Source organism: Molothrus aeneus, chromosome 2 (assembly GCF_037042795.1).
Source record: "Molothrus aeneus isolate 106 chromosome 2, BPBGC_Maene_1.0, whole genome shotgun sequence".
In the NCBI taxonomy this organism is placed as follows: Eukaryota; Metazoa; Chordata; class Aves; order Passeriformes; family Icteridae; genus Molothrus; species Molothrus aeneus.
In genome coordinates, this window is record NC_089647.1 from 66,986,192 (window position 1) to 67,058,280 (window position 72,089).

Sequence of the window (72,089 nt, forward strand, 5' to 3'; positions counted from 1 at the left end):
TATGGGAATACTTACATATTTCTATTGCAGAAGTGCTTTTTAAAGCTGCTTAAACAAACTAGCTGTGCAGCTTAAATGTGTGTAGTTCTGCAGACAGACTGCAGAAGGGGAAAGCTTCAGATTTGATGAAGCTCTTTAGATGTAACATTAATGTCTTGTACGTTCAAATGCAGTCCACAATTCACTGCCAAACGTTGCAGCAAGCTGCATGAAGAGTCAAGAGTTTATTTCACAACAGGAGAGGCCATTCACAGTTTCTATTTCCATTTTTTTATTCTAACTGGACGACTACTGAATGCAAATACCAAAGAGTATTGGATCATTTTGGTTTTGCAAAAGAACTGTCACTGTTCAGTGGTGACCTAATGCAGAAATGCTGCTTCACATTTCTCTGCACTACCTCTTTCCTTAGTGATGGTGTAGTCCATAAAGGGAGTGAGAGGGATAATAAGTTCTCTTTCTTTTCTGGCACTGGCTTCATTGGCTTTCTTTTAATCCAGGATGTGAATAGTAGATATGGTTAGGAAAATGTTCATGTTGATTATTATGAGGTAATTTTAAATAGTCTTCTTATTTCCAGACTTCTTTTTCATCCTACACACTCAGGTTGTATTTGAATCCCATTTCACCTTCATTTATTTTGTCCTTTTTAAAATAGGTTTCAAAAAAATCCCTGTCTCCTACAGAAGCACAGTGTAATTTAATTAATTGTGTAAAAAAGTCAAGATTTACAGCAATGAGCATAAACCCCAAAAATAAAGTTCTATGGGAATGACTAGTTCATGGAGAGAAAAAATAAGGAAGTTAGCTTCACCCCACCACAACTTAGGAAAAAACTTTTTGCTGAACAAATTTTTTGCAAAAAATTAAGCCTAAAGTACTTTATCTGTCACAAAAGTCAAACCTTTGTAGAAGGATTTAATTCTTAAGTATCTATATATATGCATGATTACATTTTGTCTAAAATGATGAAAAGAATAAAAAAATCATAGCATAATCAAGCCTTCCTTCCTTCCTTCCTTCCTTCCTTCCTTCCTTCCTTCCTTCCTTCCTTCCTTCCTTCCTTCCTTCCTTCCTTCCTTCCTTCCTTCCTTCCTTCCTTCCTTCCTTCCTTCCTTCCTTCCTTCCTTCCTTCCTTCCTTCCTTCCTTCCTTTTTCCCCTTGTCTCCTTTCTCTTTTTTCAGAGTGAAGTTTCTTTATGTTAAAAGTCTGCCATAGAAAGTTTCAGTTTTGAATAAAGAGTGCTTTTTTATTGGAAGATTTTGAACTCCTTCAACCCAGAACGAAGTTAATAAATTTTCAAAGCAGAGCTTGTGTAGTGTTCCATAAATAAAGCTCAGGGCAAGGGAATGTACTGCAAATATTGAATAAATAGCTGCTTATTCATTTTAAAGAAACCATCTGCTTTAACGGGGAAAGGTCTTGTAGAAAAAACCCCTATCTTTAATGGCTGAGAGGGACTGAACATGGAAACATTGTGCGGAATTAATGATGACATTTTCTAACTTTTAAGAGCTTTACTTCATAACCTTTATTTTAATATGGTTCTGTATAAAGTGTGCATATATGTGCTTATACATACTTACATATCTGTACATATTTATGTACATGTTTTAAATGTGAATCACCTGCCATGCCATGTATACAAAAGTGGGCTCTTCCCACTGCCTTGTTCTGTGCAGTTGAACCCGAGTGCCACGAGGGCTGCAGGGAGAAAGGTGAAGGCTTAGGTCTCACTGAGAATGGTGATCCAGTCTGAGGCAGCAGGGAGGATGTGTGCTACAGACAGTAAAAGGGCCCTGGGTGTGTTATTTTTCACCGAGATATGAAAGAACTGGGGTCTCAAACACTGAGTAACTGAGTAGTTCTGGAAACCACAGTGCAGTTGCTGCTGTTTCCTAGGGGCAAAGAGGCAGTGCATTTCTCTTTGTAGCTCGCACTGGATAGTGATGGTGTACACCATTTTTATCTGTCTCCTTTGTGGCACACCATTCAACAGTGTGCAACAGTGACAAGTCTCTGTTTCCTACTCTTCAACAAAACAGTAGGAAATAACACTGATCACACTAAAAAAAGACATTAGGTACATATCATCCAGGATACTGCTTCTTACAGAAGTTTAGGGAAGTAATTTTTAAAAAGGAATGAGAATGAACAGTCTTGAGTATGCTGTCTCATCAGTGGCTTAGGAATATCCTGAGGCAGGCTACACGTCATACCTGTTGCATCTGATACTCACTGGTGGAAGCATGAATATGTCTGATGCTCTTTGGAATCTGTCATAACATCCATCATTGCTTAGCACCCAGCCTTCCTGAGGGAGCAAATTCCTCAATGCCCCATGTATTGTATGAGAAAGGGCATCCTCTTTTTGGTTTGAATTTCTTGCCTTATTACACAGAACATAAAGCTGGCAGAAATGTGGATTGTCCTCCTGTGGTGTTTGTGAGGGTCCATAGGATGAGGTAAGAGATGAGAATTTGACTCCATGTTCTCAGAAGGCTGATTTATTATTTTGTAATATTATATTATATTATATTAAAGAATGGTATACTAAAACTATACTAAAGAAAGAGAAAGGATACATCAGAAGGCTTAGCAAGAAGAAGAATAAAAACTCATCACTGACTCAGAGAGTCTGACACAGCTGGCTGTGATTGGCCATTAAGAAAAAACAATTCACATGGAACTAATCAAACATTCACCTATTGGTAAACAATGTCCAAGCCACATTCCAAAGCAGCAAACACAGGAGCAGCAATCGGGTAATTATTGTTTTCATTCCTCTCTGAGGCTTCTCAGCTTCCCAGGAGAAAATCCCGGGCAAAGAGGATTTTTCAGAAAATATCATGGTGACATCCTGCTACCAGTGGTGACTGTGAGGGTGTTTAGGCACACAGGGAAATGTGGAATTTCAGTGTGACGTGTCACCTCATACCACAGCCAGTAAAACACATTCCAGCACTGTAAGTGAGGTCCTTTACTGTGTATCACCTTCAGATGGGTCTTTTTGAAGTGGACAAGTCCTAATCTTTTTCACTCCTACTCCACATGCAAGCTTGTATGTCTAATTTATAGCATACTTTCCTAAAGTGGGTTTATGTGCTCTAATTGCCAGTTCATCCATTATTTTCTTCTAGATAATATTTAAATTGATCAAGCACTAGCAAATCTGACACAGGGGTAATGATCTCATAAAAATTATACATTTCATAACTACCGGCGGTTGACTTTTGGTAGACTCAAACTGAGTCTCCACTTTGACAAGAATTTTCATTTTAAACTCACAATGTCACTTAAAGCATTCCTTCCCTCCCAGACCTTGAACTACCAGTGAACCAGACTGGGAAGCCAACTAAACCAAAATAGACAAAAAAATGGAGAAAAAATGCGTTAGTGCTTACATGGGTACACACTAAAAGGGCTTCTCCTGCTTCTTCCTCTAGGGCCACCTGATACTTTTCAGAAAGATTGCTGAAGGAGAGCCCCAGGAAAGGCCCTCAGCCCAAATTCAGCACTAAACTGCTCTATTTCACCTGACAAGTGGCCAGTCACTGGGGACATTACCCCGTGGCTTCAGCAACACAGCTCTGCTGCCTCATGTCAGAGACAGCAGCCTGGATATGGGGTGAGGAGATTGGGAAATAGGTAGAGGAGAATATGGAGGCACAGAAGACAAATCCATGGGAAATGAGTCTTTGCTAGCTCTGCTGTTGTTGGAACAGTGTGCTGCCCATCTACTCAGGCTGTTGTGCCACCAGAGGTGTATGGGGAAAGAAAACAGGCATGATAATTATTGTTCACTCTGCCATACTTGTCTGTTTTCCTACTATTCTGTTGTTTATTGTAGTTTTTTACCAGTTTGTCTGATACTGTATTAAATATATTCCTCTGCACCTCCCAAGATCATCCTTGGACTTCTTTGAAATAAACATGATCCCATGTCAGCAAAGACATTTCCTGTCTCAGCTGGAACCAGATGTCTCAGTTGTTTTTATACTTATGGAGGATTTAAGTGAATGTGTTGAGAAGTACTATTATTTTAAATACAATGCTCTTTAACAACTAGAATTTTGCAATAAATGCAGCAGAAACAAATCCATAAAAAACCGAAAAATATGTTTCTGTGATAAGGCAGGAAAAACAGTAAAATTTTGCATATTTCCTATGCATATGTGTAATTGCAAAACACATCACGATGCAGGGGACCTAGCTGTGTGTTTCTTATAAGCGGCATTGTAGAGGAGAAAGTTAGCAGCAGTAATGGTCTTAAAAAATGCATTTTGAAGAGTCCTAAATGAATATTTAGACATCATTCACCAAATGGTGGCTGTATTTTTTTATAAAGTAGTTTCATAAAAGTCATCTATATGTGTTTTGCACTAGTTGAGTTTTGGATTGTTGTTGTTGATGATGACCGATTTAGCTATTTTAACAGTCTGTTATTCTGGTAACTAGAATATATTTAGGAGTGATAAAATTTTTCTTGACATTAAAATTAATCTTTTTTCACCCAAAGTACCTCTTAGAAATTGTTTTCTACTAGCCTTGCATTGATATGTAAGATGAGAGGATGCTTACACAATTTTTATTGAATTGCTCATTCTTTACTACTTTGTCACTGCACATCAAGCTTTGATTATATCTACATGGATAACTGCATGCAACATTTTGGAAAAGCTGGATGGTCTGTGTGGCTTGTCCTTGGATGAATCAAATTGCTGTCACTGAAAACAGAGACAGTTCATGCCTGTTTCCCTGTGCTAAGCAAATTCCCTGTCTGCCACATTTTTGTCATGATCAAAGTCATATTGATGTTAGTTGTTTACACAATAGCTGATCTCAAGATGTCATATTGAAGCTGGGAAATTTCCTTTCACAAAAATGGTCACAGCCATATATTGATTTAATTGGAGTATATTTGGTGTATGTAATTATCATACAATGGGTGAACCTGGATCCATTAATGATTCAACACTTCCCAGATACCCTTGATAAAGAAGACTTTGTTAAAGGGTGTATGCCATGTGGTCACATGATTTTTTAATGGGCTTTATGTCATTAGTCTAAATGCGAGAAAGCTGAATTAGCAAAAAATCCATACGTATGGCAAGAAGAATGAAGAACTAATAGAGGCAGCTCATCATAGCCAACTCTCTGAAGGACTGCATATTTATGCTAACTTCTAACATTCAGTAAATAACACAGAATCTGCATGGATTGAAGCTCCAAGGTGAAACCAGGAAATGTCACATTTGAACTGTTTTGCTGATCCCTGTACCCTCTCAAGTCTGACCATGACACACCTTAGGAGATGAGAGGGTCTCTCAGGACAGGAACACAGTCATAATGAGAGATGCTAATTACCTCTGTGAGATCTGGATAAATCTTTCTTCAGAGTCTGATGCAGAGACTTAATTTTTAGCCATCATCAGAGCGACAGAAGCAAATGGCAGCCAGTGAGGAAATGCACAAGTGGTCATGCTGATGTGCCGGCAGGTCCTGGTGCGAAGCACTGCTGTCCAAGGACTCTTTGTACCAGAGATTATAAGGCACATGGCTTCAGGAATGACACAAGTGGACAAAACAAAGCAAGACCCCTCAAACACCACCACTGTGTTTTAATTTCCAAAACTAGCAAATTAAAAAAAAAAAAATTAAAAAATCTTGCTTAAACGGAATTAGAAGAGGCTGAAAAAAGGTATAAATGTACAGATATGTCCAGCTTTGTTGAAAACTACCATGTTGAAATTTCAGAGGAAATGCACATCAAACCTTAACAAATATTATGCCAAAACAATGAAGAAAAAATAAGATCCAATAAAATTTAGACCATTGTGAGTAGCAAGTGACTTAAAAGGTAAAAAGACTATTCAGATAACTGTCCATCATTCCAGGAACTATATATTCTCATGCGAGGAATGAGTCATTCATCATTCAAAGATTGAACTATATGCTTCCTACCTGAATAAGGAATTATGGAAATATATAAAATATGGCAAATTAAAAATCAAAATGCAGTCAGATAAAAAATATTTTGGGTAAAGACTTGCTTGAGAACTAATAAATAAATGCAATTTAGTAAATAAATCCTTTGGACACAAATCATGTATATAAAGTTTTCAAGAAGCTGTTGGCTGCAAGGCTAATAGATGGCCAAAGTGTAAACAATGTGCCTATAGACCACTTTCCTGGAGAAGACCAAACAAATGAATTAATGAACTCTTGACATTTTTGTTTGCCATGAAGGACCTGAAAAACTTGTTTCATGCAAAGAAAACCATCTTCATCAGAGACAATTCAAAAATCTGTCAGAAGTCATAAATTAGTCCAGAACAGAGGGTGTTGCACTCTATAGACTCCTACAGCACTCTCGTGGAGAGGCACTATGACATGCTAGGGCTGTTTGCTTTTCAAAAAAAAAAAATTTAGAAAGATATCTGAGTGTTTTTATACTAATCTATGTTGACTTTGTGAAGTCTATTTTGACTATTTTGACCTTTGCAGAACAGATCAGAAGACGGAACAGCAAGGAATTCCAGCTGGAAGGGCTGGCAGCAAAGGGAGAAGAGATTGAAGGGAGACTGTTTGATTGGTATATAATGCAGGTAGAAAACATTTGACAGTTACACAGCATGTTAGGGATTGAAATAGACAAATTATAATGGGTTTAGGTGAAGGAAAACAGAAGGATGCAGTTAGTTAGACAGGTTCAAAATAAGATATCTGTGCCTTAAAGACAGCTTGCTCTGGATTTTTAAATCTACGAAATCCTGTCTCTGAAAGTCTAACACATGATGGTTCTTACCAGTGGATCCACTAGCTCTCCTCTCTGACCGTTTCACTCATATATTCAAGGCTTCTTTGAGAATGTAAACATGTTAAGGATTACTCTATATATAAGATCTTAATATTTGATGTACAACTAAGGTGACTATAGCTACATGGATTTTATAGATGGTGATTAAACTGGGATGGAAGGATGGGCAGTTTAACTAGAAAAGTTTAAAATACTCATAACCTCAGCTCCAGATTGAGCTGCAGCAGGATGAAGAAATGTGTTTCTCAAGAGCTTTTCAGAACATACCAGCTCTGAGCTAATTTATAGATTAGGCAACCTCACAACCTAACTAAAGAAATAGAGGAAGATTCTGATCATTGTTTCACCTATTAATGATTACTTTCCACTACTGCAAGATCATATTTTAATTTTTACCTACATAGAGTGAGCTTAGATCTTCTCCTTGAGCTTATTGAGTGTCTTTATATGAGCTTGTCATTGGTGACTCCCCCACATGCCGAGTCCTTGCAGAGATCCAAGCCCTCTAGGGTATGCTACTTATTTCAGCCTAAACCAGATATTTTCATTAGAGGAATCATGCTGTAGTGTTTATTTCTCTGTTGGCTCTACAGGATACTAAAATAACAAGCTCATATCCAGCTTTCTAGGCTGCAAATATCCAAAGTAACATGAAATTAACCTTATTCTGAATATGAGTATCTCATACACACAAAATTTTCAGGGTGTCCCAGTCTTGGAAATGGCATATGAAGGTTACCTTGAAACTCAAAACAGGTTTTCATCCAGAGTGTGTGGAAGAGTCTTTTGACCTGGGCAAAAAATATACTGAAATGGGCTACCCTGGCTGGATACCAGGTACCCACCAAAGTCACTGAATAACTTCCCTCAGGGGAACAGGAGAGAGAAAATGTAACAGAAGATTTGTGGGTGAAGATAAAGATGGGGAGACCACTCAGCAATTAATGTCACAATGATTTGGGGAGAAAATATCTCAATATATTACCAATCAAATCAAAGTATGATAATAAGAAAGAAGGACAAATCTCAAAAACACCTATTCCCCATCCCTCCCTTCACCCAGGGCTTAACTTTACTTCCAAGTTCTCTACCTCCTACTCCCAAGAGACACAAGGGTACCAGGAATTAGGACTATGGTTAGATCACACGTTGTATCTGCTGCTGCCTACCCCTCAGGGGGAGGGAGGACCCCTCACACTCTTCTGCTGCTCTAGGGCGGGGCCCCTCCCATGGGAAACAGCCCTCCATGAGCTTCCCCAGCATGGGGCCTTCCCACGGCTGGAATTCCTTATGAACTGCCCCAGTGTGAATCCCTTCAGGAACAGGCTGCTCCAGCAGGGCACCCCTGCTGAAGTCCTGCCTGCCAACCTGCTCTTCTGTGGATCCTCTCTTCCAGTGGTGTGGCCAGGACCTGCTCCAGAGCAGGCTTCCCATGTGGCTAAAGCCGCCTTTGGGCCTCCACCTGCTCCAGCATGCCTGCAGGGCTGTTTCTCTCATGTGTCTTCATTCCTCTCTCCTGGCTGCTATTTTGCAGGGCTTTTTTCCCCTCCTTCTTAACTCTGTTACCCTAGAGATGTTATCACCAGCAGTGATTGTCTCAACCTTGGTCAGCCACGGGCCTGTCCTGGAGCCACCTGGCACTGGCACTGCTGGACCTGGGGGAGGCTTCCCACAGAGCCACCCCTGTAGCACCTCTGCTACCAAAACCTGGCCATGCAAACCCAGTACATCTACCTCCATGAAAAAGGCTGCTTGAGGAAATTTCTTTTGTAAGCAACAAAAAGAAAATAATTTTTAATTTTCAGAATTGCATCCTCTTTTCACAGTATCACTGACAATATTAGCATTAAGGAGGCTCAGAGCATGATGCAGATGTCTTGAGTTCAAGCACTGCTGCCCGTAGTTTTTTTCTGATTGTGTGTCTGCAGGGGCTCTTCACAAATTCTGTGAAAATGTTACTGAAATACTGAACATTATGGATACATGAGTCCATCTCACCTTTCACCTCACATTTCTACTCACTTTCTTATCCAGGGGAGAGATTGTTATGTCAATGAAAATGAGATACATCTTGACCATACTGTGTTATTCTCGCCCTCAGAAGTACAGTAAAGTACAGTAAAGCTAAAGTACAGTACCAACTGGAGTTGGTACAAACACAGGGCCCTCTTTAGTTAAGCTAAAATCTGAAGAGTCAGTCATTGTTACTGTATTTATGGTGTGCTTATAATTGGTTCACTTGAAGTACAAGTAATTTTTTACTATTATCCTTATTAATAACACATTGACTTGTAGATGTTCCTAGGTCAGTGCTTTTATAGGGCCATGGCAAATTCTGCACCTAAACATTCACCTAGATATTTTTCAAGCTCTTTGTCCCTACACTTCATATTTTATATCACATGGCACAACTGCCTTATCTATAAGTCTAGTCTAATATGTAGCCATCAAGGTGGGTTCCTAGAGGAGAGAAATAGCTGTGTGGAGACTACCAGTATGGATAATGGGATTTTTTAACAGGATGCCCAAATCACCAATCTATAGGATCTAATGCCACATTTTTTGTCTTATCTTGGGAGATTGAATTGTATTTAGAACAGCTCAGTCCCTCACTCTAAGATTTTAGAGCAGCTGGTATCACTGGGCAATCAATGAAGGGGCCTCCTAATTATTGCTTTATTGAAAATAAAGAAAATGCTGCTAACAGTAAGTTAATGAAATCCATGTATCTGTTTTTATTTACTAGATCCTCAGAAAGTTTTAACGTAGGATGTTGAAGATAAAATTTGTATTACACATTGATATGGGATACACCCCTGCTTTCTTCACATTTCAAGTCAGTTCAGTGTCACAGACTCTCCCATACACTGGCTGTAAACCAGTGATAACTCATAAGAACAGAAAAAACCCCCAAAATTCTCACCTTCAAAAAAGAAAGTGAGCAAAGAAATTATTTTATCTCATCTTATGTTTGGAATTTCCTTATTTATTATTAAATTGTTTAGATTTTAAGTGTATTGTGCTTTACATGTAATCACTCTAGAGAATATAAACACTGAAAAGCATTTGCTGATTGGTGCTGAACTATGAAATGTTTTATTCTATTTGATTGAAATTGGGTAAAAAAAATAAAACAAATATTAAGAACCCCATATAGCAAACAATCCATGTGTGAAAGCTAATAAAAAGCTTTAATGCTTGGACTATCATCTTCCATGGTATCACACACACTTCTATTATACAGAAGCCAGAACTGGAGTTTTAACTGAAGCATTAGCTCAAATGGATATTAATCTCTTGGGTGCCATTTAGAAAGCAAGCTGGGAGGTGGAAGACAAGAACACAACTGCAAGTATTGCATATCTACAGGGCAAAACACTACCTTACCTATTAGACCTCTTTGACCTTGTACATAGAGATGTGAAAAGAAAATTGAAATAAAAGAGATGCAGTGTGATTTGCAAGAGTTAAATGAACAAGAAAGAGCTAGAGCAACTCCAGAAAAAACCCAAAATCCAAGAAAACAATCCCAAACCAATTATTTCTGGGTTAAAAATGAGCAACTGCATTGTTAAACTGCCATTTGTTTCTACAGTTCCAAAGGTAGAAACAGCTGTTATGGTGAGTCCTAGGTGTACGCTGGATACACTTATTTTCTAAACCATGGGTCAAAAAATTACTTGGATTCCTTCTTTTTCCATTAAGCCACAGGATATTTTCATATATTTTACTGTATGATTCTGGATTTCAGAAATAATTTGCACAAAGGAAATGTTGGTGTTCTTTAGCTTCATGGAAATAAAGGACAATATAGAATTATGTGCTACCCAATATATTTTGAAGTTAAGTATCCCTCAACAGATTCATGGCAAGGCAGTACCACTTTGTGTCTGGAAGCACATTGGAGTTATGGCACAGCTTGTGTAGCTGTTTTCCAGTGGTTGTCAGAGTCTCTGGTTTGTTCTTCAGCAACACAGCTGAACACTTATGTGATCAATGCTCTTGTCTTTTTCCTGTCCTCACCTCTTTTTGCAGGTGTCCAAAGTGATTTGTGACAGCAAAGACATTTTACTTTCTCCCTTCTCTCCCCCAAAATTATCAGAAAAGTTAATCTATTAAATTTATCTTATATTACACAAAAAAACCCCAACCAAACCAACCAACCAAACAAAACCCAAACAAACAAACAAACAAAAACCCAAAAAACCCAAACAGAAAAAAACCCCAAAACCAACCAAAAAAAAAAAACCCCAAACCAAACCAAAACAAAAACAAGAGAAAAACCCCCTATGAGATTATGTCAGCTAAAACTTTAGCTTACAGAGATCAGCTTAAGATTTTGGACCTATGAAGCAAAAACCCCAAAACCAACCAAAAAAAAAAAAAAACCCAAACCAAACCAAAACAAAAACAAGACAAAAACCCCCTATGAGATTATGTCAGCTAAAACTTTAGCTTACAGAGATCAGCTTAAGATTTTGGACCTATGAAGCAGGTACACTTCTATTGACTTCTCTGGAGAAGCTGCAGCTCATTAATCCATCTGTTCCAGGTGCTGACAGTTAACTCATCTATATCTTCTCCAAATCAGTGTTTGTTGGTTTCTTTTTTTTAAATACTCTGAAACTGTTTGGGGTACAACTCCCTTCCTGTTATGAAATGGACATACTTTTTCTTCAGGCTTTTTTTTACTGTAAAAAGTTCCATTTCCCAGCCCCAAACTCTTTTTTCCTGATGTCACAGACATTTGACTGAGACAATCCAGTCTTTTTTAACCTTTAAATGAGTAAGAAGTTAAGCTGGATGAAACAGAGCTTTTCTTCTACTGACGTGCCAAGGGCTGAGCAACTGGACTACAGTAAGCTTCCAGGTTTAAATGCCAAAGTTTAAATAGCATCAAGTCACAGAGAATTACTTTGTAAAGACATTAGCACCTTTTGGGTAAACCCAAGTAATGCAGTTATTTTTAAAAAAAAAGCAATTCACACAGTATTTTTTTTCAGGAAGCTTTCTTAATTCACCCTAAATACAGTTGTAGATCTAAAACCAAACACTATCTGAAGAATTTCAGTAAAATCTCAGCAAAAATTTTGACAGTTGAATTTCATATCAAGCAGCGCTGTTGCCAGGCAATGTTATCTTTCCATCAAATCGACGAGTTCTGGGTGAAATCTGTACATTCCTGGGGGGTGACTGAAAATGTTGAACCTCCAATTTTTCACTGAAAAATAAAAACTGTCCCAGCAGTCTCTCTGTCATCTCCTGATGAGTTGGACAAATACCGTTACAACATTGCCTTTACATTAGAGAAAAATTACACCTCCCAACCTCTCTAGCTCCTGTGTGTATAACACAGCCCCATTTTGTCTCCACTTCAGATGGAAGTATTTGCACTGCTGAACAGAGGAGTTGGAGCTCAGGCAATGAATCCTGATCCTCCTCTTACCCCAAGAAAAACCTGCTGTATCACTTGCTTTGAAGAAAGCTGATTGTGCCGCTCCTGCTAAGGGCTAGAAGGTGGTCCCATCACCTCCTCATTTCACAGAGCTGACCTGTTGAAATGGCATGGAACCTGAATGAGCTACCAGACACAACTATGGCAGAAGAAGGCAGCTATGGAGAGGGAGGTGGTGGTGTGAGAAGAGCCCACAAATTGTCCTTGGGCCACCTCTCTGGGTCAGGGAGGGCACCACGTCTCTCTAAGTCATCCTGAGCCATAAAAGGATCTTTCCATTCTCACAAGGAGGAGACTTCTCACCTGCTAACACAGATTTGGAGCTAAGTTGTTTTTAAACCTTGTAAACCAATGGGCTTATGATAGGTTTGGGGAAAAATAGGATCATCTACACTCTTCCCATTTCAACTTAGAGAGTATTTTTTCCCACAGATTCAAGCCTGAATACTAAAGGATAAGATTGTTAGAAATAGCCAGTGGAAAAAGAAACGAGGGACAAAAATCTTCTAGTGGAAAAAAACAGCAGTGATACATGTTTCATGTCAAAGACATTAAAGCATAGCACACAAAAAATGTAGCAAAACACTACAAGCATTGTTCCTATAAAAGCAGAAAAATTAAGTGGTGCAGATATTCAGCTACAGACAGTGTTTTTTATTAGAACATGTGGTTTGTATAATGTCTACACAAAAATAACATCACAGAATTATAATCATTATGTAAAACATGTAGACATGGCTCAGGAAGGTTAAATATTCTGAGTGGAAATCAAATCCTTTCAGATACCAAGGGAAAAAAGCAATTTTGCTTAGTCCTTCCTGAAACTTGTGATACAATGATTGTAATTTGTTCACCTCATGCAGTTTTGCATACAGAATAAGTACATTAAAGGAATTTTCAGCCTGTTGTTTTTAAGCAGAAATCAGAATGGAATGAATGAAAGGTCAGATGCTATGACAATATTCTGATATATTACACCTATATGCATTTAGGGAGAATTATATAGTTGAAATTAAGTAATCTGAAGAAAAAAGGAACGGTTGGAAATCTGCTGCATCAGAAAGCAAATTCTTAGAAGGAGTTTATGTGTTTTTTTAGAAACAAAACAAAACAAACCCAAAAGCAGAGGACACAAAGAATGACCAATCAAGTAGGCTGTGCAGGAGTATCTGAAAAGCACCTATGAATACCATATTATGAGCAATTCAGACAGCAGATGAGAAAGCAAACTCTAACAAAACATATAAAACAACTGTCAGAATACATGGCGACAGAGAGGGAACAGATCTGTTGATCGTCCTTTCCAACTCAGCTGAAATTTCAAGTCACAGCCACTGCCTACCATTCATGAAGACTGAAAAATTGTGTGGAAATACTGAAGATGAGAACATAAAACAATATGTTGGCATTAGAAGGGACACAAAGAAATGTTGTCAGGACACTTCTGATTTGATGGATGCTACCAAACTCAGTGGGAAGAACATACACTAGAAACAGGTTCAATCTCTGGCAGTAAAATATGAAGACCTGAGCTCATCAAAGGAGTATTCTTATTATGAGCTCAACAGAAGATGAATACCATACCCTAGCAATTTGAAGTCATCTCAGTAAAATATCAAATAAAAAGTTTTCAAATACTACTCTTATGCCATCCTCACTCCCCAGGAATGAATAGCATTAATATTCCCAGGATAGTTACAAAATACTTTCACTGCAGCATCTCCTAGAGTACTGACAGAAGCCCAGATCGAGACAGTAGCAGATCTTTCAATTCCCTGCTCTTTATGTAGTCTTAGAAGGATGTAAATGAAATTAATTTTCTCTCCCTTCTGCACCCCTGTGAGAAGCTTGGCAGGCAATGGATTAAAGTATAGTAATGATTATTTAAAGTTAGTATGATGTATGAAGAAATATGGAACAACATGTTTTGCTGCACCTTGAGGTACCTGAAATGAGAGCTTGTGCTATTTACAGGAAAACTGAGACAACCCTTTTTGGGAAAAAAGGAAAAAAAAAATCCTACTTTTAGGCGTGCACTGAAGTATTGATTCAGCACAATACTGGCACATGCTGAAGCCCTTTTCTTAACACAGGAAAAGTAAAGCACAAGCTTAAAGTTAGGTTTAGCAAAGATTCTAAATGGAAACCTGAATACTCAACCCAAACTGTGCAGCGGTGACAAACCCATTGCAAGTCAGCCCAACACATTAGGCACCATAACACATTATCACAAATGAGCAAGGGTGTGATGTATGATCTGCTGAGAAAATATGTTTCTGTGGCTTGTACCCACCAGTCTTTTGGGATTGTCAGTATTTCCCTCTTTGGATCTTCCCTGTGCATCTCCCTTTATAATAAAACTCCCGCAAGCAGATGAGAAGGGCCGAAAAAAAAGTTGACATCAGGCAATCAAAATAGCACAGCCACTACAAAGAAAAAGCCCAGAGCTACAGTGCTGTTTCATGAGGCAAAGTAAAAATTACCCAGGAAATTTACTTACAGCAACAACCCAGTGCTCCCTTGTTCCATATTGTTCACCCTCTGTTCTTAAGTACACTTCTGCAGAAAAATACACAACACACTTTGTCTTTTAAATGTTCCCTTTTATGCAGATTATCCATTCTTAATACACTTTCAGAATATTTTGGGGTTAAACTTTATATATGTAGCTCTCACACTCTGCAGTTCTAGGCCATGTAGAAAAAGTCTTCTGTTCCTCTCTCATTGTACATATTAGCTTCAGTTTAATATGATTAGTCTGAAGAGACACTTGCAGTATTGCTGGCTGGCAGAGTGGAAAATACCTTTTATGGCCTAATGCACCAATGTGTATATAACCCTTTACCCTTATGCTTCTTGTTTTTTTCTTTTTATAGTTATTTGTGTGATTATATAATTAGCTGACCTAGTTTATTATGTTTATTCCATCATTTTCTCCTGGATCACAACAAGATCATAAATAACAGGGAAAGAAAAGTAGCATTTATTTCCATATACAGTGACTCAAAATTTTCCCTGTGATAGATGTTTGTAAAGTGGGTGTTGTAGGAGAAAAGAAATTCTGACATGAGACTTGAGCTTGAAATATTGTTCATCTGATGGAGAATGGATATTTCCCCTCTTTCTTGGAAATTTTGACTTAAAACGGAGAAAGTGATATTTTAGTCCATAATAATACACACATTATTTGAGGCTCTGAGGAAAGCTGGAAGCTCTTAAAAATTCACATGACTGAGGCTCTAATGTAGCAGTTAATGAAAAGCTATAGAAAATGCCACTGTTTACTAACAGACATTTGTCTGGCTCCATTCATACTTTATAGCAAAAATAATTGTGATGGAAATTATGCCATACATCTGAATATTTTTCCTTGTCAGCCAGTACCCTATTATTTTGATTATTTGTTATTTTTACCACTATTTATTTCTCGTGTGTCTGCTCAGCATGCAGTACTAGTTTGATCTGTAGGAACTACCACACCATAAATGCCAACCATAAAGAAGAACCTTTAAAATGGACAATTAGGAAGTAATCTGTCCTTGAGGAAATTAGCTCCCTAATTCTCTATTAGTGGCAGATGCTACCAACTGATCTAGAAATGTTTTCATTCCTTCAGTCTAAGCAAATCACTTTCCCATTCTGCAAGCTTTCCACTGTGTTTGAAGCCGACATTATAAAATATAGCTGTTTTGGAAGCAGAAGGCCTGTAAAATGTAATGTGAAATGTGAAATTAGAATTTTGCTGTATTTTTTGTACAACATTTTGCAAAATTATATGAGTGCATCCTCTGTAAGATATTTCATACCATTAAATTTTCTTCCCACAGAAAGGAAATCACATTTCACACTCTGCAGCTTTCTAGAATAACTGTTATGTAAGTGAATTGTGAACTCTTACTAAAATTCTTCAGAAAGTTTATCTACAGTTTATCTATCTTTTAACAAAGCACTTAAAGGACTGGAAGCACTTCTGCATGAAGTGCTAAAGATTCGCTTCAATAAGCTGTCCTGTGTAGAAAAAGGTCAGTTGCCACTTTTCTCAAAGGAAGTGGATTCTTCTAGCATTAACTTGAAGCATGGGAAAAAGCCATTCTCCCTTCCTCTCTACATAAATTAACCAAGGTCTGGCTACAGTTCTAGCCCTACAGTGCTTTTCTTTATACAGCATTTATCAGGTTTGATCAAGCATAATTCTGCTATGAACCTAAAACTGCTGGATGTAAGTTTCTCGTCCAAACATCTGTTGCCTGAAAAAGCAGATGGAATGAAATTCATTTTGGACCTCCAAGGAACAAATGAACTTGTTTGAAAAAACAGAGCACAGGGCAGAGGTTTCCTGACTTCCTTGTCTGCTGATAGTAATAACCCAAGCTGCTCCTTATGTGAACACCAGCACTTTAAATGTGGGGCCTCTTCCATTGCAGGAGAAAAACCGCAGTTAAAGCAAAAGGAAATGCAACATCCTAAAAATAACTTAAGGCCCAGCCTCTGTCCCAAGCAGAAAATAAAAACAAAACCATCTTTGTCACATGTTTTATACATTATATCAAACTTTTAAACCTTTGTTTTAAAAAGACTGAATTATTATATCAGAAAAACATAACATGGGTTTAAACTTTCGTGAGGAACTGCAAGAGAGATATTCTGAGGACCCCACATATTTACCCAGAGACATCACATGTTAGAGACATGGATGGAGCTATAAAACAGCTTCTGGGAGAACCTTCAGAAATGCACAGAAAAGCATGGAGAGTCTGGAATACACTGTTAGCCCTTGTTGGCAGTATAACACTGCTGCAGAGCTACTGTGACTGCTATGTCAGCTTGGGCTGCTCCACCTTAACAAATTGTTTCAAACCTTGTATATAATTAAGCTGTATTTTCATTTTAGCACCCTACTGTCATGCACCAACCTATTAGCTTTAGGTTTGCCATAAAATATACAAACCCATTATGCATAGTAAGAAGTAGAAAGCAGGAATATAATATTACTCACTTTCTCTCTCTTTGCTACTTATTTGCTACTGTCTTCTGACAGGCATTTGTCTTGCTGTGTAAAGTATCGACTGTCTCTGGGTATTAAATCCATAGAAGACTAATGAATAAACAATAGTAATACATAGACTTTACTTCCTTTTGACATCAATTTGTAAGTTTATTTACTGTAAATATAAAGTTTCAGTGTACTTTAAGAGGTATACCAGTGATGAGATAGCAAAGAATACCATTTCTGTCACGCATATGTAAACAATAAGTTGTTGTTGCATTCAAGTGACATTCCAAGGCTTATCTCACCCACCACAGGCCAGTGATTGTCCCACCAGAAGCCACTGATTCATGTAGGAGCTTTCAGATTTGGAACATGGCAATTTTTCATCACTTCATACTTCTTTCAGAAGGGGGTGTATTTGAAAAAAAGACAAGGGAGATGTAAAGAAATTACTGACTAAATTCAGAATTGATTTTGTCCTGCCAGTGTTCAGCACTTATTCCCTGACCTCTTTTGAAAGTGTCTATTGTAACTCATTGTAATCCTTGGAGAGTGCAACTCTGCTTTAGGAATGGAGACCAAGATCTTGTTGGAGACACCAATATCTGTTCCTGCTGGGAAGGTAACATCTTTCAGTAATTACAGGCATTTAGCAGCTGTTCCAATTCATCCTACAGTTATAGTGGCTTCTCCATGCCTTCCTAACCTTAGGAAAAAGGGAAGTGGCTTTGGTGTATTTTGCTTTTTCTAATGTTTTGCAGCCTCTGAGGAACATGCAAACCCCGTCTGATAAATAATCCTAATGACACAGATGGCTTTAAATTCCATGTCTATAAGTCATGATGTACATGTAAGTCTTCCTGTGACTCAAATCAAACTCAGGAATGAGCTAATCTGGAAACATACTTCAAACAAGCTGAATCTTTCCTTCTATAAGCCAAAGAAAGTGTACTAGACTTCAGGCACCTTGTATCTAATCTGTTGCCACTGAGCAATAAACTCTTCAGTTTTTTTCAAACAAAATAGTTCTATTTATATCCATTTCAAAGGTTGATTTTGTGTTAGGTTTTTGGATTTTTTCCTGCAGATTGCTCCCACTGGCTGTTGAAATTTGGACAAAAGGAAATGCAGAGGTCTTCTCCATCTCTTTTCACTTTATGTTTAACCATGGCTACAACAAAGCTAGAATGTAATTTTATTAATGGCAATGTAATTCATCAGATATTCATATGTAAAAAAGTGTCACTGAAAAAAAGTCACATTTCAAATAGTCTTTCAAAGTTCTTCTATCTGCACTAGTTATCTGAACAATTTTACTGTCACAGATTCAACTGCCTGATTGCTCTAGCAGGTCTCTAGTTATCAGTCTAAATTTTTAGAGCATTTATCAAAGAGGGACTTCTGGAGCAAGTACTTTAATATTTCCCAATAAAAATGGAAGCCTAAGAATGTAAAATACTAAAATAAATATGCCTTTCATTGAGCCCCTTAAATTGTGAGTCTACTGGCAGATGATATTTCATATGATCATGCTGTAGTGCAATTGATGTTAACAAGACTTATTTAGGAAAAATAAAAATTAAAGAAGTCAAAAGGAATTGAGAACATGCGTCTAAGGAGCTGGGAATTCTAATTGCACAAAATCTTCTTTTTCAGAAGATACTGTTATTGACAGCTTTTCCAGTCATTCCCTTAGCTGTGTGTTGGGAAGAAAGAAACCCTCTGCAAACCAAGGGCAAATCTGCATTTATCTCAGACAGCTGTAGGGTAGGCTGGGTGCAAGGGGAGATGAAGGGGGAGCAGATGTAGCATGGTGAGCAGAACTTTCCTGCAAAAGCACTGTAGCAATGTAACTGCTAAGCACAGAGCAAGTTTTCAGGGATGAAGTGATCTCTCTTGTACAGTCAGTGTACATGTCTAATGTATAAACAGCAGGTTTTTACTCTACAGAAATCTTTGAAGTTTTCCCAGGAGTTGCTAACAATGGTAAACAGAAAATCCCTTTATTGGCTGTTTACTTGTTCTCAGCATCATTATATATACTTTCCCTGGTAAATATTAGAAGACATGCTGGTATCAGACCCTGTGGAAGCTCTTTACACTAGAATTTCTAAATACTGAAATATTTTAGTTTTACCAATCTGGGTTTTCCCCCCTCCTTCCTGTAGTTATTGCTGCATGTTTCCTCAGAAGGGTTTTTCTGCATTACAGACCTTGTAAGCTTATAGGAATGAGCAAATGCCACACATGAAATTCAGTGATTGGTCAACTAGGGTCCTGAAACTCACGGAAAATACTTAGGTTCAAAGAGAGTAGTGTTTTAGATGAATGGCACAGCATCTCCCCAAAAGTGGGAATGATTGATTGAAACATGTCATCTTCTACACTGGACATGTGCATGAAAAAAAAAGATAAAATAAGGGTGTGAGTTATAGAATTGGGAGTCCTGACAGCCACTGAATTACAGATAGAATCTTAATCCCACATGAACAAATGAAAAGTAAAACGGAGCTTTACCCCTTTCTCAATTTTGCTTCATTTCCTTTTGTTTAATTTGAAGATTGATACACCTGCTTGAAACAGTCCCTTAAAATCAGACAAATTACTTGATTCAGACGCCTTTTAAAATTGTTTCTGCTGCTGAGAAAAATTCATCTTAAACCAATCTCACTTTTGCACGTGTAGTTAGCTTTTTTAGTCTTTCTTTAATTGTTGTGGGATTTCATATGGCCAAAGTCTTTCATGCACTGGGGTTAAATAGCAGGTTTTTCTGCTTTAACATGAGCTTTGGGCTTCCAGTAAATTGTGCAAAAAAATAGAAATAAAAAATATGTCCAGGTGGGTTATTTTAAAACTCTAACCAGTAGAAAATACAACTTAATGTTACTTTCTTAAAAAAAAAAATTAAACAAATTATTGTTTAAAATCAGAGATATCTATATCAAGGAACAAGTGAGATCTGAATTTAAAATAATCTGTACATTTATTCAAGTTACTTGCATGGTTAGGTAAGCTCCTCCTGTCCCGGACTCTGTGGTGTGGAATTTGATTTTTAGTTTCTTTCCTCTCCATGGCATTGTTGATGTTTCCCTTCCACGACCTGATCACCAAGAAAGTATTTGATAAATTGAACTTTTCTGGAGTTGTGACCTCTGGATCAGTCTGGGAGGTGAAGCACTCTTGAGAGCTATCAAACATGCTCAAGGATAGACATGACTTGGCCGTCACAAATTAATGGTTCCTGCATGATCATCTTTAGGCTGCATTTTTTAACAGTGACAGTTGCATCTGTCCAACAGATGCATTGCTGCAGTATCAATTACCTACTGAAGAAAAATTCTAGATTTTCTAGGAGGAAATTCAGAACTTTTATCCCATCTTGTTCTGACTAGCGTATTGACTCGTTAAGCTTTTCCATGAAAAATCAATTTGATATGTAATACTTTCCATATATTGCATTCCAGTATTTTTAGAGGAAAGCTTCATGAGTCTCTGATGCATTATTTAGCTCTCTTACATCTTATTAATATTATCACAACAGCAGTTTTGGCAGCAAGACTTCACAGAAAATTCTCTATCAACTACTTTTAAAGCATAAGAAAAACAAACTAATGGTGGGAGACAAATTTGGCTAAAATCTTTCAGATCTGGGATACTGGATCAAAGGCAGAATGCAGGAAACTGCTATTCCCCAGAGGGGCAGCCAAGGACTAGGAAAGTTAGAGGTGTGTGAAAAAGTATGACTATTTAATTCTACACCTGAACTCCCTTAGAAACTCTCATCTCAATGGTGGAGGGAAAAAATAATTTATTAGATGTATTCTTAAAGCTTGTTGCTGTGTTTGATCAGACACTAAATGCAACCATCTCACAGCAATGGCCCTTGCACAGTTTTTTCATTTCCCTGAGCACTTCCAGATACCTTGTTTGCTCTCAAGTCTGAACTTGGCCAGCTGCTCAGGGACTATGAGTGCAGGGTGAAGCTATGCCAGCATGTAGTCAGGTTCCAGCTACACCCTGTTCTGTGTTTTTTAAGTGGTATTTTACAGCTTGGCCGGTTTGACTCAAGGGATTAACATGCATGCAGATAACTTGAGCTGATTCTGCTGGGCAGATGTATGCTAAGCAAACTTTCTGAAATGAGGTGTGCCATTCTTTAGTAAGTAAGAGCAAAGAGGCTGGTGGAGGTGAGCTAAATGAGCCACAGTTACCTCTGCACCTGCAAAGGTTGTGAATGGCTTGGTAGACACAGCACTGCTACAATTTCATTTTGAAGTCACCCTGTCACATAAACTACCCCCCAAAAATGCAGTGACATGCTTTGCATGAATCTCAACAACAGACATGCAGTCAATACAAATGCAGTCAACCAAAGGGTTGGAATTGACCCTGAGTAAATAAATTGTGTGTGGAGATACAGGGATGTGGGTGTGTGAACAAGTACACAGATATAAACTTACCAAACTCATGGATATTGCACAGTGTATTTATTTTCTCCATAACCCTCTTCAGCTGAAGAATTTAGTTTTCTGCCATGTAAAGACACAGTGTTTTGCTTCACTGGGGTAATTAGTCCTGGTGATTCTATTGGGCTTTAAAGAAGCATATGGAAGTGAGTAGGGAGGAGAGTTTTTTGGGAAGGGTGCCATCCTTGGATAGGGAGAATCATCTGATTAATCCCTTCCCTTTCAGGAGATGTACCCAGCATTGTAAGAGTCCCTAGATGCTTATCACTTCCTGGCTCTGCAGCTTGTTGCTGCACCTACATCCCTTGGCAGCCTATTGCATTCTCAAATAATTCTGGGCACTGAAAGGGCCTTCCTGATCTTCAGTACCCAATAGGCATGGACAAACAAGCTCAGTCAAGCAAAAACTGCTCAGGAGCCTTGGTCATCTTTAGATGCAGGGCAAAATCTTTTGGGTTGATAAAAGATTTAGGGAGCTCTCACCTTCATTTATGTTCCCTGTTCTTTGTGCTGCTTTTGTTGGGGTGTGCAGATGAATGAGCTGCCTATGGTTCGTGGCATATACAACACTTAGCAGAAGGTGGGAATATGTTCCTGATATAAAGATCTCTGAATGAGACTCTCAGTTCTTTGGTTCTGCTTCTGCAGCCTGCTGACTTTTCTAAAACTGTGTTGATGGGAGTTAAATGAACTTCTGTCATCTGACAGTACATTGGATGGCAGCAACACAACCTATTCTCATGGAGACAAGTTCCAAGAAGGCCAAGAGAACTACTAATATTAAATAATTGCATTGCACTGCATCTCTCTTTCTAGGATTGATTTATTACACATATAAAAATATTATGATCTTTCCTCCCATTATTTCAAAACAAAAAGCTTAAAGGGCTAATAAAATCAGTATTTAGTACACTTTTTATTTTGTAGTTCAAAACTTCAAGCTTGGCATAAAAACATTACCTCTAGGGAGTGAAAATAGCCCTACCCAGCAGCTTCAAATACAATTATCTGAGTCATTCTTTCTTTCATTCTTTGCAAAATACTAAACTGAGGTAAAACTTCTTTTGGCTGATAGACAAAAGGAAATTACAGCTGTCTGGAGTTCAAAAGAGTTGCAATAAAACTTGAGTTATGACAAAAATATACTGTTTGTTATTAAACTCTCAGTTCACGAATTAAACAACTTTCTCTTCAGATTTGATACTGCTTATTTTTCCTAGACACATGTATTTCTGCAACATGAGGTGCATTTCTCTATCTCTGCATACAGAAGTGTTTTATTCTCTTCTCCTTGCACATTTTTGTTGTGGCTTTTTGTGGGACTGTACCAATGTAAAGTAGATGAGAACTGGGTCCATTGGAATTATTTGCTAGGGCAGTGGACAATATTAAATACAACTATTCATGGGTGCATGCATAGTCACAACATTTGTTAATAATTTGCTGACTGTATTGTGGAAAAAAAGTCCCTCCATAAGCAGAATACACTTTATTGACTACCCTGGGTAAAAGGTAGATGAAGAATATTTAAGCAACTGTGTACAAAGGATGAAGTAAGGATTTGCTGATGGTACTGCAATATTTGTTTTTAATTGAACAATTGCACTAGGGTTTTGCTTTTGAATAGGATCTCAAGATTAACAGGTTGTTGTTCACATGTCATGGAAGGATATGTTGCCAACTGTGCTCATTCAAAAAATTTCTTTCATGTTTTAAATTATTCATTAGAGACTATAAAACAAGTGGATTAAGGAGAACTAATTCCTTGACTTTGAATTCAGCTCTTCATCATATTTGCAGCAGTTTATAAATGGTGGAAGTTGCCCTGCCCATGGCATTGGTGCAGATACTCCAGCAATTGCTGTGCCCTTGTGGGGCTGAGGGGTGTGGAAGCCACAGTGCCAAATCAGGCCAGCAACCCAGCAAACCCAGGGTGCACCGTCCCACCTATAGGTACTGGATTTTACAAGCAGATTTTCAAATAACAATCATCAAACAGCTATTCAGCTCTGCTCAGAGGCTAAGTAGCTTTCTCTTGCCACTTCAATATCTACATGAGAGACTGATACCTAAAATTTTGAACTTAGAGCTCAGAATCTTTTAATTAGCCATAAGAGCACACTCTGTGCTTCAGAATCAAATACATGTCATGCTAATTGGCTCCTCACAGCAGGAAAACAATATTTGGCTTCAAGCATGTCCACTAAATGTTGCTCTCTTTTGATTTTATTGGCTTTCTCTTTATTATTTTGCAGTTTAGTGGGAGTATTATATTGCGCTCTGCTGACTAAGTGTAGTCTCTGTCACTCACACGTGCCACCTTCTCTAAGGTTGTCTTTTTCCTGGCTATTGGTCTTTCCCCTGAAGGAATGGTCCCAATCTCTGGAGTTTTTCTTGAAAGTGGTCTCTTATCCCATAGAGTGGATCAGTGGTCACCCTCATCTTCCTCATCACCCCTCTGTGGGCTCCTGGGTTTCTGCCATGTACTTGAGGTGTTGGTTGAACTGAACAAAATACAGTGTACAAGACAGGAAAAATAGTGAGTAATGACTTTTCTCCTTCCCATTCCTGTATCTCAGTCAATTCTTAGCTAAATAATAATAATAATAATAATAATAATAATAATAATAATAATAATAATAATAATAATAATAATAATAATAACAACAACAACAACAACAATAAAATCTTTGCTGCCCCTTAAGCCTAATTCAATGGTTCTCAACTTTCTACCTACCAAGGCTTTACATTTTAAAAGAAAATCTTTAGGGACTTTTTCTGTTGTTTTTTTCCTTTTTGTTTTGTTTGTTTGGGGTTTGTTTGTTTTTGTTTCCTCCTCCTCCCCCTTTTTCTAACTTTTAAATTTTATTTTAATTTCTATTTCCAGCGCCTTTCTGGATGCCTTTCTGATAAAGATAAATTGTTCTAGTTTGAATTTAACATTATTGTTTAGATATTAAACTAATATTTGACATACTATTTGAATGTGCATTTTACAAACATATAATTTAAAACTATGTAAAATTATTTATGCTTAAAATTTTTCTGTGTCTTTCTCACAGGCAGTCTTGTTTTGATGGAGTTTTTCAATGTGCCTAATATATATATATATATATATATATATATACCAAATTTTTTTATGCCTGACACTGTGCTTGGCCACCTATAGCTTTCCAGTCCCAATGTCCAGATAACCTCCCTTCATCTCAGTTGACTGCAAGCCACCACCAGCATTCAGCCCACACTTCAGGCTTACACTTTCTCAATATGGAGCAAGTTGCTTGGACTACCAGGTCTCTACAGAGCTGTGTAGCAGTAAAACAATAGTACACAACAAGGGGTATTTATTTTAAAATATACTGCCTTAATCATAATTTGATTTGATCGAATAATGCTGGGATAAACAAAAAAGGTGGAAAAATGAGTGTACCAGGGATACAGAATGCTGGAGACATAATTTTTCCATGAACACAACTCTTCAAAAATAGAGCAATGTTATAAAAAGTCTCCTACCCAAACTAGGGAAGCTGCTGTGTGCAGACAGTGTTCAGCAGACTGCCTGACAGAAATACATTACTCTTTCCATGAGTGTGTTCTACTAAAGATTAAATGTAAGAGTTTCAAAACGTCATTAAATGCTACATTATTTTTTACTTTTAATGAGCCTGTTGTAGCCTCAGCGCTGAGAAAGGACATTCTTGCTAGACATCCTCATTATATTTTCGGTAATAACTGATATTCCCAGTGCAATTTTCCCTCTAAAAACTCCTCCTAAGTCACTTGGTTCATGATGTTATTGTAAAAGAAAGACATTAGAATGCGTAAATCAGTGTCTAATCATGGCTAAACCTAATGTTAGCACAATTGGGCTGGCAGCCACAACAGATATGTCTGGATCTGAATTAAATCTTTCAAGGGGCTTTATTTGGCATGTATACCATGATAGAAACTCACAGATTAAGCATCCAAGTAGCTGGGTAGAAACTGGTTATGTTGGACTCACTGACTCCAATGTGGCCTGTTTTATATGTATAAAAAGAGGAAATCTCTTAAAGAATTGTTGCTCTAGAATTGCTGATTTGGTAATTAACTCTTTGTCTGAGTCTGCATATTTCCAAAACACGGCAAGTGACCAAGAACACCAAGTTTAATTGGTAGCAACAGTGAGATCTATATTTATGAAGATCTATATTTATCTATTTGTATTTAAAAGCAGTTTGAGTGGCCTTGTGCTTCTTACTATGATTAATAAGTTGTGAATGCACTTCAGAACACTAATAAAATAAGACCCTTTCTGTTTGGAAAAAGACAAGGTCTATCAGATATAGAAACAATACCTTAAATAAAACAAAATGAAAGCTAAATTGTGCCTTTCATATTAAGAGTTTTGAACATGATGATGTAAAAATCTTTGTGCTAGCAAGCAGGGAAGAAACTCAGGAAAATTAGAAGAATTTGGTAAAACCAGAAAGCCTTTATTAGTTGTCAGAAAATTCCTGCATTGGTTTAATGCCTGAACACTTAGGGGAATACATGTATTGATCCTTTTTCCAGTCCCTGCAATGTCCTCTACTGTAATTAGTTCCCTTTATGTCTAACAGAGCCTGAAAGGCAGGTCCAAAATGGAGCTCAGGGTCCTGCAACTGAGTCATGTTATATGATGCTGGAAAACAAAATGAAAAAAACCCCCAAAACATGAGAAAATTAAACTCAAATGAACAACCCTCTTTTAATTGTTTTTAAAAATCTTTGTCATCACATAAATAATCTTTTTGTTTAATATAATGTAATTTGTTACACATAAGCAAAACCCTCTGAACAGCATTGTCTTTAGCAGAGAACAGACACTGATAATGAGGCAGAAAATTATGTGAGCATTGATTCATTGCCTAAGCTGTCTTTTAAACTTGCTTATGAAACTAGTGGGTAGTCAGTAGCCAAATGCTTCACATGCCCCATCAGTATTAAGGAGGGCACTTCTCTTGCTCTGAACTTTATACGATCTTAATACCACAAAAATTCAGAAGCTGGTTCTTAAGAAAGCCCCAAGTGCCTGGAAGGATTCTCACAGTTTTCCCTGTGTGATGATTTGGCAGATGTGTCTTTTAATAATCCAGGATTTCAGCTGATACTACAAATCAATGCAAAAAAAATTATAATGAACTTTCTTAAAGGATATGAATTCATTGTTCCTTGACAACTTTTGGGTTAAAACTCATTTGTAAAACCTTAGTAACTGAAGAAAAACAGATCAGGCAAGCTGAAGCCTACAAAAAGATTTCTTGAAAAGCTTTTCTGCAGGGTGTGGTGGCTTGGGAGCGGCAAATTCCCAGACACAGCAAAATGAAGCCATATGTGAGTTAGGTGAAATATAAACCTGGAAAGACACAGTGTCAGCTCTGAGGCAGAGAAAGAATTAGGTGGTTATGCTTTCACAGGGAAATCTGAAGCTTGGATTTACATTTAAGGAGAGGTAAAGTTAGACGAAATAGCTGACCTAAGGAGTTTTGCAGTTTTGAAGAGAAGTCCTGGGACTCAGGAGAAACCCTGGGAGACAGAGACCCAAAAGAGCACTCTAGGTGCAATGGGAGAAACACCTCTAGTACATTGTGGATAGGGGCACGTTTAGTGTTTGAGAAGCACAAGACCCAGCTCAACTTGCAAGAATTTGGAGACCATGTTTCCTTGAGCACCCTGGAGCATGGGGATCAAGGTAGGGGGTTCAGCTGTAGGGGAGCCAGTCAGCAGGGCTCCTCAGGGCTGGAGGATGGTGTCCATCCTGTCAGGATTGTGGGGACCTGACACAGAGGAAACTGTAAAGAAATAGACCCACAGACATAACAGTGAACACTGAAGGTACAGTCCTGGGTCTAAGCAGTTCCAGCTGTGCAAACACAATACCAGGACGGCCACCAGTCACCCCAGTCACATGTGAATGTGACACCTAGGATGGCCTCAGCCCCTGCTCTTAATCCATGGGAGAGATCAAATGCACAGCTGAGAGGGCAGCTACAAGCATACTGGAACAGCAGGTAAATTCAGAAGTAACCATATGGCAACTGTCTCTGTGCAAGTCACATTTTCCACACTGCTGGGGATTTTAGATTTGAGACTCCCACTGACTCTGAAAGAGAAATTAATGGATCTTGTTTTGTCTTCTGCAAACACTGCATTTTCCCCAGCCATTTCACTTGACAGCCAGTGGCCTCCCTCACATATGCATCTCTTACATAGTCAGGTGATTTTCCACAAACAGGGCTGTGAGACAGGAATGGGTATAAAGTGGACCTTTGCCTTTTACAGCAACAGGTGTCACTGGAGGTCTAGATGATGGCCTCTTTTTAGGTCCTCAAGTAGTTTTAATGAGCATAATTAGATCCTATCATTTATAAGAGCTACTGAACTGCAAGTCTGTATGAAACAGAAACACAGAGTTCTGGGGGATTTGCTCTGAGTAGCCTCCTAGGAAAAATGTTATTTGAAGTAATTTGCAGGGTGGGCTATTGTGCTTAGAGGAGGGTATGAGGAAGTGGATATTCCTGATTTGGACAAATGATCAATAGTATTAATTTCAGTAGACCGGACTTCTGAAAATGCTATGATAATTTAGAACAAGGTTTTCTTTTAATTCTTTATTCTTCCAATACCTAACCAGTCACCATGCTGATATTGAGCATGACAGAAAATACCTTACCCTACACAAGGTACATCCCCATGTATAGCCTCATCCACTTTTGTGGGAATCTGCCTGCTTGCCAGGACCCTCTTGTAGCTTGAATGACAACGATAATTTATATATGGTACATATGCATTAAGTTAAGCTGATTTAATATTTCACGCCTTGTAGTTTACATGGCAAATTTGGCATCTTATTCTTCTCACCTAATATTTGTGGAAAGATTGTAATTGTGTGTTACCTAGATGATCATGTACACTGTCTGCATGCAGCCCAGCAGACACAACCAGAGTGGTGTGCAACAGGATGAGAGCAGCACTATGTGATTGCTGCTCCCTGAGGCTCACATCCAGATCCCAGCAGTTCTCTTCCCAGTTTATTGAGCTGTAGTTAAAACTAAGCTTACATTGAGCACTCATGGGAAAAACTTTGAGCATTTTAAAAATATGGATGGGAATGAATTTTTTAGAATAAACTGGCATTGAAAATCAGCACAAAGATGATGTCAGTATGACAGTGGGAATTCATCACAGTGACTTTGTGTGTGTGTGTGTTCACACAGATTTGTCCCATTGCATCCACACAGCTTCAGGTGAAGACCTTTTAGCTGATAACCAGGTTTTATATTTAGTATTTGAGTGCAAGAACTGCCCTTCTCTGAAATACCCTTCCCATTTCACATGTTTTTATTTCAGAAGATACCTTCTCCTTTTTGGGGTGAATGGTAGGCCTCTGTTCTAAGAAGAAAGTGGTACGGTAAAGGAGCAGAATGGGTCTGCAACTATACTGATCCTTGAGGAAGCCTGGAAAACATACACTTGATAACTCTGCAACTTAGTTTTTGTAAAACTGACATATGTGAGGATTCTCAGGAGAACAGCAAGGGGATTCTTTTTTTCAGGAATTCAGAAATTAAACTGAAAGGGCAGACTACTTAGTAACACATCCTGTTGAGCAAAATGCCTTAGAGTGTTGACAGATTGTCAGTACTAAGTTTTGCAACATTTGACTGAATTTTGCAGTGAGTTTATTAAAGTGATTTAGTGCAGTGCAAGCAAGTGCAATATGTGTTCCACCCATTTTGATTAAAACAAGGCAGAACACTGGAAAAATGCCAAGAAAAAAATTTAGCAATCCATTCATATCTTTTGAGAAATTTTCTACAAATAGTTGCTGCTTCATGAATGATAGGACATGCTGAGAACAAAAAAGTAAATAGTAATTGAGCAAGAAGCATAAAAAACTCTCCTTGTTTGTATTTAGGATTTCACAGTATGAGTATGGGGGAATAGCTGCTGACAAACATTTCCCTGGGGAAGTAGATCCAGCATTGTTGTATGAGGTCAGCTAAGCAGGGAGGCTGTTGTGTGTCCATGTAAGGGTCTAGCAGGGCAAGCAATGGCAATGCCCTTCTTTGCCAAATCAAGTTGGCTGACTTTAGCGAAGATTGCAACATAATGGCATGAGAAATCCCCTCCAGCTGTACCAGTAAATAACAAAATGGAAAATGAAACCCTGTTAACAGCAACCTGATTGTGTTTCAGCTAACTGGATGATTTACTGGGTAGAGGTTAGAGGCTTTGTCAGTAGTTCAGTTAACAGACCTGATGCATGAGTATCCGCTGGAATCACCAAGGCTAAAGTGGGCCTGTTGCAAAGAATGAGCAGTTAAGAGACAGTGTTCAGGCTGCAGCAATATGACAAGTGGCTTCTTAGAGCTAAATCACATGCTATTAGTGCTGACCTACAATCTTTTGCCTTGTCAGCTGCTGGCAGAGTGTCTTGATCCCGTTCTACCTATCTCTGACAAACACCCTAGCTTCCTAGCCTTATTTTCCTTTGGCAACCCATATAAACTTTGATATGTCAATAGAATATTTTTTTCATTGAGTGCTTATGAGAGATGAAAGCAGGTTTTTAGCTGAGCAAACAGTGCCCCACTTGGTTCTAAAGATTTCTCTATATCAACGTTCTTGCCATTCTGACAAGAAATATCAACCTGTAAGGATTTTGACACATATCACACTCTGTATTCTTCCAGTTGTTACCCATTTAAGATGTACAAAAGCCTACTGAAAGGATGTTTTTATTAAGTGTAGAAAATATCATCCTTCTGCAATATCACTGGGGGTTGCAATCAGGGTTTGAATTTGTTTTCATTATGGCTTTACATTGCCACTGGTTGGAGGGAAGATTTTATGAAACTGTCATCATCCGGAACTGTCAGGGAAGCCTGGCTCAGGATATAACAATGCATATATCTTCAATCAGGATGCTTCAGAGACAGAATAACTGGCTTGTGCAAGGTATTGATGAAACTCAGCTGCTAAGCCTGTCCTGATGGCCGAGAAAAAACTGTGGCTTTGCTGGGGAAATGTGAAAGTGGCCAACACTTAGCATTGGGGCCCATGTAGCACTTGTTCAGACTAGGGGCAGACCCCAGCTAAGCAGCCCTGATGAAAAGTGGACCTATTTTTTTTTTTTTCATACTATACTGTATTAATGCAGCTATACTCTTTCACTAAACTACTACCACTACATCAGAGATCATTGGGACATTAATTTACCAGCAAGTGCACAGAGCTATCCTGGGTTCATTCAGGTAGTACACAATTGCCAGAGTGGCTTTTTAATAACTCCTCAAGACACAGTCCACTGGTTATTTCTGCATGTGTGAGATGATAAGCCTATTCATAGCACATTGGTCTTTCTGGGATAGATCTTCTGCAGATTTCCTCGTCTTTCTTTAATACTTCCCTGTAACGACAGCAACATAAAGTCACACAGCTCTGTGCTTGTTTTGCAGACAGTATTTTGAACAAGCTTACATCACATGTGTTTGAGCTGCTTGTTTGTCAAGTTGTGTCACACCATGAGGTTTGTTTAATATCCTTTCTTTGACAGCACTTTATTGCCTGACTTTAGGAAAATTGTCAGATCCTCCATTGATCAGTTTACCTCACCTGAGATTTGGTGAAGAGTTCTTCAGAAGTGAAAGCACTTACTTATATTAAATGGTGTGTATACACCAATGAAAAACATGTATAATGATCTAGCTATGGCTAGATTCTATAATCTTTATTCATCCTAATTAGCGTGTAAACTGGAATGGTCCATTGTTTCCAGTACTCCAAAAGACTGATAGAATATGCTAATTTATGTTGGAAATAGGATTTTAAGAAAGCTAAATATTCTTGTGAATGACAATGAAGTTCATGTCCCAAGCCACTTGCTAAAGCCTACAAATAAGTAATGTTTATGCACTGTAGTAGTAATGTGTAAATGCAACAAAGGTGTTGCTAGGGTTGAAAATACCATATGTCTCTAAAGCATAGGAAAAATGGGTACTTTGTATTCCTTTGCACATGAGATTTGGAGGTCATGTGCTGTATTTTATTCTATAGAGTGACTTTCCTTACTCTCCCCCTTCTCAAACACAATATTTTATGTCTTTTTTTCTAAACATAGGGTGTTGGACTCCAGACATAACTGTAAAAATCTGTCAGCTCGGTTCAAGTCAGAAAATGCCCTTAGCTACTTTTATTTTCCTGGATGTCACAAATGACCACTCATTTCTTGACAGAGGTGTCTGAATCGGAATATACCCAGCTTCCTGCTGGTAGCAATTAAAATTATCCACCACCCATGGGTAGATTTGAATTAAAGTATCAGCAGAAAAAATGACTGTTGTAGCCAGCTAGGTCATGCATCAATAGCAAGGTATAAGCAAAGGTGGCACTAGAAGGTGAACTGCATGCTACAAAAGAGTGAAGGGGGGAAAAGGAAAAGAATTCTAACCTCAATACTAGGTGAATAATCGAGAAATATTGTCACTGACTTAAGAACAGGCTAGTGCAATACAGGCAGAAAAGCAACAGGGATGATAACGATGCCTGTAACATCTGGGAAAAAAAAAAAGCAAGGGCCAGGTAAAGCACTGGGGATGCCAGCAAGGTAATTCCTAATTCTGAAAACAGCAAGGATCCTCCAAGTAGTGGTGAAGACATCATTTGCAGCTGACACAGATTTCAAGACAGGACATATCTAAAGGTCCTGTGCTGACCTTAGCTGATTTCAGTAAGTTTCATGAGTGAACATAATGGCAAATGGCTATAATGGTCAATGAAAATATCTTTTTTAATATTCTGTTACAAATCAGTGTTTAGACATGACAGAAACAGAAGTTGACAAATTCCAATCAGTCCAGCTTTCGAGATTTTCAAACTGATTTGTGGTCCCTCAACTGGTCCTGCAGCACTTTCTCCTCTGCCTGTGGAGAACAGGATTAGAGAGGCTTCACCTCATGCCAGATTACACTACAGACAGATCACAGAATTATATCATAGAGTCATAAAATTATTTGGGTTGGAAGGGATCTTAAAGATCATTTAGTTCCAACCCCACTGCTGTTGTGGGCAGAGACACATTTCACTAGACCAGGTTGCTCAGAACCCCATCAAACACGTAATTTTACTTGCCTATTGCTGAAATGCCTAAACAAGCATTGGTATTACAGCATGATCTTTTCCTGTGGAAGAGCACGAGGACTGTGCTCTGCCAATGCAATTTGTTCCTACTTCTACCTCTCCAAAGCTGAGCATATTTTTCTTCATCTATTTAGATGGTTCAGGGTCAAATTTAGAAGGAAAATATCTGTTCAAATTATTTTTATCAAAGTAATCTTACTGGAAACTGCAGGACCTTCAAAGCTATTTATGGCAAAATAAAAAACAGTGAAGGAAATGTTATTAAAAGTTGGCATGAACTTTTAATCATGCATGATATTTTATTGCCTTATATATTCTTCCCCAGTAAAATTTATGCCTCTAAGTAAACATGTGTGTTCTGCAGAGACCATAACAGAACAATTCTATTCCAAGGCAGGTGGTAATTCTAATTTTAAGGGGAACAAACAAATGCAAAAATAAAAAAAAAAAAGGTCCAGCTAATACCTGGGCTGAACTTAAGGTATTTGAAATGTATCTGGACATCTATACTTCAATGCATATTAAAAAACCCCAAACATATATCTGCATGTCCTAGCCCCTCATACCCACTGGCATCTGCATTTGGATGCTGTAAGGCAATCTCCCATATTCCTTCAACAGGCAGGAGGAAGAGTGAGGTGGCACTAGAATGCCATTGATTTATCTCCTTTTTATATTTGCTGTAAGGTAAAAGGCAGACAGCATGCCTTGGCTGGGTACCTCAGATTTATATGGGTAAAATTAAATTCAGTAAATCTTGATTTTGATGTCTGATAGTATAAATGCAAAATTTTGCATTACATTCATAGAAACACAGTAATTGAAGAAAAGTATAGTTTTTAAGGATTATTAGTACTTCTAAAATAATAAATTCTTCATGATATTATTTTTTTATTATATTGTATTATTAGATGTGATTTTCTGCTTGCTAATATATTCTGCCAGAAAGCTTCTGGAGCGCTTGAAGTTCAATATAATGTTTTTAGACCCATTTCCATATTTGGAAAACTCATCTAAAATGGTAGAATGACATGGAAACTTTAAGAGTAAAAAAACTTACACACTCATGTCTAAAAGATTTGATTGATTACAATTGTAGCTGGTCTCGTATTTCATCATTTAGCTTTCTTACCTGGATTTCCACATGGTTGAAAAAGAAGTTAATTACATAATGGTTTCATAAGAATCTGCCATGAAAAATTATAGATGCAAGATTGCTATTTTATGGTTATTTATTAGCGCCACTTTGAGTTGTAAGCATAAAAAATGCTTAGTCTCTCTGTAATCTATCTTCCAAGTTATGCTCAAGAACACAGTGATCAAAAAGCTGTGCACAGCATGGCAATTACAGTTGCAATTTTCCAAGAAAAACTTCAAGGCAGTTTGGATAATCACTATGACTGAATCAAAATCTGGAAAAATGAGGGAAACCTCTGCTCCCCATTCCTAGAGGAAACATGGCATTCCTAAAACTCATCCACACTGAACTCCCTTGCTGGCAGTGAGAACTTGTGCCAGACAACCACAGGTGATGGGACAAAGACTGAAGAGACACCCCTGACAAGGTTTGATTATCCATTCCATGGGGTGTGCACCAAATCCCACATAGGTTAGTGACTGATGGACTGATGAGATCTGGCTTGCCATGGCTCTGTGCCTCATGAGACCCAAATGAGGCTGAGGGATCGAGGCCTGAGCTCACTGCTGCCCAGCTCACCATAACCACCACACATAGATAGCAGTGGTATCCCACAGGTTTGGGAGTCAGGAACCTGTGGTTCAGGACTACAGGAACCTATGATCTCTCTCTCTCTCTCTGCATGGAATGCAGAAGCCTTATTTTACTAGAAAACCAGGCTACAAAGGTCTAAGCATTAGGCATACTCCATTATTTCAATTCACTGAGCTAAGCAATCCTTAGCAATGCTAATATAAGAAGGGTAACAAAGCTGATGGCAATCCAAATCTGGGCATACTTTGAACCTCTCCACAAGCCTCTAGAGTCACCAACAGTTATGGTTTTTAATACTCCAGGGGTACATTATCCTAATGCTCTCATCCTATACCCAGATTGGCATCAGAAGAACAAAAAAAATCTCACCTTAATGCTTTGCTTTCCTCTTCATAGTTCTGCTCTCTAATGCATCAGTGAGAAAGAGAAATGATAAGAATTTAGCATTTTTCTTGTGGAGGAGATAATTGACTTTTTACTATCAGGATCTGAAACAAAGTTTTATCCAGATTGTGTAACAATTCAGGAAGTGCCTAGCTATCAGTGAATGCTAAAAGAAGTCCTGTTACGTGTTCATGGATAAATCTCTTGTACTAACAATTTGACCCAAATATGCCCTTGAAGCATTAACTCCAACAAATAATAAGCTCTATAGTGAAAATGTAGTTAGAAGGCAATACAGATCTGATACAGAAAACAAAGTGTAACAAAGCTAACCTCTAACACAGATTTATAGTATAGGTGTATCCTGCTGTCTGCTGAGTGAAATAAAAGTTGCAAATGAAAAATTCATTTACTCATATCCATTAGTAGAGGGTATTGCTAAACAAACTCATTTACAAGGGGGAAGGAGATTTCTGCTAATTTTTTTATCATGAGATATGTGTTCCTTGTCAGGCAAAGCAGCCAACACCATGATCTGCAGAGAAGTAATGGGCATGTTACTATTTCTATAAATGGAGCACTGCAGACAACAGAGATCATCTTGTTCCACCTGCGGGAAGTGGTGTTGTGAGTTAACAGGAGACAAATTATGAGCCAAGCTGTAATCAGCTACATTAGCTCAACCCTACTGATTTCAATGAGGCTTAACAGGTGTAAATGAGGACAGACTTGCCCCTGCCTAAGAGTTCCTCATGTCAGATAGAACAAGAATGAAAAGCCTCTAGGAGTTTTTCTATCTTATTCTCTTGGTCAATTTTTTAAAGTGTATGCGTACAAGACTTTTATTAAAAGCAGGAGTGGGGCTAGTTTTGTGAGATAATATTGTCACAAAACTTACTAAACAAGGAAGTAGAGATGACTGTCTGTACTTCAGAGTTGAAAGGCAAAGTCTTGAAAGTTTGGATTGAAAGTTTGGATTATGGGGCAAGGAAAACTGGACAAAATTCTGTCATTGGCCTTTCAGTTTATGAGAACATTAAAAAAATATTTCCCATTAAAAAACCCAAGGAAAAAACTTCTGTGCTTTGCAAAGATAAAACTTTTGCCTGCAAGAAGCTTTAGAAGCTGAATGTCAAAGGGTAAATTCCATGAGAGATGACAAGTGCTGATGGGCTTGAATTTGCACAATCAGCAGCATTCAGCCTCCCTAGGGGAGGAAACATGGGGAGTTAAGGGAAGGAGGGAGAGAAAACGAGTTCAGACAGTCATCTCAGGAGGAAATCTTGGTAAAAATATGTTCAGAATTCAGAGTTTGCTAATGAAGTTAGTTGAAATGCCTTAAAATATTTATTTGGTGGGTTTGTTAATGAAGAATGGAACAGTCTCTTCAAATTCTTATTTTGCAAAAAGAGGAGCTGGGTGTGGTGGGTTATAACACAGGGAGAGTTATGGTCTACCCATTTTTTTCTTTCTTTGTTTTAGAAAAACAGGCCTTAAGGAATGTCAGAAAAAAAAATTGATGAAGTGGAAAAAAGAGAAGGATGTGATATTTCATAGGGTTAAGCATCTACTTGAAAATGCAGCAGTGCACAGCTGGCTGTTATATCTCCTGTGATATATGAATTACACAAGAAGAGACTCTGCTAAGAGCTTGTCTCATGTGAATTTGAGGTTTAAGAACTATCCCTGAATATCTTTTGAACTAAAGGTATCTCTGCATGATAGAAATACCTTCAAGAAGAGGTGGTGAATTTCAAGTATGGTTATGAAGCACTGCACATTAGAGCACATGGAAAGAAGGAAACTGCAGCTCAGGTCCCTGAGGAGGGCAGTTGTGGGGTCTCCTTTAGAAACATATACTGGTCCCCCCAAACTAGTCTAAAATACCAGATTGGCACATACTTGCATGTATATGTCTGCATATACTTAAGCATGTACACACACACACCTCCCCACACACAAAGGATATCTGCAACAAAAGCAGAAGATAAACATAAATAATCCTACCAGAAGAACTAATTGCTTAGGCTGCTTTTATCTCTGTTTCTATGCAGTCTGGTAGCACAACACAGGAAGTCGCCTTAAATAAGAATATGATTTCTATACCATGCTATTTTTCCCCCAGAAAAGTGCCTTCAGATCAGGGGAAGTAGATGTGATACAGATCCCAGGAACAGGATAAAAACTAGTAGCTATGCCAGCTGTATGGATACCCAGCCAAAGTTCAGAGTCAGGAAAGGCAGTTTTATTAAAAGAGAAAGGACTGTGAATGTGTTACAAGAGAAATGCAGCCACACACAGTGCTAGTGTTCCGCAGAAACCTGGCTTTTATGGGAAATATACTATCTTCCAGCTGAGTTTGAGAGTGTTATCCCTACTTCCAGAGGTTTTTAATGCAGCAGCTAACAATCTAGTTACCATCAGGCAAGGCCCAGGCACCCCTCACATGGCAGGTCTAGCTGAGGTCAGTGCTGTGAGCCTTCCCACAGCTCATTACACTGTAATGGAAGCTGGAAGCCTCTGTTTCCCCTGGGATTTTTCAGCGACACAACTGGTGTATGTTCATTAACTTTTTGTCAATATGCTGGTGTAGATGTGATCTTGCTCTCAGCTTGGTTCAGACAACTGGTGTCCTCTGTGCTTCAAAGGCAGCCTGGATCTGATTTTTCCCAGCCCTATAAAGGGAAGTTCTTTCAGATGGTATCGGCCTGTCCCCCACTGGGACAACACTGTAGGATCAGACTCTGACACAAGTGACAACTGAAAAGAAAGCACTGCCAATAGAGAAAGACAGGAATCATAAGCCTTGCACAATATTAATTTCCTGGCCTATTCTGTGAGGGGAATATGGGCCAAAATGGAAAGATGAGAATTCTTCATTCTCAAAAACACTAGGTAGAGGGAATCAAGAGGAGGCTCTCATTATTATTATTTGGAGGTGGGGAGAAACAAATATTCCATAGCGTGGAAATTACTGCCTGCTACTCAACAATTTAACGGTGTATCAGTGTTATTAGCTTGCCACAAAATTGAGGCAATTGAGTTATAGTTGTAAAAACATCAGCTTGATGTTGTCTTGACAGAGGAATTTCTACCAGGGCTGTTGCCTGATGCCTCTTTGAAACCCATTCTTTTACATTGAGCAGAAGGATGCAGATAATGTGGACAGGGAACACTGAAAAAGGGAACATCTTCAATACAGAATGATTTTAAATTACCATTTTTATTATCCTCTAAATATAGGAGAAAATATGCTTCAGTTGTAAAAGGATCACGGGTAAACATAACTTCTAGACAATATATTGTGTTGATGAATGTGGGGAGGGCGACCTTGGGTTTTGCAGAATATCTTTTCAAAATATCACAAGAACTGTTTAATAAAATAAATCCAGGTATTGCTAAAGAGAAATAAAGAAGGAAAACATACTGGTGTTCATTTTATTGTAATTACAAGAGGAGCAGCTGAAGAAAATTAGAGAAGAGAGCTAACGTAGGAAATATATCCATAAAGGATCTTACATTGGCCAGCCATGAAAATGTCTGACAACTTGTGTGATGCCCTAGAAGCACTAAAAAAAACACAAAAGTGTATTTTATGGTGAAAATTTTCACAGAATATATGTGTGAGTGTAGCAGTATGATATCTCTGCCTGGTACATTCCTCCATTTATTCATGGAGGATGCAGAGCACAGGATTAACATTTACTAATGTCCAGACAGATGGAAGGGCAGGTAAGAGCAGTGAATCTGTCCAGCTACAAGTCAGGCAGAGCAAGCAGGAACTAAACACTTAATGTGGTGTAGTAAGCTGGTAAAATCAACATCAGTATTGAAGAATTAATTCTTCTGTAACACAGAATAAGTGTGATGAGAAACTATTTTTATGATGATAACATAATAAAAATGTGTATATCCTGAATTTCAGAAGATGTGAATTTTATTAAAGAGCCCCATGCTTGAGACTTACATGTGGAAGTCAAAACCACTTGTATTTATGCCCAAAATGGGGATTCAGAAATTGAGTTCTCAGTTCAATCACTGAAATCATATCTAGAAAATCACTGAAGAAATATGGCCTCATCTTTCTTGCTGGAATATACCATCATGTATCAAAACCTGGAAAATGACATTTTTTATATTAATAGGGAGAAATACTTCTCTCTTAAATCAGCTACTAAATTCACATTACTTACAAGTCCCACCCATAAGCAAATGAAGAATGGATTTTTTTTGTTGACCTCTTTCTGTACAAAAAGCAACACTGTTATTCTTGCATAGGCTTACATTTTAATTCACCACTATTGGTAAGAACAATTTTTATTGATAGGAGTGAGAATTTCTATGATAATTCAAGTGTCACATAAAGTCACACAGGCATTCAATATGACAGTACAGGGAGTTATATCCTTTTTTTCTTAATTTCTTTGAGATACTCCTCTGGTTTTCTGGCATGGATGCTCATGTGTGAAGGCTCCAGTGTAGCTCTTGAGTTAGATGAAGTCATCTGGAACATAAAGCAAGTCCAAAAACCTGCTGGTGTTTCCCTCTGGAGTGGTAAACAAAACATGATATGAGTTATTTGTAAGGAAGGGTAACACTGCTAATAAGGCTTCGGAGACAGGATGGGTGAAGGTTCCATAGGCACTAAATCATGATAGGGTTAGAGCCCTCTGATCTGCCTCTGCAGTAAGTAAGAAGAATTCTTAGGAAATTCTTGTTGACAAAAATAAATGAAACCATCTACCTAAAAAAATGAACTTATGTGGCTTTTCTTTGAATTGCCAGTACCTCTTCTTTCAACTTTAAAGCAGTGTATGGTTTGTTGCTCTGCAGAGGCTGCTAGGGGGCAGGAAGAATAGTCAATCACAGAAACTGAGGAGGATACTTTAATCTAGTGGACAATGGGTCCTACAGGTCTATTTATACAGGTCTATGCCAGGAGAAACCTGGAATGGCACCAGCTTTCCATTCTGTCAGAGAGGGAAAGAGCACTGCAGAAAATGAAGGAGTTTCATTAACTGTTCCCCTCCCTTTCACCCTGGGGAAAAGGCCCCAGACTAGTTATTTTAAATGAGGAAATTATTGGGAATTCAAATTTTTACATTATATGTGCTATGTTGATCCTTGCTGAATGTGAAGATCCTTGAACAGAGACACATTTGTCTGCAATAATGAGGTGAAGAAAGGTCTGAAAAATATTCACCTATTTATACGAGTTTGCTTCTGCAGAGAAGGCTCTCACTTCACAATGTACCTCTACTAATAGCAGGAGTATTTTTCACAATTCTTGTGGAAAAAAAGCACCACATCCACTCCCTGTCATCCCAGAACTACTGTGAAGAGGCATTTTCTGAAATCAGCACAGCTGAGTTTTCTGTATATAAAATATCTGCAAGATTTTTGGGTTTTTTTTTCGGTTAGATGTGATACACTAGAAATGTGTATCACTAGAAACTTTCAGTTTCTTAAGAAACAGAAAGAGAGTCTGAGGAACTGTAAAAATAGGCTCTGAAGCTGGATTTTAAACCAGCAGGGAAGAACATCTGAGTTTAATGAGGGTTTGCTTGACATCAGCAGGAGTGTTGGAAAGCCAGAGTATACAGGATCAGACCTCAAAATTAATGATGCAATGAAAAGGAAAAATGCATAATTTTAGGGAAGATCATTTTGATGATTGATTTTATAATTATTCATGGTACCTAATGTGAATTATCTGGATATTTTTCTTGATGGCATTTATTAATGCATTAAATTTTAAACTGTGCTCTGGAAGACAGTATAATACAGGCAGGAAACAGAGAGGTCAAAATCTTTCAAAAGCAGCTGAAAAATAAGGATGCTTCATGTAATTAAATGGTACATACAGAATTCAGCTTTGCTATGTCACTGTTTCAAGCCTACTCCCCTTTTACAGGGCTGCTGCAACAATTTAGGATTGAGTTGTTATATCAGATTTTTTTTTTTGTGGCATAATCAATCAATGAATGAAACATTAAAAAAATCCAAAAGAAAATTAGTTAAAGTCAGCTTAAATTCCCTTCATGCTGTATTCATGGCTGCTTTGCTTATACAGTCCTTGAGGGATCCCAAATTTGAGAAAGCATTCCTCCTGTGTGCTAAAAGTTCAGCCTTGCTTCCTCCCCACACTCAGTACAGATTCCATTGCTTCTGAAGCTGTATGACTTAAATTCTGATTTTATCATGGTCAGCAGGTACTTGCACCCAACCAAAACCTAGGTAGTTTTCCCACATGAAGCTGGGCTTGCTGCTCATTACACCATAAGCGATCAAAATTATTCGTAGTGTGAATGGACTTGATGATTCTGAAGTCAGAGGCTTTTGCCTGATAAGAATTTAGATTGCTGTTGACTTCTTAGTGCACAGACCTTATCCTGTCTTTGCTGTAAGGGAGCTACAACAACTTAGGACCTCAGGCAATCAGAGTTTCCTTACATCACCACCAGCAGGAATCGTGGTCTATCAGTTTAGTGTGGTAACAGAAAAATGTCTTCTGCACTCTAGTGGGTATCCAGCTCCCAATTTATCTCCCAACAGCATTTTATCTTCAAGCAGCACAGGACTAGGAAACCCTGAATACTAAGGACAGTACCTTTGATGTTAAGGGATTTTCTTTTCCATATAGCTCTGTGGAACGATATGAAAACCTCTACATCAGGTGAATGTGATGATGATCTGTATGCTATCCCATGCCATGCCACAGAAAAAGGAGGTTAATAAGACAAATCCTACTTAGAAGTCCAGATATTCCCACAGACCAGAGCTTTGTCAAATATAATGCAATCTCATTAATCTTCATGATTTTATGGATGTTCCAAAAAGGCAATGTTTTCAGTAGTAAAATGTGTCATTTTCTTCAACATATCCGTGATGTTAAACACAGCGCTGTTTGTTCCATGATAGCAGCACTGGACAGCTTTTGCAGGAGCAGTCTGATTTAGCTGAGCTTTGTGTTCAGAAAAGCCTGTTCCTGCTGCAGCCAGGTGCTTGAAAACTTTGTATAAAATACCTGATTGGCTGAGTTCAGAAGAATTAACTTGCTCTTGCTCTTCCCTTTGTGAAAGGGTATGAGGAGTAAAGCCCTGAAAGCCTCAAAGATTTTAAGACCCCTGCAAAAAACCACAAGAAAACTGGGATTTCTTCTTTACAATAGCAGATAGCTAATCTCTTCTCCTAAATAACAGTAAATAGTGTGTAGTTTGGGTAGACATTTGGGAAAAGAAGAGTCTGAGAGATCTATATAGCTTGCAGAGTAATAAGCCAACCATCCAAATTTCAAATTAAAGCACATTTTGCCACATGACCCAGCTGCCTTACAAGCACCAATCTCCCTATAAAGATTGAGTAGCAGCATGTAATTTTTTGCATTGGCTCAGTGCTTTAGCTGAGTATGACACCAGCACTGCTGCATGAGCCGGTACTAAACGCGCTTCCCTTTGAAACCCCCGTGGAAGTGTCCATGGGAGGAAGGAACTATTGCAGGTTACAAACCCACAGTTCACCCAGCTGCTTTCCTTACTCTCCAGTCTGACCCAGCACACAAGGCAGCCAGTGCTATCCAGGGCCAGACCTTGCTGTTTTTTCTAGGGTTTACAGAGAAGCACATGGGGGAGGGCACTGCCTCTCCCTAGCAGCTGCCAAAGGGTTCCTGGTGCAGCTGCGCACACCCAGCTCCATGGGAGGCTGGAGAGGCCTGAGGATGATCTCAGAGGGCTATGGCTGGAAAGCCACGTGCTTGCTCCATCTGTGTGCATGCCCACAGAGATGTAAGGATGGGAGCAGCCTGTTTTCTCTGGCTATGGATTTGCTGGCTGCAGCAAGGACACCTGAGCAGGGACTGAGGCAGCAGGTCTGGCTCAGGCTCAGGTGTCTGCTGTCACTGTCATATTTTCTGAAAAATCCCTTTGCCAGGATTTCTTCTCCTGGGAAGTTGAGAAGCCTCAGAGAAAAACGTAAATAATAATTATCTGATTGACTGTGTTCACTGTGTTTTCTCCTGTGTTTGCTGCTTTGGAATGTGGTTTAGACATTGTTTACCAGCAGGTACATGTTTGATTGGTTTCATGTGAGTTGTTTTTACTTAATGACCAATCACCATCAGCTGTGTCGGACTCTGAGGAGTCAGTCACGAGTTTTTATTATTCATTCTTGTTAAGCCTTCTGTCTGTATCCTTGCCTTTCTTTAGTATAGTTTTAGTATAGCATTCTATAATATATCATATCATATCATATCATAATAAATCAGCCTTCCAAGAACATGGACTCAGATTCCTCATCTCTCACCTCATCCTGGGGACCTCACACACTCAACAGTCTGCTGCCACCTGAGCATTCTCACCTTTCCTGCTGCAGAGAAAGCTGCGCTCACACACGGCACAGATTAAATGCCTTCCAAAATACTCTTCCAGTCATCACTGCCCAGGGAGGATTTCCTACAAAGTTCTCAGGCTTTTGAATCTCTGTTTAGTTACAACCTGCCTGTCACTTCAAGAAGCCCTGGACTGGCAGCATCCAGCCAGTGAAATGGCTGCCCAGTGACCCCCAAGAGATCATCAGCACTAAATGTACATGATTTCAAGTCTCCTGTGCTACATTTCTTCAAGTGTGTGTCATTACTCTTCCTTGTGTCCACGCTAAAAAGGAAGAGTGGTTTAAAGACTCTCATTTCAGCTGTTTATTAGCTGAGTTAACACAAACATTTCATTTTGAGTGCTTGAGCAAAGTTTATGGTTTCTCTTCCAGGGAGGCTGACCTGAAACCTCTCTAACAACACTCTGGAGGAAGAGCATAGAAATGTTCTTAATAAAATCAATTTCAGATAGCTATTAACAGTCACAATCTGCGTGGCAATAGAAACCAAGATACAAACCTCAGTCTAACACTTTCTAAGCCTCTCTGTGTGTAATGCAATACAGTATAGAGGGCTTAGAATTGAAATTTCTTTTGACACTGGTATTACAATAGTAAATATTACACAGGGAGGTATTAACCATGGCATCACTCACAGCCTCTGCTGACCTAAAAATTAGAGATCAAATTCAGATCTGTGTTTTACTGTGCCACAAGGTAGAGCACTCTTACCTTGTTTGTAAAACAAAAGATTGAGTTTACAATTGTTCTGCACTAGATGGATGCTCTTGCTGGTAAGAGAGGTGCTAAAATCATGGTTCCTCAGAATCTAAACTTGTATTCTAGTTAGTAAGACCATAAGCAAAACTTTAAAACTCTCTGATCCCTCTTCTCTCATATTAGTTGATGGCAGACAAATCTAATCCTGTGGCCAGGATGGTCTAATCAATGTTTAAAGTGTTGGTCATGTTCATTAAGCATAAATCCATGCAGTGTTTCAAGTACAGTATGACAGTCAATTTTTCAGTGCTAAGAAGCCATCAGGATGTTACAACTCCCTTTTTTTTTCCCTTAAGCTTTATAAGGCATTCTCTAAAGAAGTGCTTTCTTCCCACAAGAAAACTCTACAACCTGTCCTTAGCTTGTTTCTTTTTCTATATTTCATGCATCCTAGATTAAGAAAAACAGCAGTCTGGATGCCAAATTTGAAGTCATCTGCAACCCCAATATGCTGTGATTAAAAATTATAGAGTTGATTTCCTAATCTAGATTTTAATAGATAGTGTGATGAGAGGTCTAATTGTGTTACCAGCTTTGAATTAATTTTCATTATCTTTCTCTCTTTTAATTAATAGTTTTTCTCTCCTTCCTTTCTTGCACTGAGAGTGCAGTAAGACCTAATGGTCACCAAGAAAGTGGGGACAGGGGAGAATAAATGGATCATAAGGTTGTAGAAGCAACAATTTTCTCAAATAACTGAGGCTGTTAGGAAGGATGGAATCCATCTTTTAAATTAATTACACACAGTAAGAAAAAGGATTAATGGGACTGGAGAGTGAGTGCCCTTTTGTGACCAGCCTAAATTTTATGAATCTTTCAATTTATGAAAAACATTTTCACATTTTAAACAGACTCTCAGAATGTGGGGCAGAGATTATGTTTTTAAAATTTAGTGGTCATTGCTTCAGAAAAATTGGTGAAAGAAATGAAAGGAAAGCAAAGGTCCCCTCCTTATCCAGAAACAGTGGTGAGTCTTAGGCCACATTGACCAAGACACTTTCCAGGTGCTTAGGAGCATTTTAGCTCTGGTCCAATATTTTTGCCTTGATCCCAATCCAAGCCTCAGTGCTACAGAGGAGAGCAAAACCCCCACACTGAGTAGTGATGGTGATTGCAGGTCTTTTGTTATCTCTCTTTTGTTATCTCTCTCTCTTTGTTGTCTCCCGACAAATGGTTAAGATTTGAAGCATGAGATTTAATTATTTTCATTGTCTTCAGTTATCTACAGTATTAGATTGTGTTTTGAATTTGAAAAAAAGGGGGTGAACAGGCTACTCTGCAATCTCATGTTCTGGTCTCCCAGTCAGATGTCCCTTCATCAAAACTGTATTACTAACTATTTAAATTTAAGTGCACTCACTTCAATTTTTCAATTATTTTCATATTGAAAAACTTATTTATGCAATTAGAAAGAATACTATTTCATAGAAAGAAACCAGAAATCTAATACTCTAAGTGGTACCCAGATATTAAGGAATTCTGATGAAATAAGAAGACATTCAGCAGTGTCACTGTAAAGATAAGTAAGAAGAACAACACTCAGTGCATAATACCTTGGCAAGAGTTAAAGCACTGGCATTGCTGCAGTGGAGCTGAGATTTCAGAGCCACTATCAATCAGGATTCAATCAGCAGCAAAAAAGATTGAGTCACTGAAACAGAGAACAACATAATAATATATGTCTAATAGGAAACCAGAAATAACAGTTTGACACTGGTCTAATTAACATCAAGTGTACATTTCTCTCTGTCTTCTCCAGGTTTGAAACAGTGTAAGCCAAAATGGCACTTCTGACAAAAATTATTTGATCCAAACACAAATTCTATGAGCTCTGGATGATTCAAAGCCAAAACTGCATTCTGTGACTTTGAATGGGAGGTTTACTCTTGGGAGTGCTAGGTCATTTGGTGGGAGATCTGGCTACATGGTCAGAAGAAGCCTGGCCTCCCACTGTCTTGCTCTCAGGCTGCCACCTTTATACAGCTGTCTCAGAGATGAGAAACTATTTGTCAGGATCTCTAACGATATTTCAAATGCTTCAAGCTCATATATATTGCCATATATTCTCTGAAAAGAACAGCTCCCATCTCCCAAATAAAACCTGAACAATTAACTTACTCTGGCCTAGGATTTGGGGCAGCCATCCATGAAATCCAGTAGCACCCAGGGTGTGTAAGCAGAGAGAGATGCAAAACCCATCCACGTGAGCCTGTGGTGATTTGTTTTCGTAGAAACATAGAATCATTATGGTTGGAAAAGACCTTTAAAATCATCAAGTTCAAAGGCTTTTGCTACCCAGACAAATCTCTCCCAAGCAGCAAAACTGATAAACTTAGCACTGTTCAGCTAAATTACTGCAGTAGGCAATGAAAAATTGAAGGTAGAAATAATGGGCAAAAAAGGTTTGTTTCTGTCTCCTTGACAGAAGAAAGGTGATCTGATAAAAGCCTTGGTCAGTGCACTATCTTTTGGTGATAAACCTTCATAACAATGTAAGTAGATTTATGGTGATGATTGAAACAGTGAGAGAACACAGAGGGATTCCTTTCTTCCTCAGCCAAACCAGAAGTCAAGTAAGAATTTCAAGAAAGAATTCAAAATCAGCAGAAATTACAGTGCTGAATTAGAATGCAATGGAAAGGACTTTTCATGTCACATGGAAGGAATGAGCAGTATTGGGACTGTGATGTCAGTCACCTAAATAAAATACAACTTAGTTTAATTTACAAGGCACTTACAAGATAAAAATGAAACATGGGGTGGAAAATACCTGTGTTGTAGTGCGTTTTTATATTTTGTAATATTTTGAAGTAGTTTTGTTTTGTATTCCAATATTTTTCCCAAATGGTTTATCCCAGACTGTACTCCCCTCCCTTTATCTGTGTTATCCCTCTCCTGGGATGAGATCATCCCTAAACCCCCACCCTGGCTCTCTGTCAATCACTCAGCATCCCATCCCCCCCATCCAGAAGTTTCGGTCCAAGTTGTCGAGTGATTTGCCAGAGGCCAGGGGTCAGCCCCCCAGGCCTAGTCCCATACGCTGCCCTATATGTCTATCCCCCAGTTCCCATCCCTCAGAGATACCTATTGGTTGGTAAAATGTTATCTACTTTTGGTTTCCTGCTCCCTTGAAATGTGACCTTCGGAGATCTCCCGGGGCTCTCGGCAGGAGGCCCCCTGAGGCGCAGGAGCTCCTTTGGGATCTGAATAAAACCATGGACTAACCCCTGCTAAGAGTCGGCCCTTTCTCTTCTACCGATGTCTCTGGTGTCTCTTGTGCTGCACAGGCGCCCAGCCCAGGTGCCCTCAGTACCCTCGGGGCACACACAGACAGTGTCTCCCCGCTGTCGGCCGTGTCGGGGCTGCCCTCCCCGGTGTCTGCCGACTCGAGACTGGCCCAGGGTTCCTGAGAGGCTCGCAGAGAGACCGAGACATACCTGTGTGTTTTCTTGTTCTACAGCAGCTGAAATACTGAGAGGGATGAACATATCTCTATTATAAGACCAAGACAAGGATGCCATGAATAACAGATCTGGTTTTCATTTGGCTCATAACAAGTTTTTCTAGTTAAAAAGTGATCTGATTTTGTCAAATACCTCCCCAATAAAAAGAGCATAAAATACACATTTATAAACCATGACACTGCATTTCAGATGTTGAAATCCAGTGAAAAGCCCCAGAGAGCTGGAGTTGTTCAGCTTGGAGAAGAGAAGGCTCTGTGAAAACCTTTTTGCAGCCTTTCAGTATAATAGAGAGACTTTTTACTAAAACCTGTAGTGACTGTACAAGAGACAACAGTCTTAAACTGAGAGAGGGTAGATTTAGATTGGGCATAAGAATGTTTTTTTCATTGTAAGAGTGGTGAGAAACTGTGGATGCCCCAGCCCTGGAAATGTTCAAGGCCAGGTTGGATGGAGCACTGAGCAACCTTGTCAAGTGGAAAGAGTCCCTGCCCATGGCAACAGGACTGGACCAGGCAATATTTAAAGATCCCTTCCAACCAAAACCATATGATTCTATTTTTCTATGTTTTGAGCTATCACCAAAGACATTAAGTGGTGCTCAAAAGGCCATATTTCAAAAAAGAAGGTCCAGTGTATAGGTATTTATGTATATAATATTTATACACTATATATAAAAACTAGCATGGATAGGTAAATACCAAACTGAATATGTTCTCAAAATAGTACAAAACCCTTCAGTAAGTACCTGGGGACTGCAGTAATCCCTTTCCTGAGAGCAGCACACAGACTGGCTGAACAGACCGAGTGCTGGATGAACTCCGTCCCATTATTCGCATCCTGCCCAATGGATAAAAATTGGCATCATGAATGCTTTAGCCTAGCTAAATAAGTCACATATTGGCTGATTGGTCAAAGCTTTTCTAGCCACTTGGGGTGGCAAAACTGGGGAATGAAATCCCATAGCATGTTCTCTTGCAAGATTTCCAGTGTAAAGGTAAGACTGAAAATAATGGGTAACTGATTTGCTGGTGGTTTTTATTCTTGTAATTTACTATTGAGATTTAATGTTTCTACTGCCAATACCAAAAATTTTGCAATGTTCAGGAAACAGAAGATAAGACCAACATCTGTCAGTTTGTGATGTGCATTTGTGCCTCAGAAGCAGCTCCCTTTGCTGTTTCTACTTGGAGAGCCCTGCGGGAAGTTGTGCAGGAGGCAAGCACCAAGCCACCAAAAACAGAGCTATGTCTTCTCACACCAAGCTGAATAAGGGAGATAGATGGTCACAGCAGAGGGAAACAGCAGTGGGAGTATCTCTGGATAGAATAGTTTCATTAGTGTGTGAGTTGTTTGGGGCAGGCTTTGCAAAGCACAGTCTATTGATACCTACCAAAACAAGTAAGCAAGCACACACTCCAATAAGGCTGAAAGGCTTTAGGCTTCAAGGGACACTGAATGTTGACTTGTGAGTAACAAAGAGAAATGTTTGAAAGAAAGCCCTACCATACAGTACAAGACAGAGCAAATGGTCAAAATAAACTGGTTTCCTTCCGTGGGAGAGAGGATTTAACTTCAGATGCAGTGTGTCATCCTAGGACTAGCCCTGGCTGTGTGAAACCACAAGCACTTCTAAATTACAAGTTGTCCTATTCATGGTTGCTCCCTGCCCTTGTGTTTTCCTTGTCCACACCCCAGAGCCAGGGAGACATTAAGTGAACACAGAACATCCCCACTGTCAGCCTGGCAGGACAGCTGTAAGAAATAAGGGGATTCTTGCACTTTTGTATGAGCACAAAGCAATGGAGTGTTTAATCTTTTAAATACTTTATTAGGCTAGATGAGTTTCTGTTAATAAAGGAAACATCCCTCTCTCTCCCCCTCCCCTAACATTTCTGCAGGAAATAATGGAAGCAAAGCACCACTGTGCACTCTCTATAGTGCATAGGAAGTATGAGGGACTGTCTAAGTTGCTTTGATGTTTCCTTTATACAAACAGTCATGTTAATAAAGAATGTGTCCCCTTTTAACTACCCTGAAGCTGATTTCTCATCTGAGAGGTTATAAATTATTTTTAGAGGTTAATTGTTATGCAAATCTGCTCATCATGGGGTTCCAGCACCCAGAGAAATGAGGAAACATTCCCTTCCTTGGTGACATAGGCTCATAGAGGACACCTTTTCATTTCTAAAACCATTTGGAAAGGATTATGTACCATATGTTTTCTCAAATGTATCACACGCTAGATGCAAGACAGCAATATTAACAGGGTGTTAAGGTTTCACAGTTACAACATAATTGTATACTAATGTGCCTAGGTTTTGTATCCATATATTTCACAGTATGCATTTCAAAAAATAGTGCCAAGTCCTGTAAATTCTGCTCCGAACAGCTAACACATAGGCAGGTATCCTCCCTGACATCTGCACGTAAGCCTTTCAGAATCAAGTCACAAACAATACATACATTTTAAGTGTATGTTTGAAAAGAACAGTGGAGATAGCAAACTCTGTAGGTCAAATAATGAAGATTATTAGATTTCACAATGGGATTTTTATTAGTACCTGAGAGAAAAAAGGAAAAAATTACATTAATTTCTTGTTAATTTCTCATCTTGTGTTCTGTGTGATCCTCCTTACATTGCTACCTTCACTAAGCAAGTGAGCCAGTGATAAATACCCCTTTGGTGTGAATTTGTGTGAATGGACTGCGTGCATAACTACTGGTTTGGATGGAGAAAGATTTCCCACAAAGCAGGCTAAAGGATAGGCAAAAACTTGTGCTGAGAGGTCAAATGTGAAAGTGTCACAAAACGGGAGTTCCAGAGACTGATGGTCCTGTTGAATCCACAAGAACTGATGAGCTCAAGACACTAAGAGCCTCCATAAGTGCCCAGGGTCAGTAACACCCACTGCCATCAGCAATGGGCTGTGTAGCTCATTCACATTTCTATTCACAATAAGGAACTTTGTACTGGAACAGGATGCCCACATAGGCTGTGATGTCCCATCCCCGGCAGCGTTCAAGGCCACTGTGTGGGGGGTTTTGAGCAACCTTGTCCAGTGAAGGATGTCCTTGGCTATGTCAGGGGGGTTGGAAATAGATGACATGGTCCCTTCCAACCCTAACCATTCTATGATTCTATGAATTTGAACAGTAAAAGATGCTATAATAAATATTTACAGGATTCTGCAATGTCCTACTTTGGTCTCCTGCCAGGGGATTCTGGTGCACTACCCTTTGAGACAAAAGTTGGCATGAGACAGACACATAAGCCTGATAATTGTCTTGGCAGTTCTTCATAGAGGTTTCCAGGGGAGCAGAAATGCTTGCACCATTCAGGAACACCGGGGATCCTGAGCAGCCAGGATCCTGATATCTTGGTACCGCTCTGTGAAACTGAAACTTAGAGAATCTCTGCAATGGGCAAAGCTAAGGGTGTATGAGGCCTGTAATTTTTGCTAGGACTTGTATGAGGAAAGTTGCTTTACCATCAGATAGGCAACAAGATGAAGTGTAGGACAAGAATAACTGAGATTAAAGAAAACCACATTGCAGCAATTATCAACACTGCTCTATGCTGCTTGTTCCTTCTAGCATTCCTAATAGACCAATAGTTCCTTTTAAGAGTAGGAATAATGACTCTGGCAGTAGATTTTCTGAATTTTGATCACTAATTTTCTAAATTGGAAGTTAATACTCTGTCAAGTTTAAAGGGAGGCCCAAGAATTGTATTTCTTTAAATATAACAAAGTAGAGCTATGTTAGGAGCAAAGATCAAAAGACTGTGGACATAGTTATATAGAAAAAGAAGGTCATTCTGAGGCAGATCTGTGGTACTAATTTACACAGTCCTGATTTATTGAAGTACCTTGGAAATATCAAGAATAAATTTCACCAAATAAAACACACCATTTAAAATGGTGAAAGGTAAACATTTTTTTCCCTCCAGGATCAGATAATGATAGCTTTTTTCCCCAAAATTTTCAGCAAAAAAAGGTGGAATCACCACCCATAAGTTTTAAGTAACAATGAATATAACTTTTGGCAAAAATACAATTCATTCAATTATTGATTTTTTCCAAAAGTATCTGCAAAATTCTTTAAGTGCTCAACTTATTCCAAAAAACCCCAAGTAGCTGTTTTTCAAAACATGATTCATAATTAACACCTTTAAAATCTCTATTTTAAACCTTCAATTTATGCAACAGTTGATTCTGACAGCTACCTCTATCTGAACTTGAAAAGAATGAGTCCTTCACTATTAAGTATTAAAGCATTAAGTTGAATAATTTTTATTTAAAAGAAATTTACTTATTATTTTATAAAGCATGTAAATTGACATTTAACTGGTGTTTGGGAGCAGTGACGAGAAGAGAAAACAAATAGTCCCTGGTTTTCCCAATTACTTTGAGAAGGATTAGGTGTCTGCTGAATAATGTTGCTACATTTTGAGCCACTGAAGTAGAGATGGTGTTTTAATATGGTGAGCTCATCCTGAGAACAACACAAATTTGAATGAGAAGAATCACAGAATGGATCATTTGATCCAACCTCCCTGCTCGAGCAGGGTTATCCTAGAGCACAGAACTGCATCCAGACATCAATTAACTAAGAAATTACGAGTCAAGCAGTACTCTGGAGGTATTTACAGATGAGGAGTCCTAAGAAACAGAGTCTTAGTTGATAAAGAGAAGTAAGAAAAGTGCTTGAAATTAACATCTGGATCTTGTTTCACGAGTTCCTCAGGAGGACAGGGCCAATAAAAGGAGCAACAACTGCATAGCAGAAGTGGTCAACAGGAGGAGTTTGAATGTGCTAGTTTCAGTGTATTTGTATAAAATCTCATTGAAATGAATGAATGCTCTAGAGAGATATAGATCTGAGAGGTAAGAATTGGACAATGTCGTCTGTAAAAATGAATGCAATACATTTACCTCTAAGAACAGATACCAAACCACCTTGGTTTTGTATCTCAAACCAAGGTGGAAGTCTGGACTCCCTACAAAGTTGCCAGAATTCCTTACAGCCATGGGAAAAACCCCTGCAAATCCCTACACCCATGGACTCCAGATCCAAGCAGAAAGCTGTTTCTGGTAAAGCTGCAGCTGCCTTAGGTTACCAGGCAATTAATTCCTTTATGTGAGTTCCACTAGCAATTTCAAAACTCCATACTTCCCCTGTCTGTGAAACACCGACTTTGCACTACAGTGGATGAGGGTTTTTTGTTAAACAAGGCAGGAAATTCTCTCATAATTCTCATATTAATGGTGACTTTGTTTCTCACATGCATAAGGATGTTATATTATGCTGTGACACAGCTTTAGTCAGCAATTGGATTGAAACTGAACTCTTACATGACAAATAGAAAAATGACTACTTTGTAGTGTTTTCCACATCATCTTTTTAATTTTGGAAATTTCACACATCCATCTTGATGTTCTTCCCTGTTTGGAATTACCTGAGTTAATCTTCAGTCTCATTGTAAAACTATTTTGTTTCCACCTGAGTTTTTGTTGTTTTATTAAAGATAGGAGCAATTTTAAGCTCAGGTAGATTTTTAGGTGAGATAAGAGCATTCCAGTTATTGTCTGGGTCCTTTCTTATCTGGGCATTGCAGAAATACTGGCATTGCAATGGGAACATTTTGACAACGTTGGTATTTTAGGTTAAGCCAAGAACATCTTCAGCAGCTGACTGATCTTTTAACTTTCAATAGATTGAGGTAAATAATTAAAAAACTGAGTTCAGAGTTTGGAGATATCTCCAATAGGAGATTCAGTTAATCTAGGAACATTAAATATAGATTTCCTGAATTTTTGCATGGTAAGCATCAATTTGAACACTGAGTGGTGCAATCTTGGACCAAATGCAATGTGTACTATTCTAATAATAAAGAAGATGTAAAAATATTACTAAATATCTAGCAAAAAAGTTTAAAAATCTATAAAAAATATTTGGATGGGTTGCATCCATCAGAAATCAGTTTTCCTAGAGGCAAAACGTTTTTGTCAGGTTATTTCTTTATTGGAACAATTTCTATGACTTCTTGCTCTAAATTCTATTTTTCAATCAGCAAATTTGACAAGTAAAAATATTTCCCTTCGTTGCCAGTTTAGGACTTTTCTCTAGAATTCTGCATGCCAAATAGAATTGTAGATTTTCCTTGTAAAACTACTTTCAATTTTACAAGTTAAGGGCAAAAGAATGAAGGAAACATCTTGTTTTAATAAAAATATTGACTCATGGCTTTTCAGAACAAAGCTGAAAGGGACATTTTCTCTGATCTTTATTTCCTTCCTATTATTTTAAAAACACAGTTTCTCATTAAAGCCCAAATGGCATCTTTGTGCATGTCACAGAAGACATGCTTTTCTTTTGTAGAACATCCCAGCTGCGTAATTCATTCCTGTCAGAGCTCTACTGGCAAGAGGAAGGTGAATATTGGTTAAAAGAAGAGGGCTTAGATCCAGCAGAGCACTTAAACAAGTACTTGTCAGTGCTATTAATTGCATGCTCAAAGTTAAGTAGATGCTTAAGGGGTACCTTGGTTTGGTGCCTGCCTCCACAGCTTTTGATCAGGAATGATTATTGCTAATTGGTAGTGCCTTGAGTGCCTTGCCTTCATCATTTTCATCTGGAGGCCAACACCGCTATTGCAAAACCCATCCACAGGCTCAGCAGAGAAGGCAGAGGAGGAATGACCATCACATTCATTCTTCATCTGCACCTGCAACAGCAAACAGAGGATTTGGAGTAAGACTTTTCTCTGGATTAAGGCACTTACATCTGACTAGCTGCCCAGGACTCCCCTCATGGGCAATGGAGAGAATTAGGCAGATACAGAGACCACCTCAGAGTACTTCAGAGAAGCATCAAATAGATGCGTGCCTCTCTCCACTGACTGTAGACTGAGATGAGAGGATTGAAATCGAGCATCTTGCTTGCAGACAGAATATGAGGGCAGCTGAAATGAATCCTTTACCACTCAGTGTCTGAACCAATATTCTGGGGCTTTACATAAGCAATATACTAAGGAAGAAAAACTCACAAAAGGTTAAATTCACATTTTTATCAAACATTTAAAAAAGCTGTTATGTGTGGTTCTAGAAACTCATGATATTTCCATTTGTGTTTTCCCTGGCAGTGGTAAACAGTTTTAATTCACACAAAATTCATGTTACCACTAATCTGCAGACTATCACAGTTATTCTCAGAGTGCATCTAAATACTTCTCTACTTCTCTGTAAAAAGTAAGAGCCATGGGCCCATCTGGTACACATTAGGAATCAATGGTCAGCTGCCCCATGGCAAGCCCTCAGAACAATAATCACAATTTTCCCAACCATGCACCTGAGGGTTATTAGATCAGCACTTTCAACATGAAATAGCTGTGTGAGATCAGCAAGAGGCTGCTCTGGGCTCCCTGATCCTCTGCCAAGGATTTGGAAAAAAATGTAAAAGGGCAGAAATCAGTGAAGAGATGAAGCGCTTTTAATTCTTAAGATTGTTTTCCCAGCTCACCAACAAGCACACATTTTCTTTTTATCATTTTCAGCGGAAAAGAATGCAGATCCTGTCCCTCCTTTCCCATTTTCTTACTGATTTACCAGTTTAAATGTGCTGCATTTGCATATTTAGTAAAACTTGAATTAACATCACAAATCAACTTTGGGGAAAGAGGAATACATCTTTTGTTCATTTATTTTCTCTGGTGCTGAGGCTTCTTGAGCAATGGGACATGTGGCCATAATGGGGGAAGTGCAGTGTGGCAATACGCATACAAACCAAGGTTTCCACGCTACATACCGGGAACCTTGCTGTTTTGCACTGGTATTTAGAGAATTTCAGTTCTTGATCCATCTCCTTCCTTCTAGATGTCCTCCTCTTTCCACTCCCTTTTTTCTGCTCCTTTCTCCCATTTTTTTCTAACCCCTATTTTGGGGCCTGATTGAGAGAGTGTCTTTGGAGGCACTCTCAAAGGACAGAAGACTCCAGGAAAGCTGGGCATTCCTCCAGGAGGAAATTTAAAGGCACAGGAGCAGGTTGTCTCCATGTGCCTAAAGATGAGCTAGCCTTACACAAGGTATGAATGTCTAAAGTTAAAATTGTGTCAACATTTGTATTTAAGGATATTTTGCTCCAAATAATAATAGAATTATTTAATGGTTTGTGTTGGGAGGAACCTTAAACAACACCTGGTTCCACTGCTCTGCCCCACAATGGGCAGGGGCAACTTTCAGCAGACCAGATTGCTCCAAGCCCCATACAACCTGGTCTTGAATCCCTTCCAGGAATGGGGCAGGATATACTGGAACAGAGTCAATAGAGTTTTGTTAAGTTATTATCTCAAATTCTGTTAGAATGAAGTTTCTGCTTTGAATGATGAGGGCCAAAGGTTATGGCCATGCCAGCACAGATGCACAAAATTGTCTGGATGAGAAACTTCCCCATAATGGTGTGGCTCGTTTTTAAGCTGTGTCCAATAGTAAGTACTGCAGTAAAGTACAAAAACAAGACACCTTTATCAGCAAAGCCATTTGCTTTTCCAGCTGTGTGGTAAGAAAGCAACCTAAGGTGAAATTTTGTCCAAGCTAGTTGTTGTACTGAAGTGGAAATGCGCAATGGTACGAGGGGCATGGAGGGTGATATTGTTCAAGGTTGTGGGGAGCTGTGAAATACTAATCTTGAAAAGAATGTTGATGTTAAGAAACCCTCTTTTGATGTTCAGTACTGCTGAAAAGCAAAGCTGATCAGTCCTACTGTTCATAGCAGTGATAATTCTCTCTGCATGGAAATGGAATCGTATGGAAGTCCTGGATTAAATTCTGTAAATTAATGCATAGGACAGAAGAACTGACTAAAACCTGTGATACTTTGCAATTTAAATGCCATTATTCAAAATTAAAAAAAAAAAAAGAGAGAGAGAGAGAAAGAGAGAGGAAACAGAAGTATTACCAGGCTTCTGCTTTATTTTTACGCTAAAATTGCTCAGGAGTATGGAAGGCATTGTTTGAAGAGCTTTTCTCACGCAACACAGAAAAACACCAAGAAAGCTGAAAGAAATCACCAGCTATCATGGTAGAGTGACAGAAGAAAAGCAGAGTGAAAAGCAAAAAACAATAGTTTTCAGTTGGGTGTTTGGCCAAAATAGGTTTCAAATTGGGACTGAAGAATTAATTTCTTGTTTGATTCCTCTTGTAGTCAGGAAAACAAGACTGTACATATATCCCTTATAGATTTATAGTTTCATTAAGGAAATCTTAACTCCATAATCAATCTCTTTCTTTTATGGAAACAAGTTTTACCAGACTTCGAGTTTTGGCCAGCTGCCCAGACCTTAAAATTCTTATGCCATGAGGCTTGTAGTGTAAAGCCCAATGCTTGTTTCCAGGCAATCCACTGGCTCACAGCCCTGCTGGCTGAAGCAGAAGGTCTGGAGATCTGAAGCTGCAAGGGTTAAGATTTGCCCAGCCATGCCTAAAGGGAGTCAGGCAGAGCCTATCTGCAATAAACAGGAGCACATAGGCTTTTTCAGCAGTTAGTTGACTTCAAATAATGCTTCCTCATCAGTTGGACATTCCCATGACAGCTCAGGGATCTCAAGACCTGTGACAAGCATGGGATGCATCATCATGCAATTCTCCTTTCAGTCATTGTTGTAGCTTGATAATGAAGTCCCCTGGTTATGTTGACAACTCCCAGTAGATGGAGAGAACTAGAAACTGGTGTTAGCTCTTTGTGATCTTGCCCTGGGTGGGATTCCCAAGGTAAAGGCTCCCTGCAGTCTCCTTTTTATTTCCCAGAAGAAGGCATCTGACAGCAGTCTGTACTGCCAGTACTGCCTCAAACAGAGCTTTTAATTTAAGGGACCCTTTTAGTTAATGTGTGTAAGAGTAAAAAAAGAACCAGAGCAAGGCTTTATTTTCATATAATTATGGGATCTGAACATAGTGAAAGACAGGGGGAGAAGTAGAAGGATAGAAAGCAGGTCCAAACCTGATCCCAAGGGCCTGACTGCAGTCCCTGCAAAACTTCAGGACAAATATAATTGTCGTCACTTTACTCATATGAGAATGTACCCACCCTCACTTCTACTTCCCCACTCTCAGAGACTTCTATCTTCAGTTGTCCTTTCTGTAAGTTTCTTTAAACTGTAATTGGATCATCTTCCAGATGCAGGAGGACCCCTTTGTCAGATGGGAACAGAGCCCCTATTTGAAGGAACAAATTATAACTAAATCAGCAAAAGACTTGATGGATTTGACTCTGTTTGTGGTAGAAATCCTGTTTTACTGGCAATTATTTTTAAGGAAACATCTATCATAATAGGCATGCTTGTTCACTTGATGGTCAAGTGATTCATTTTATTTTCTGTCAAATGTAAGATTTTAAATTTATGAATATCATGATATATGTGTGTGTGTGTGTGTGTGTGTGTGTGTGTGTGTGTGTGTGTGTGTGTGTGTGTTTGGAAATTCGGACCTTAGACTGCACACTCAGAACTCTTGGCCTTAGAGATCCCCAATGTGCAGGCACCATTTGAACCGATTTCCCCAAATCAGCTTCATTTTTTCTCTCTCTCTTTCTGTACATAGGGCCTTAGTCACATGCAGAATCCCTACATGCAGCAGTGGGTGCACACCTTTGCTTAGAAAGGACCAGAAATTAGCCAAGACCAAGATTGGTGAGGGACTCTATGCTGGTCCTATTAAAGTTTGTGGGGTTTTTCACATCTGTCCTTTGGAAGATCATTTGTGCAGTTCTGCTTTAGCCCTTAAAGTGAGTCAGTGGGCACTAACATTAAAAAACAGGTGTCAAATAGCATGGAAATAGCATCTAAATATTCAGGGAAGTGTTTTATTAGTATGTAATTAATTACAGGTTGTGCTCCATAGGTGAGCTTTTGCTCTCAAAACAATAAATCCAGAAACTAAGTGCAAACTTGACTTGTGCTTGCCAGCTTTAAGAACTGATAAGTGCATATGTTTTCCTGCTCCCTATTCCTCCCTTGCAGTTTTTGTGACCACTACAAAAACTGCTATGGTAGTTTTAATGAAGAAAAGTACAAAGCTTGTGTGACAGAAATCTGCAAAGTTGATTAAGAAAATAGGATCCTAGCAATTGCAGGTCCTATAATTTCCTAAATTATCTTAGATGAACTGATTATTGTGGAAATGAAAATATATTTCTTGTCACTGTAACAACTTAGATCCAGATGCTGAGTATCACCCTATTTTCCTTATTTTGACATACTACTACTAAAAGCCATTGTTATTTTAATATTTAAGGTAGATAGTCTCTATGTCATACTGACACTAAATTCTTGGAACAGCAGGAATAAACTTTTTAGGTGACTAAGAATGGGAAACGTCTCATTTGTATGATACAGACAATAACAATTTCTCATTTTCAAGCAGAATAAATGACCTATGGTGTGAAAAACAACTGAAGTTAATTTGCTGTCATGCATCTTTCTGCTCAGGTGTGAAACATTTTTATCATGTACAGATACAGTCTTGCTTTCTGCTGTAAGTGAATAATTTTCTTTGCAAAACATTTTGTTTACATTGGTGACCCACAGAATGGCTGATTGAGAAAAAGCTCAAAACTCAGAGCTGGTGCTGGTTGGTTTTGGTAACCAATAGTTTTCCTTTAGAAAGGTTATTTTTTTGAATATTCAAAACTACTCAGGAAGCCTAAGGAATAGGTGATTCTCTGAGCACTGGCTCATGCCATCACCCAAGAAATTAGCATGGAAAGCTGCTTGGGAATGTGAACTGCTCAGTAGAAAGGCTTTGTCCAGGAAGATGCTGATAAGATACCAAGGATGCAGAGACCTGTAAGTGTTGGTAACCCGACCATGCTGAGAAAGGAAGAGAGAATGGCTTTGGGAGAAAGTGTCAGCTGAAGTGGGCTTGGAAATGGCTGCAAAGACATTGCCTCCTGCTGCATGTGGATTGTTGCATCAAACATGTTACAGCAAAAACAACCATGAAAAGTGTATCTATCATTAGTCCTCTCCCTATTCATCTTGCTGGCATTTAAAGATCAAGGCTTATTCTTCAAATGTAGGTTCCCATTGCTGGCACAATTAGCTGTGTTTGTAACAACTATTAGGAAGACATTTGGCCAGTAGGAAGTGACAAGAGAATTGTTTTTTCATCAGTCAAATCTTATCCTTTCTCTCCCATGCTAAGTCTATATTACAAATTGAAAATAACTCGTGTTCTGATTCTCTTTCTTTCTTTTTTCTCCCTTTAAACTAACCTATTCTGTACTTTTCCCTGGAAAACCAATATAATTTCTCAACGGTCTTCTGGCATGCTCCCTTTTTCTTCCTTTCATGTCAGTCTTAGAATCTATTTAAAAAATGGAGGATCTTTAAAAACAGAACACTTCTGACATTTGTGACAAGACAAATTTACATTTCTGTGGCAGTGTTGGTACCCGTCTCTCCAACATCCTGCTTATCTCACTCACACAATAGCAAGTGGATTTTTTAACTTATATATTAGGACCTGCTGCTGTTGGTAAATTGTATATGCACCAATGCTCACAATTCAAATAAGCAGGTGACAGAAACAACAGTAAACTCTCAGTCTTTGACAGCTTGTTTCTTCACCATCACCACTAGTTTCCCAAAGGGGCACACACAAACCATTTCTTGCTGCAGCTCTACTCAAGGGTTAAATTAACATGTGCTTCCAGATACAGAATTCTCCCTGAGGGGGAAGTATGTACAAAAATGAAACAACACAAATATCCACTATTGTAAAATTCTCAAAGGCAGATGTGTACAAAAACTCTCCTTGCTCTCCACTAATATTAGACAGCCCTGGAGTCTGTCCAAGCACAACATTTAGATGAATAGAACATTTTAAAATAGGATTTTAAAACAATTAAATAAAAGACATATTTTGGAGAGGTACCATTTGCTTTGCACTTCATACCCCCTTGCATGCTTCTGTTAGAAAAATAAATACACATCCCAGATGACAGGCTGCTGAAGATATTGTCCAGTAGGGACATCTAGCTTCCTCCCAGAGCCTGTAAAGAATTGTTTCAGTAACTTTGAAAATGTCTTTTTGTCTGTAACATAAATAAGTGGTTGCAGAGGTCTAAGTAATAATATGTCCTTTGTTGAACACTGCTTCTTTTAAACTAGTTGATATTATTTTTTATCTGAACCTCAGGTGCAAAGCAATCTTTCAGGAAGTGAATCTACAAAAACACCCCAAAATCTCTCATGTTTAGTTTGGAATTTTTCCTACTCTGGAAATAACCACAGTAAAGAATCTGATAAAAAAAAAAAAAGTAATATGTGTTCAAATAGAGGCTTAGCAGTTTAAGTTTTGGTAGCTTTGTCATTTTAGCTGTCAGTTTGAACAAAGGTACAAAGGTAGAAGTGTGACAAGGGGCAGACTGAGCTTTAACCACATGTACCCACATTTATAATCAGGGTCACTTGAGGAGGTCAGCCACAGATCCTTTCAGGACATTCCAGCCTTACCTTTTCCTTAGACAGAGGTAGCCTGCCCCAGCTTTTTGACACAGCTCACTCCAGAACTGGCAAGTTCAGGACCATGCCAGCAGATTGGCTTTGTTTGCCTGACTGTGTCATGGAAAACCTCTGGAATCAGTGCAACCAGCTATTGTCACTGCTATGCAGGGTGTTTGTGCTAGGAACATGATTTTCCTTCTGTAAGTCCTCCTAGGATCAGGCCTCTTCAAGAAGTCCATGTAGCCAGACTAATGGGGAAGTTCAGTTTCTCATGCCTGGATGAGAACAGCCAGAGCAAAAAAAATTAAGCATCTCTATAACCAAGCACTTTCCTCTTTCTTCACTTGACTGAGCCTGAGATTTGTAGTTCATGCTTCCTTTATTTTTGTCCCCTCATCATGATCTCTTGCTGAACCCCTAAGTTCTTCTTTAGACAGTAAAGATAATAAATTCTCACAGTCAGTTTTTGACACTTTAACAAGTATTCAGCAAACTAAAACTCAAACCCACAGATTTCAATGATTTGTCTTGCAGACCCAACTTGTCTTTGCCATTTCTGATCCAAGGAAAGTCCCATACTTCTTGGAGGCCATCTCCAGGAGACAGCATAATCAAGCCCCCACTGAAGCCAGCTGAAACATTTCAATCAACTCTGAAGATGCAAACTCCACTGCCTAGGGCTAAGTTGTGTTTTGTGTCATTTACATGGTCACTGCTTGTGACTGGACAGCACAACCCCTTGGTGTGAGGGAAGCATGGCCCCGGGAGCAAGTGGCAGAGCAGGTAGGGCAGGGTGCCTGTGGGTCTGCTCATCTCACATGGGCAGCCTGCAGACAGTAACCATCTTCCTGAAGGACAGCTTGTCCAGGAAGGTCCAGCTGTGTCTGAATGACAGTGTCACACTAACAGGCACTACATGAACATGTACATGAACACTACATGGTGTGCAGCCACCCATTTTGCTCCAGCCACAGCCTCTAGCCAGATCCAGGGCTGTGCTTCCAGGTTTCTCTGCTCCAGCAGCTCACATATGCTACAGCCAAATAGACGACAGGTGTAAAAATGGACAGGAAAGCTCTGATCGAAGAGCAAGCTAGTAGCCTCACATTCATCAGCTGGTGAGCATGTGGGTTCAGAGGGCACAATTTTCTCCACTGGTAGTATAAAAGGAAATGGCACTCCACTCAGTCAGTGGTTTGCATATCCCAGGAGTCTCATAAAAATTTCCCTGTCATAGTCTGCATGCAAAAATGTGGTTCTAAGGAGTGGAAGAAGTTAAAAAGTCAATGTATTTTATGGCCCTACAAGGTGCTGATAGATGAATTCTGCCTTTTCCAGACTCAATCAGTGTGGGTGCACATGGGGGGAGCTGGATTTTCTCTCTGAGTGTAGGCCTGCCGTTATTATCATATTTATCATTAGCAGCATGAGCACACATGGCACAGCAGCACTTCATCCATATTCATGCTTTATGTGCTGCTGCCCTGCAAGCATGAAGCTCAAAACCACTGTCCCACTGTCTACAAGTCACACAGATGTACTGGTGCAAGTCACCCTGGTCTGCACATGCCCTCTGGAGGTACCAGATGTTCACACAAAAGGGAGGATGGGAGCTGGGAGATAAGTCATGTAAGGTGCAGCATGAAGAGGATTTGAGAAAATGGTTCAAAATGGTTGGTGCAAGCAGATATAAGTATTATTACTTCGTTCTTAGACATTGGTTTTTTTCCTGTCCCTTCAAGGCACTTTACAAAGAAGTCACTACCATGATCCAAATTTTCCTAAACACAAGAGCTCCCATGGCTTGAGAGTTCTCCCTTTTCTCCCTTCCAGGCCTGCCTTGCTCTGAGCACTTGGGATGGCTGACTATGTTTTCTCTGTCCCTGGGCAAAGCACTGCAACAAGGACAAGGTGATCAGGCAGGGCATCTCCCTGCTGCCATCCTGCCCCCACTACATTCAGTGAAAAATAAATGGCAAGGAAATGAACCAACTTGGTGTTATCAGTCATGCAGCAACAGTGCTGTTTTCAGAGATTGCACCTTTCTGAGCTTGTCTGGGGACTCTTCACGGCAAAGCCAATGACCTCATTTGTCACCTCGCAAATGCCTCCCTCCTGTGAGCCTTGTGGACGATGTGCATCTTTGTTTAACAGGACATTCAGCTTTGAGGAACGAGGCAAAGATCACTGATAGTGATGTGAACTCAGAGCAGGCATAAGTCACCTTTCCAGGAGAGCTCAGCTCTGATTAAAGCACAGTTGAAACATGTGCCTCTCCCAAGAATTCCCCCTGTAGCATTCCCTGTTAGGTTTTCCAGATTACATCAGTGCATGACAGACTGGGAAAGAAATATGACTACAATGTTGAACATAGAAACAATTCTTGAGAAGAATGATTTTTTGAGTTTTAGTGGTAAGATCATAAACCTTTGCTGCTTAGTTAAAGGGAGCACCAATTCATTTAATGATATTAAAGATTTCTGCAGCCTGTGTGATACGAGACATCACAACAAATGATACAGCAAGTCCTGACTCTCTCAAAATTCCATTTTTGATGAAAGTAGATCAGGGACAGCTAAAATGAGACTAGGTGATGAAAAAGGATGAAGATTTATAATAAAAATTATTTTTAAAATCTAAACTTTAGGTGCACCATTGCCTCTTAAAAAAAAAAAAAAATAGAAGCTGCTCTCTTTATGTTCCTATGCATGTATCACAGTGAGAGTTCTATTTTGATAATACAACGCTTCTCAGATATCATTAATTTGAACAGGAGGTTAGCAAAAAAATGGATTTGCAAGACAGAGATCAGGCCATGATCTGATCTGTTTTGCACAAGAATAAAAAACTCAACATTCAAAGAAGAGAAAAAAACATTTTGGAACTTTGTTGACAAAGGGTCAGAGCAGTTTCTTAAAACATGTCTTGGCAGTACTCTCTGAAAGCTTCTGTGTCACTAATAAGAATATCACACTTGCAGGAGCATTGTACTATTTTGTAACCTAGCACATGAAATCCGGTGCCCAGCCACAGGTTAAATGCACACAATGAAATTCTCTTTCCTCCCACTGCCAGTTCTGTCACTTACTACACGGCAGTCCACAAAAAATACAATATGACTCAGAATATGTAGGCTGTGGCTAGGCAGAGAAAGTTCATTCAAAATTGATTTTCTTTCAGGCATTCCTGATATTCCTTGTTTCAATTGCTCACCTACTGTACAGTTGAGTGAGCACTTAAGGAAGTTGCAAAGTGATGCAGCCTGTCTGGGACATGAAGGAATGTGGAGCAGGATAATCACAACATCATCAACCCAATTCTCCAAGGTAGCTGGCCAATAATACTGTTCTAATTGAATAACTTATCCACAGCTATTTCCCCCGGGAGACCCTACGGCTTCAGCTCTCTGCGTAGGCAGATGGTGCAGCATACACAATGAAACCTGTAATTTTCTCTCACTACTGAGCATGTTAACAGTGAGCTGTTTTCCCAGTACTGCTAGCCCATTAATATTTTATTTTAACTGGTTTTCTCCAAGTTATTATGCACCGTGCAGCAGAGAATGGAGAAATCAATGATACATTTCATATTATTTTTACAGCCAGCTCACTAAGCTACCCCCTGCTCATTAAGGCTTCTGCTTTGCTAATCAACAATTGTATATGTCATCATCAGGTATATGCTGAAATGAAAGTGTCATAATTAAAAACAAAGGTGCATGAGTCACCAGAGCCCTGAATTACTAACTAGCAGCAAAGCATAACAAATAGGCTGCAAGTGAATTGCAAACCTGCAAGGCTGTTTTTTAAAACATGCATTAATGAGCATGTGCCGAGCATATTTCTGACTCCGAGACTGTCCTGATCTTGCTCTCTGAACTACACGTCTTAGGGATGCCGTCCCCTTGTCCCCAAATGTTGGAACAGCACATAATCCTCAGCAGCAGAAATGGTTGAAAGGCAAATGCAGCCTGGGAGGGCAAGGCAGCAGAGACAGCCCATCAACAGTGTAACAACATGACAGATGACAGACCCAGAGGCAAATCCAGGCCTGCCAGCAGATCTGCCTGTAGAGCCTGCCAATGAGCCAGATGCAGCTACTGAAAAGATATCATCCCTAGCTTAGCATCTGGGTCTTGCTGTGGCCAGCCATACTTCATGTGCTCTGTGTCCTTACGGCTGACCCCAACTGCTGGGAGAGGCTGGAACAACGAGGGAGAGCTCAACTGCATCAACAACACTGCATTTATATTTTGCTAGTATATACACTGTGAATATAAAAAATGTCAATCTGCATGCAGTATAATTATCAGTTTGCATTTATTTTAGCTCTTCTGGCAGCATATATACACTGTTTCCCCTCTCCCATTGTCTCTGAAAAAAGACAGCTCAGGGATTCATTCTTTGTTTTCCATTTCTACTCAGAAGTGCACACTTAGCTACTTCACCATCTCTTAGTAAGAGCAGTACACTGTAAATCTATGTGTGATTAAACTTTGGCATTGAGATGCTGCAGTTCTTGTCCCTGGAAAGGTAGAGTTCTTTCTAATTCACAAGTATTTCAGAGCTTGGCTTGTAGTATTAAACATCAAATAAATCTTTGTCAAGTGACTCAGGTGACAATTAAGGGAAAACTAATGATATGGCATCACAGAAAAGGTAATTGCATCCATTGTTAGGTACTTCCCAGGTCAGGATGCATGCATAGCATTTCAAAAATGGTATTCATTCATTCACCCTGGCATCCTAGTCTGACTACAGAAGTGTATTAATAAAATCATAATTTTTCCTTTTATAGAAGTTAGAGACATTCTTTTCGGATCATCCTATCTCCCCTTGGAGTTCAGCACTGCTTTTCTGCATACTAGTAATTGGCTCAGTCAGTCAAGCAAAATGTAAATGTAGATGTTCAAAAGCATCCTGTAGAGGACAGGGTGGGAAAGGTTCTGTTCTCCTATTTTCTCATCTATAATAGTTACTAAGAAAAACTTTAGGCACATGTTTATAAATGCATTCTTCAGAAAATATGTAGTATTGGAAATTATTGATCTGTAATGGAAATTTCCCTAGTCTTGTTTAAGTCTAAGTGCATTTATAGAAACCAAACCATATTGTCCCTTTTGGTTCAAGGCAGGATTAATCTCACTTACCTCAGGCATCTAAGTCACACTAGGATCCCTTTTAAGTCAATGGAAAAATACAGGCCCCTTCAGAAGGCTATTCATCTCGTCCTAATGCAGGCATCAGAACAATTCATCTGAAATGAACCCTTCTGTGAAGGCACCTATGTCTTTCTATTAATTATAAAGGAAGCCCACAGAGGCTAGCTTTGAACAGGTTCCTCTTTTTCACTCTTGCAAGATCAGGTGAGATGTGTCCCACTCTTCATGTTTCATTGGCTAAAGAGGAATGTGCAGACAGAAAACCAGGAAGTTAAAAGAGCACAGCCCTTCATTTTAGATTCATATATATTCCCATAATTAAGAAAGGATTACCAAATAAGCTGAATCACAAAGCTACTTTTCTCTGTTTAACGCCACAAAGCTGGAAATAGCACAATTCCCCATATACAGCCTTTGAGCCATTTGCAGTGGGAATATCTAGTTCTCTTAGTGAATCATGCAAAGCTGGAAGATCTCTTGACACTGATTCCTTCTTCTTTTCATTTTTTTTTTCAAACATATAAGAAGATCCCAGATGTATAAAGACAGACTGCACTGGAGACCCGGTCTGTTCTGATGTTTGCAATTCTTCTAGTTATGGGAATATTATATGGCAAAAATTATGGAATATTGAAAAGGACACTGGATATGTTATGAGCTTTGTAATCACTGATGTTTTTGAGAGGGGCACTTATGTGATCAGCTCTGATGAAGATTCAGTCCTGTAACTAAAGCTGCTTGATTACCCTGTGGATGGTATAAGAATTTTTCCCAGTCAAATCTTACTATTTTATTCTACATTTTGATGGAAAAACATGGTATAAAACAATTGGTTCAAAATTTTAACTAGCCTGAAAAAACCACAAAACATTCTGTTTTAAAAATTTCCAAAATTAACTTTTAAAAATAAACATTTCTTTAAAACATTTATTTAAGCTACACAAATAAATACCATCTCTTTTGAAGAAATGCATTATTCAGTACTGGAATTGGTTTTCCTCTTGCTTTTAGCTAGCTGAGTACCCTGTATGACAAATTACTTTACAGGTTAACATAAAATAAATTCAGAACTGCCAGAGAATTGAAAAATTGGTTATTCACATGGCAGTACTGTGGGGTTAGTACTTCATCTATTGTTCTGCTTTGGTGTGCAATAAAGACAGTTTTGAAAGCTGTTGCTCTTTCTCTTTAGGAGAGGTAGAATATGGCAATTCAAGTTTTTCCAGAGCATCCTGTTTTTGTCTGGGGTCACCAGTGCAAAGGAAATGGGGTCACCAGCACATCTCCATACTCACAGATTTCTCTGAAGAGGAAGGAGCATGTTAGCTATTATTGCTGAATTCTCATGTATTGGAAAAAATTGATCTTTTTGAGTATACACAGGTATTTTAAATATATTGATGTGTCTTTAAGAGCAGAGGCAAGAAGCTAAGTCATCCAGTGCTTTAAAATATGGAAGAGATGTGGAACTGTTTTTTAATGAAAAACAGTACTGCTAAAAACTACAGCTGCTTCCATGGGCCAGTCTCATTTTCTTTACTTTAATTCAGAACCAGATGCAAATGGTAGGAACTTTAACAGGTGATTTTTTAAAGCTGACATTCAATATGAATGGCATTAAGTTGCTTGCATGACTGTTTTCATCAGTGCATTAGTTTTACAGAAAAGTGTTTGCATTGAGGCAAAACTTGCAGGTGCTCGGCTTACTGCAGATTCCAGAGTGGGGGAAAATACCTTGACATCCCTTAGTTTTGTCTCATCTGAAAGGCAGAAGTCACTGTGCAAGAAACAGCTTTTCCAAATGCACAGGAAGACATGTAGGGCCAGATCCATTTCCCTGGGAGATTAATGGGAAGCCTTTTATTGACTTCAGCTGAGACTGAGGACAGCAATAAAGATGCCTGGCTCACAGTTCTCTCCTCTAACCAAATCTACTAAAACATGTTTTAAAAATCCTTCCTTAAAGGCCTTGACTTGTACTGCTACTGCTGATCACCAGAGACTGGTACCTGTCTGATACAGTGTACAGCCAGAGTACAACCAAAGTCAAAATGGTGAAACCTGTAGAAAATTCAGTGGAGTTGTCTGCAAATGAATAATAACTTACAGCTGCATAGTTCAACAAAATCAATATAATTTAATACAAATTCCATAGGATTTATTCAGGTGACTAGCAAGTGAGAAGATGACATCCAAAAAATTTCTAAATTTGCATCAGCACTTCTGGATCAGTTCTGATACTGATATAGTATGAAGTAGCAGAGAAAGTACCCTAAGTCATGTGGGACCACAGCAGATCTATAATCAGGAAAAGGTAATTATAATCAAGGAATGGCCCCATGCCATAAACCTCCTTTATATGAAGTAAAAAAAAAAAAAAATAAAAGAAGAAAAATGAGGAGAAGAACAAATTTTTGACCTGTTTTTATCTACTGTGTCCAATATTTCTTCACAGATTTATAATGTAAGTATGTAGTAAATACTATACATTGTCTTTACCTGCTTTCATGATTCTTTGGTCACAATATTCAACATAGTGTAATATGACAGAATGCAATCTTATGACAGAATGCAATCAGGTCAGCTAAGATTTAATATCCTTCTAATTTTTATCTAAAGATTTTGATAGAAGAGAAAGAACATAAACTGTTCATAGGAAAACATAAGTATTTGGGATAGAACATTTATATTTTGGGATAGAACATTTATATTTATTTATGTAAAGGAATATATGTACATATATAAACAACTTGGGAATAAATAGAGGGAAGGAAATACTGACTGGAAATAAAGCAAATGAGTTATAAACTCTAGCCATAGGAAAAATAAATCATATAAATGAATACTGCAATAAACCCTTGTTTTATAAGCAGTTGTGACCTGTTTGAGGAGGAAATGCAAAAGTCTGCCAAAAGCATATCATATCCATCTGTCCAATTTAGAGTATTAGTTCAGTTTTTACTTGGACAATTCTCAGCCCAATCCTGTTAATACTTACATATATTAATAGCCTTGTTCCTAAACTTATTCCAAAATCATCAGCTCAGCAGAGTGGAATGATGTGTAAGTAAGATGACGTGTAGCTGAGATGCTGTAGAGGGCCAAAAATGTGTCTAGGAATATGCAGGATTAAGCTGAAAAACTGTAATATTTATTCATCACTGTAGTGCTAGCCCCAATATTCACAGGCATGCTTTATTTTCCTATCTTAATCTGGATTTCCAGGACCATAAAGTCATCATTACAATGAAGATTTCCGTGTTTTTGTTCAGCACTGCATTTCTGTGAACTTCTACAAGACCAGTGCTTGTATTTATCTTTCAGCCTAAGTTTTCAGACAAATCTGCACAGAATCAGATTTTGCTTCCCACACCTAATGGAGTAATCTTTTGATAGAATAAGTACTCTTTGAAGAAGACTTGGAACTTCTCCCTGGCAAACTGATTTCTCCAAAGTCTATGTATTACTCTCTAACCTTTACTGTCACTATCCTACTATATTTTCTTTTCTGCACAGTCTGAAGGATGGTAAGCAGGACATTTACACAGTGAGATGAAAAAAACTCAGATCCAACATCTGGATATTTTGAATTAGAGCAGGACTACACCATTTTAAGAAAATACAAGTGATAGCCCCACATGAAATAGTTTTTTAAATCCTGTGTAGTTCTATGATTTATAGTACTCCTTTCTGCTCAGCATTTTTCTAGGGGCCAGCTTTAGTGCCTCATGTTCTCTCATCTGAATGTTTTAGTTACCCCATCTGATTCTTGCAGTTCTCCCCAGGTTCCCAGTGTAAAGTTAGGGATTTGACCCTTCTAGGTACCAATATTGTAGGCAGTGTAGTCTGTGGGACTGTAACAGTGAAGATCTTTTTTTGGATCTCTGGTGCATTTACATCTCATCTCCACGTGTATATCTGAACAAATATTATTTCACCATCTCAGAGAGAGTTGTAAAGACAAATCAGCTGCTCAGGTAAGACTATACTGAAGCTATGCAAATACTAAAGCAAAGATAAAACATGTTATTGGGTCCTTTAGAGCCTTGCCCAGAGGCTGTTCTGGGGAAAGAGCAGAACTTCCCTGCAGTGGCCAATTTGCCCATTTAAACCAAAATGCTTTTTCAGTCTCAGAAATCACAACCATAGTCTTCTAATACTAAATTATTGACCATTAACCAAGCATCTTGGTTATTCTCCAGAATGTTTCTACCCATTAAAAATAACATACAGCTGCTTTATAGGATTGCACTAAAACATGCACTTTATTTATCAGACTTCTGATTTTCTTGGCAAGTGTTGCATGTGTAAAAGTTGGGATGCTCATCCACCACTGCTGAGCATTCAGCCTCTCTCACCATTTTGTTAGAACAACATAACTACAAGCATGTTAAACAGCTTTAATGAAAAGCCTTATCAGACACTACTTGTTTCTCCTCTCTGGCTACTTTGCAAGCTTGAGATACAGCTCTAGTTCCTAAAGCCTTTTCTATTAAGCTAACCTAAGGGGTGAAGGAATATTCAGGGATTTGCTGTTTGCAAACCAGGCAAAACTTCATAGCTTTATTTTGATTTCCCAAATGTAATTGCAAAACATACCTTATCTGACTATGTCTAACAAGTGCATTTAGCACAGAAGTCATTTATTAGACATGAAAAAATAAGTAATACTACTGCCCTCTTTTTTTCCTACCTCATTTGGACTTTAGACACCTATTGAGATACTAATATGTTATCTTCTCTTCCAAAAGTACAGCAGTCCCCCCTCTCCCTCCCTCAGAATTGCAATGTGTAAATTATTTATTTCTTTCTGGATGCCTGTTTTATATTTCAAATAAATTTTTATTAAATTGAATATACATACCAGGGGTTTAAACAATCTGACTGAAAAAAGGCCAGGCATTTTGTTAAGCCAAATTCTATTTTTCAGATTTCTAGGCTTTTGGGACTACACTGGAAATAGATGTTCCTAATGGAAAACAATGTACATAGTGAAGAAGCTTGCCTAGTGACACACCTATGTGGCATCACCTTTCAGCTCACCTCTGGATGAAATTTAGTTTGATAGCCTGGCCCAGATCATCTCAGTGCTTAGCTCTGTGTCTGCAGGGCTCATTGATCCATGAATATAGTCAAGGGAATTCATACCAAAGCACATAACTGTACCACATTTCTGCTTTTTCAATCAGCACAGATGGAAGTCCAGATCTGCCTGTATAAGCTGTATAAATGAGCTCCCCTGGCCTCTAATCTACTAATAAAGCATAACAGTAAGAGTGTTGTCGTAAAAGATCATGCTAAAGAAGAAAATCTGTAAACCCTCTGGTTTTTTCCTTATGCATGGAAAAAATATTAAAATTATTTCAGTGAATTACCTTTAAAGGAGCAAATGCCCTAACATACAAAAATTCAAAAGTCTATTTTTACTAAAGAATCACCAAGTCTTCCTCCCTTCCTGCCAAGCAACAGGCAAAGACATATCTCCTTCATGGCCTGATAAACCAAATAATAGGAATTGTCTTTGCCTCTTTTCTTTGCCATCTCTAAGGCTCCATATGCTGCCATCACTTGTCTAATTTACTATAAACACCCAAAGGAAACAGTTGCCATCGTTGCTTGAATTTTCACAACAAACTAATGACTTAGCATATTTTAGTGGCAAGAAAGTGAGACTTTTGCAAAGACACTGCTACACTGAGGTGGCTGGGCACTCATACTCTGAAAGCTAGGAATCTAAGCCAGTTATTTTCCAAAAAATTTATCACGATGCTGAATATTTAACAGGTGTTCATGCATTTTGGTCACA